The sequence below is a fragment of the Aythya ferina genome (assembly GCF_964211825.1).
Source record: "Aythya ferina genome assembly, chromosome: 4".
Lineage (NCBI taxonomy): Eukaryota > Metazoa > Chordata > Aves > Anseriformes > Anatidae > Aythya > Aythya ferina.
In genome coordinates, this window is record NC_140300.1 from 22,193,592 (window position 1) to 22,265,680 (window position 72,089).

The following is a 72,089-nucleotide window of genomic DNA, read 5'->3' on the forward strand; positions in this document are numbered from 1 at the left end:
TAATGAAGATATTATAGATGAATTTATTTATTTACTTATTTGACTATAAAAGATTAGGCATAAAGGGATTATCAAAGTATAACAAAGTAACAGTCTATGCAGCCCGTCATCTCATATTCTTGGTGTTGGCCACTGTAACGTAATTCAGACAATTTTAGCTGATAAATCAGCAAAGAACTAGTCCTGTGTATTCTCTGGAGGTGGGGAAGGAAATTAATTCCCCAGCTGATAATGCTCCAATGTGTATGTTGCATATACTATTCTTAAATATAAAAACACTATATCTTATCAAAGTTTATGATCTTAACAGATCACAGATGTTATAATAATTTTCCGCTTCATCCAGACAGGGAAAAATAAGAATATTCTTATCTCTCTTTCATTCTTTTTCTATTTCAGAATCCGATTACAGTGTTTAAATAATGAGTACCGTCATATTACAATAGTCATTTTAATAGTTTTTATTTTAAATAGTTTATCTTAATGATGTTCTCCTTTGGGTGGAAGAGCATCAGCCCAATAAGTAGCTGAATCCATTCTTGTTCTAACAACCATCTACTTTAATGTTTGGTAACATGTCAAAGATAAGATTCTGACTATCAGAGATAAAAGTTCTGTGCAACTTACCTCATTTGCACTCAAAACAAGTTTGTTGCATGTCTTGCATGATGGGAGAGAGGTCTTTCCTAGCTCACCTATGACAAATGTATTTACTACCTATTAACCTATTATTAATTAACAATATTTTTACTTTATTTTATTAACAATTAATTGTTAATTAACAATTAACAAATTAGCAACTTGTTTGGCTATAAGTTGCCACACAATTTGTATGACGTATAGAAGTGTTGCACTTTCCATGTAGAAGAGAAACTACATCTATACACAGTACTCAACTCATAAAAACAAATGTATTGATTTATTTCCTCCCCCCCCCCATTTGTCTACCAGCAGAATTTTCATCATAGGCTCTTTCCCAGACTCATTGCTTGGGGAGCCTGGGCAATAAACTGCAAATAATCTTGCAATTCATTGGCACCAAGTATTTTGGAGGTAAGTAGGTACGTAGTACTAGATTCCTGAGAGGTTGGTACAACTATGACAAAAATAGATAAAAAGGTAGACCTAAAAAAGGTAAAAGGTAGACCTAAAGGTAAAAAAAAAGGTAAAAAGGTAGACCTCACAACACATTATCTTAAACTGGAGCTGTTTTAATATGATGTACAAGCTTTTAGCATTGGGTTGCCATTTGTATTAGTTGTATGGCAGTGGGATGCACTTCCAAAGCAAACAATTGCTAAACATCTAGATTTCCAAATCTATTGTCTATATATACAAACTGGGAGGAGAGAGGAAGGGGAAAGTGCAGGGTGGAAGAGTCTACAATAAGAACTGTGAAAGTTTGGACAGAAAACTTATATCCACATACCTATTTTCTAATCTTTCTTCATTCTGATTCCACGTGACTATTCCACATAACATGTTCTCAGTTACAAAATACTCAAGGTTCAAAAAGTTCTTCTTTGAAACAAGCCTTTGAAATAACTAGAATAACTAATTTTGAGATAATTTTTTAGTCACTGAAGAGAGCAAAGTGTCCCTCTTATTTTTCTTATACCTTCCTTTTCTTCAGTTTGTTAAGATTTCAAAGTTTGAAACACTGTTCATTTTGTAACTTACTGAGTGAAATATTTGTGGCATTCATGTGAATGATATCATTAGTGATATAAGAAAAAAAATGACTAAGATAAAAAGGAAGAAAGTTCCATGGGGAACAAAAAGTTATTACATCATAGTTACGATCTTTTCTAATTCAATGAGCAACTACAGTACCCTACAGAAATGTTTGTGAAGTGCTCAGGTCAATCAAATCTCCCCATCGTTTTCCTTTGAATTCTTTATTTCTAGCTTCTGTTGCATACATATTTAATCAGACTCCTCACTTTTGTACATGCAAAGGACTTTTTTTTAATAAAACATGTTTCATAGAAAGGAAAAGAGCCATTAGCTCACTTCCAAGGCAGATGATTCAAAATTCAGAAAACACCTAATCTGAAATTGAGTTAATCTTAATAATGTACTCTCAAAAAGATTCACCAGCACCACCACCTCATGTCACAAAGTGACTCAGAACAACATATTGAACCCAGTATCTAGGTGTTTAACATATTTTTTTTTCACAGAATTACTAAATATTTTCCTGATTTTTAATGCATACCAATTATCTCTGAAGTTTACTCATTTTCCTCTGACACTGACTTAAAAACATAGTTAAAAAATAATACTGAAAGGTATAAACTTTACTTTCAAGGAGATTTGAATAGAAATGTTTTTGTTTTCTTTCCTTTGTTTCTCACTTCTTTGGCCTTGTTAGTAATAGGCAATAAATTTTTCTAATCTCTCTACTCCAAGTCTGTTTTGCCCATCAAAATAATTTTGAGTGATTTCCCTGTTCTTATCTTAACCCTTGAGTCCTTTGCATGTTTTCTCTCTCTTTCACTTTGAGGAGGGAGAGTGAGAGAGCAGTTGTGGAGCTTGGCTGCCCACCCAAGTAAAACCACCACAATCATCTGGAGCATTGTCCATTAGTTTTTTTGTTTGTTTGTTTGTTTTTTCTTTAGATCTGCATTAAAAATGTCTTTCCAAGTCCTGAAACAACCTCAAGTTGTTGCATCAAATCATATTGCATCAAATCACCCTTTTTTAAATGGGTGTTGGAGGGTGATAAGACGGTGCTGTTTATCCTGGTTTCTCAGGTATTTGCCCTTTAGCTACACTGCAATTCAAGATCAGAAAATAAATGTCTTCTTCTGGCTACTGTCTGGATTTTCCTCTCCCATAAGCAGTTAAGAAATTTAACTTAGAGAGGATAGAGACATGGTTAATATTTCTCTGACCATATTATCACAAATCCATGAAAGACTCTGGTTGCATATCACTGAATACCACCTACATATAAAAATTAACAAGGAGGTTAGGTCCTTGTTATAGAGAGGATAGAAATACCTTAGTTTTGTACATGCATTGTGGGACCCTTCATGACCTTCACGCTTCTAGACTTGGAAACAACATTAAGTTTCTTGCAGCTGATGAATCTTGTGGCTACAGAAAAAGGAATGGGACAAAGGAATGATTTTCTTCAAATAGAATAGCCTCTTTAGTAAAGATTTACTGACATCAGACCACTTTGTTAATTTCTATAAAATCATACACTCATAGAATTGTGGAATGGTTTAGTTTAGAAGGGATCTTTAAAGATCATCCAGCCCAACCCCCTCTTCCCTGAGCAGGGATATCTTTCACTAGGTCAGGTTGTTCAAAGCCCTTTTTGACCTGACTTTGAACACTTATAAAGTGTTCTCTGGGCATCCTGTTCCATTGTCTCACAACTCTTAATGTAAAAAAAAATTCTTCCTTATATCCCATATAAATCTCTTTCAGTTTAAAACAGTTCTCCTTGTTCTGACAGTAAAATTCCTGGTAAAAAGTCTTTCTCCATCTTTCCTTATATATTTTGAAAGGCTGTAATAAGGTCTCCCCAGAACCTTCTCTTCTCCAGGCTAAAGAACCCCAGCAGTCTCAACCTTTCTTCATAGGAAAGGTGTTCCCACCTTCTGATCATTTTGTGGGCCTCCTCTGGAGCCACTCTAAAATGTCAGTCTTTCTTGTGTTGGGCACCCCAGAGCTGGATGCAGCACTCCAGGTGGTGTCTTATGAGCACAGAGAATCCTCTTCCTCAACCTGATGGTCACGTTTCTTTATATGCAGCCCAGGATCTGATTTGCTTTCTGTGCTGCAAACACACATTAACAGCAATTTTCTTAAATTTAATTTTCTTAAATAAACGTCATTGTTTTTTTATAAAATTATCGAGACACTTGAAAAATTCATCCCTCTATATCAAACTGGCTATATAATTCATGCCTCTTTATTTTACATTGGAAGACAGTGCTAACTATTCTATCACACAATTCAAAGTATTTCAAAACACTCTTGTTTTTAGTAAGATGTGTTAGATGTACGTGAATGTCATACAATAGAACAAAGACTGTTTTCTATGTAAATAGATATATAATAAAATAACACAATTTATAAACAAAATTAATTAATAAATAATTAAGGATAAATCTAATAGAATCTAAAATGCATAAACTTTAAAATAAACCAAAAATATTTCCTTTAATTTTGTTTTACATTAAATAAATTAAATATATATATATATCCTATTGCATAACTGGAACAACTCTAACACTATTTTAGTATCATCTGCAGAAAAAAAGTATTTTGTATTTGATTACATGTCCTCTGTACTATATTTATTTCACAGGTTAACATGAAATTTCACTGTAAAGCCTTGTTTTCAGGAATAAGCTACAAGAAACATGCTATCTAGGTCAAATTTTTCTCTCAGCTTTCTGCTTCAGGCTAAACCTTCCTAGAATAATTTTATCAAAATGGTGAGCTGCTTCTAGGAAAAGGTTAGATAATTTAATATAAAGTGTTACACTAAAAATCTTGTGATCGACAAAAAATGGAACACAGCTCACATGTGGAGGCAAGAACTATTTATTGTCAAGTCTAACTCAAAATCTAATCAAAATGGAGCAAGAGTTATGTCTAATCCTATTACACTAATCCAGATACTTGCAGTATAAATTATTACCAAAATAAACAGACAAAAAAAAAAATTACTAATAGTAAAACTGTCATACAATAAGACTTACTAGTACCTACCTGTTTTATCTGAAATTGCACACTCCCATCCTCCAGGACCTAAGGCCAGCGGAGGTGGCTATCCTCATGCAGAATACAACAGGACTCAACAAATTGTCAGCAACCTTGGGGGTCTCCAGAGATGTTCATGGTGCGAGGTTCCAACTGAGTCTCTAGGTCGCTATGTAGGGTCATGTCTATGTGCCTTCACATCTCTGTCTACTTACAGTTCACTTCTTTCCAGCTCAAGTTTGAAGGCTATACAATAGGCAGCCTCAATAGGCTAAAAGAGCAACAGTATGCTGTGCTAAGACTTCATCAACTGGTCAGACTTGACCAAAGAAAACTTCAGAGCTCAAGTGGGTGAGGGAGACACTCGGCCACCAGCTCATTGTTCAAACAAGGTAAAAACAGCTCATGATAAGACAAGTCCAGACCAGCCCCAAGACCCTGCTTTGTCAAGTCTGTACAAAGCCTGTGGGCTTTAATTAGTAATGGCAGCAATCATATTAACTGGATTACATCTGTGCAACAATCTTAAGATATTAAAATTAGAGTGAGTTAGTGGTGAGACATTTCTCAAATATATATATATATATTTTTTTCATGTGTAAGCTTTCCAGTTCTTCCCAGAATTATTAAGAGAACTTTACTGTTTATCTTGTGTTCAGTCTTAAATAAGTTTTAAACATAATAATATTCCCAAACTGGTGCTTGAATATGCAAATGCAACATCAAACTGTCTTATTTTTGATATTATTTTTAATGCACAAAACAGTTTTTTTGATGTGTGGCATATGTAATCATCCACAATCATCCAAACAATTAAACATTTTGACCTAGGATTATTCATAACCCTGTATTATTTTTACTCGGTAATGAGTAAAATATTGAAGGACACTTGGATATGGCCATTACACTTAGGTGGAAAGAGAAAGAAGACTATAGATCTATGGAAGTCTAAATCCACATAAAGAAAATTACAGACTTTCTTCTAGTACATAGAAAACAACCAAAGAAACAAACAAAAAAAAAAAAAAAAAAAACAAAACAAAACAAAACAAAAAAAAAAAAACAACACCTTTTTCTATGCTTTATTTGTACTTATTTATTTATTTATTTTTATTTTTCTATTTTTTAGTTTGGTCTATACTCTTAGTCATATTTTCTAAATTTTTGGGTAGACCTGTATGGAACCAGGAGCTGGACTCAGTGATCCTTGTGGGTCCCTTCCAACTTGGGATATTCTATTACTATATGATTATATGATTAAAGTGTCTCAGAAATTCTCTTGAATAGTAATTACACTAGCAGCTACTATGACTAAGGCAACAACTGGGCCAATTGGCCTGGATTATGATTTTAAGCACTTAATTGAAGAATCCAGTTCAGAAGTGTGTCTCTTCTTAATTTAACTGATTTTTTCCAGACAGGTCCCCTGTAAGACTACACATCAAGGCAACACCTTATTTTGAAGTCCCATTATTTGTGTAGTGCTATATCACCATTCAAAAATAAATAAATAAATAAAACAGGCCATCTATTTCAATGATGTCATGAACATTGCTATTCTCATGTGTTCAAAGGTTAAAATACAAACAAACAAAAACAACAACAAAACACAGACTTAAATATTATCCACTTAAAGTCTGCTTTAATACCTTTACAATTCTGAAACAAATGTGTGAACTAAATGCAACAATTTCTGCTTCTTTCCAGAGACACTCTGAGGCTTTTAGAATGTGTTCCTGTTTTAGAAAGTGTTCCTATTGTATTCTGAAAGACAAAAAATAATGTATTTAAATCATTTGCATCTGATGATCTACAGGAAACTCATGATTAAGAATGTCTTTGTTAAATCAAGTTGTCTCTGAAGACTGTTTAAACCCATATTCCATATAGATTCTTTTTTTTTTTCTTTTTTTCTTTTTTTTCCCAGAAGAGAAAATGTATACTGATTGAAATAGTATGGCAAATTTAAAGTATTGTTACTATATGAAAATCAATCACCTTGAATATGTTTTTCTCTTAAATGTTCTGTAGTATGGAGGAAATTCTTCTCTATGGCAAAGATTTTAAAACACATTTGAAGTCAGAGTTCTAACTGAGTATGGAGGTTACAGACAATCTAAAATGTATTTTGACCTTAAATAGAGAATGAAATACAAAGTCAGATGAGTTATGCTTAACACCTCTGAGACTCATGCCATTCAATTCCTACCCATAGTAATACGCCTGAGAAATGGAGCTCTTAAAATTTAAACATTTATCTCTATAGAGAAACATTTCTGTAGTATGGTAGTATTTTGTGAATATAATTTCTTGTATGCATTTGGCCAGATACTTGTTTCATTCATGTGACTGCTGATTTAAATAGGAATGGCTTCTACTCCATTGCTAGATGAGACTGGGAAAAAAATAAATAAATTGTTTCTTTGCAAGTTCTTTCTCTCCAGAGTTCAGCATCTTTTGCTCTAAAGGGAGTTTGAATTTCAACCTAAAAATAAAATAAAATAACAGAAAATAAAAGAAAATAATAGAAAAGTTCATTGTCATTTAAACAACATAATATCAAAATCTGCTGTATTAACATAATTTGAAAATATTCAACCCTGAAACAGTTGTAGCGAACTTTAAAAATGCTGAATGGGAGATGTAATTGAGACCAGGTGGGCTTCTAGCAGCAGGAGGCAATATAGTAGAAAAAAAAATAAAAATCAGAAACTTAAAATGTATACTTTAGGATATTTTCTACTGAGATTTTTTAAACTCTCTGAAGTCAGCACCTGTAATTTTATCTTCTTCAGCATTTACTGAAACTTCTGCCGAGCTAATAAAGATACTTATTTTATTTGAAATTATTGCACAATCTCTTACTGTTATATAGTCACTTCTGCCCCACTCCATTCTGCTGCTAAGGAGTCTGTTTAATTAGGCAGCAAGAAAGCTAGTTCTTCTAAAGGTACAGTTAAGAACATCCTTACTAATATTGCTATTATATGTTATTATATTGCTTTTTTGTTTGTTTGTTTTGTTTTGTTTTGTATTTTTAAAGTGACTTATCCTCCATATTCCTAAGTATTATGTGTTTAGATCTGTGAATAAATATCGTTAGTGCATTTATCATGAATGTCATGGAAAATGGAGAAGGGCTGGTCAGTGAGAAGTTATAAACCTGCACAAGGTTTAGTGATTTGATAACATTTTACTTTTTCTCCACTTCTACAGAAGAAGGAAAATTAAACTGTTATAGATGTCAGAAGATCTTTTCTTGGTGATGAAAATAGGATCAACTACTTCCAAATAGAAATGGCACAGCAATGAAAGAAAGGAATAATATTAATCATAGCCTTTAAAAACCCTGTAATGTTTTACATCAAGAGATGTAAGGATAGTGTCAGACATACCAAAATAAATCCTTAAGACGTTCACTTGTATTCATCAGTGAAATGTTCCTTTTTTGGAAGTGAATCTTTTCAAATCTGATTGGACAATATACCAGAAAATATCCAACATTGGTAGGAGACAAGAGTGGAATTTTTTATCTTTTTCTACTGCATAATTTTCTGAATAACCCTTCATTGGCTGAGTGTCTCCAGAACTTTGTGAAAGTAAATTAGATTCTGTTAAAGTGACAAGAATACTACACTCACTGATTAGAAAAACAAAATGCAAAAAAAGTTTGTGTGTACTTTAAAAAAAAAAAAAAAAAAAAAACACTATTCTTGAACCACAGAAAAGGTAGCCTCACAATACTCTGTTTCTTTGTTATGAGGAAGTATCACATTCCAATATTCCTGCATGTGGAAAACATTTTCATGTGAAAAATTTATGCCTCCTGCAAAAATTAAAATTTTTCATTTCAACAGCCTTGATTACTAAAGAGGCCTATGTTTCTTCTCATTTTTCTTCATATTCTTTTTAACAGCGATCCAAGCTGACAAAATGTTATTAATTAAACAAAATACACAATTACAATGTGAGATTTAAAGCATCTCAAATTAGATGAAATTCAAATTTCCAATTGCATTAATCTTAGTACACTTTTTAAACAAACTTCAAAAGCTTCAGAATAGATACCTGGTAAGGGGTAAAACTCTTAAGTTTTAGGTAAAATATAAGATATCTTACTCTTTTACTGCTTTAAACATCTGTGAAAGTGAAAAGCACAAAATAAAAATGGACTAATATTTTCTTTTCCTTTTTAGATTGAAGTTCAAGGCTTATTGCTTGTGTTTAAACAAACACAACACAGTAGATGAATTTAATAAATATACAAAATGAGTTTTAAAGTTCTAAATTTGTATTTGCTATTCACACAAGAAATCAAACAGAATAAGAAGGGAAGAACTCACCAAAAAAAAAATAAGTAACTAAGTATAGACTTGCTTACAGATCTTCCTAGAAGAAAACTTGACAATATTTATATTATTTTCTATTTCATCAGCAGAAGGTAATGGAAAAGGAAAATCGTTGGCTTTGTTTGAGCTTTAAGCATAAACTATGCCAGCTGGAACAGTCTGTTGGGAACTGATATGTGGGTCAGCACAGTGCATCCTCAGCACTTTTCTTCAGCAAATCCACCTGCTTGAGTAAACAGACAATATGGGGCCCCAGTGTAACAAATTATATTTTCAAATACATAGCTTCTATATTTGCAGCCTACTTAGCTTTTTTTGTTGTTGTTGTTCAAGTATCACTGAACTTTCTCAAATAAAATACTTTTATATCTCAAGTAAGCTGATTGGATCTTAAGTAACAGTATAAAAGACAAAATAAAATAATAATTTTAAAAAAAAAGATAAAGCACTGTATTAATATGGCTACAGTACAGAAAAAAATATCAAGAGGATCAAATTCATTAATTTGATTTATCTAGGTGTTACTTTGTTATTTTCTACTAAGATGATTGATAACTATTTGATCTTCGTAAACAGTCTAGAATAGATATGGAAAGCTAAGTTACAAGTTCTTTTACACAGTAAGCCTTCTTGTGCACTTTAGCTTACTACATCTCATCTGAGATTTGATCCATATTAACATGCTTGAAATAATTCTGCAGTTTTCCTGCTCTATCTTGGAAAATATTTAATTTCAGGGGAATCAACACTTCTTCATCTGAAAGGACAGGCCTATCAAAAACAGAGAACCACACCAAAATAAAAACAAAACCAAAACATATGCAGTCAAAGTAATTAGAAGCAGATGGGATAAGCTAAATACAGCATAAGCATAAATGAAAACTAAAAGACCACATGAAAATCTGAAAGTCAAAGCTTGTCTCTTTGGAATAAGCTGCTATGGGTTGGCCTTCAATGAAAGCTCTTGATGTTTAGAAGGGTAGTTCAAGATCTATGTCTTGTGAATTAATCAGCATATTCATATTTTGGAAAGGTTACAAAAGGCATAATTTTGGCTGAACATTAATTTCTGAAAAAAAAAAGTCACTACTTTTTCCTAGGAAATGAACTGTTTCATTTTGAAACAAAACTCATTTTAAATGTTGATGAACAATTTAGAAGCTATTGAAAATATTCCAGCAGTGCTTCTGTTTTATTTTTCATATAATTTCTTTTTTGCATTTGAATTTGCATGTCAAAAATACATGTTGATTGATGCTGTAAATATTCAGCAGTCTAGAAAATGTAACAAAAATGTTCTTTGGTTATACTATACTATATAATTTTAGCCAAATGACAAATATTAACTGTCAGTTTTCTGGAGGTAATTTAGGAGAAGTGCAACCTCACAGATCCTCCTGATTAGCATATTATATATAAAATAAGAAGACATTATGCTTCTTTTTCTGAAGAAGAGTTACAGAGAAATTGCTTTTCTTATATTATGCTCACAGATGCATGTACACTGACTCACATACAAAAAAATATGTATCTCTGAATTCATTATACACCAAGGTTGTTGGACTTCTAAAATCCAAAACACCAACAAGAAAACTTATTAGAACTGACAGAGAAATTCAGACAAAGATTGAACGTAAGTGGGTTTTTCTTTCCTGAAAACAGGTCATCAACATATCAGAAGTGAGAGAAAATTACACTAGATAAATATCCTTTAGAAATGATAAATGTAAAGCAAAATAATATTTAAAGACAACATGAACTGGTTGTTGCAAATCTTTATACTACTGTGTTTAGCAGGTTTACACCTGAGAAATAGAATAGCAGGAATAGAAAACAAACAAACAAACAAACAAAAACAGAATCTCTACAGTTAGCTGGATTTAAGTTCTGGAAAGTTGGATCCTTACCTACCTACCCCAACCCACTTCATCACATTTCTATTGTGTATGTTCTAGAGAAAATATCCCTTAACCTTTCTCAGTTCATCTCAGTTCATCTTAGTTTCATCCCAGTTGCCGTTTAGAGAATCCTGGCCAATTTTTCAGTCTCTCCCTTGAACTGGTAGGACCAAAACTGGACATAATAGGTCCTAATGAGTGTTGAGTAGACTGAGGATAATTTGTTATCTGCTGACTATACTTTTGCTGATACAGCTCAAAATGTGCTTTTTCTTCATTGGTGCAATGACACACTGATAATTTATGTTATTTATACATCACATATGAGCAAGTACTTCTTGCAAGTTATATATGTAAGAAAGCTAAGTAGGATGCCCAAAACAAATAAGTTTTGTTTCTGTTTTTAAAGTACATATTACTAAATTTCATCAGTAATTAAGAAGTTATTCATTTGTAATCTTACACTGGAAACCAGAAAACAAATGTTTGATTGTTTAACCATGATCTTTTCTCATATATTGCAATGTAGACTTTTATAATTTTACATAGACAAGCACTTACCATAACCAGAGCACAAATGCAGGGAAAATCTCTTACTTTTTTTCTGCTACATTTTGTGTCTGCAAAACATCAAGGCATCAAGAAATTGGAAAGCTCTGTAATAGACTGATAGCCATTGATCATTATTTTTTACTGAGCATTTGTAAGAAAGAAAAATGTATATACTCCTGAGGTGTTTTGTAAGAGCTAGGTGATTGATTTCGCATGAATAATTTGGTTAACAGTATTGTCTGTTTTTGTTAAAAAATAAATTAATATATATTTTAATTTTAAATTAATAAAACTAAATTTAAATTGCAAATTTAAATTTGCAATGTTAAGTGTATACAAATATTTTAGTGAATTACTTCTCATACTGAAACTTTTTGAAGAAAGTTTTGCTTACTAACAATTAATCATCTACGATTCTGTGTGACAGATAACACAGGACCCTTCATTGAATTGTTGTTGAATCTGAAGAATCTTTTAATTCGGTGGACACTGCATAACTCAAGGCCTTTCTCAGGAAGATATCAACCACAGTATCAAGGAATTTAGAAAGCAAGGGGGTTCACTCTGAACCCTGTGATTCATTGGGGAGAACTCCCTGACATGTCTGACTTACCCTGTCCTCTATGCAGTAAATTATCATGCCATCTCAAATCTTGTTAAGTCAATGTCTTGTTTACAATTAAGCTTTGTTAGATTATGGCATTATATCAATGTATAATGCTGCTATATGTTACTACTTCTCTCTTAGAGATGAAGTATAAAATTTCATCCACAACACCTGTTAAAAGATCAAAGACATTGATGATTTTCATCTTTTAATGCATCTTATAATTTTAAGGTATTTTCTCTTGATTTTTTTTCTGTAATATTAGAGCCATCCTGCTGTAAATCACAGAATCACAGAATTTCTAGCTTGGAAGAGACCTCAAGATCATCGAATCCAACCTCTGACCTAACAGTAACAAGTCCTCCACTAAACTGTATCACTAAGCTCTACATCTAAACGTCTTTTAAAGACCTCCAGGGGTGGTGACTCAACCACTTCCCTGGGCCTAACAACCCTTTCAGTAAAGAAGTTCTTCCTAACATCCAACCTAAAACTCCCCTGGTGCAACTTTAGCCCATTCCCCCTCATCCTGTCACCAGGCACATGGGAGAACAGACCAACCCCCACCTCGCTACAGCCTCCTTTAAGGTATCTGTAGAGAGCGATAAGGTAGCTGAGCCTCCTTTTCTCCAGGCTGAATAAGCCCAGCTCCCTCAGCCGCTCCTCATAGGACTTGTTCTCCAGACCCCTCACCAGCTTGGTTGCCCTTCTCTGGACTTGCTCAAGCACTTCCATTTCCTTCTTGTAGCGAGGGGCTCAAAACTGAACACAGTACTCAAGGTGCAGCTTCACCAGAGCCGAGTACAGGGGAACAATCACTTCCCTAGCCCTGCTGGCCACACTACTTCTTATGCAAGCCAGGATGCTGTTGGCCTTCTTGGCCACCTGCTGGCTCATATTCAGCCAACTAAAAATGAAGAATGTAGAATACAGCTTCGGTAAATAATAACTGTGTAGGGATTCAGAAGGAAGGTGAAACATATATTTTTAAACATACATTTTTAAAAAGCTATAGTGATAATTTTAAATAAAAAATTAATAATATTAATTTTATTTCACTATCCCATAATAAAATTTTATTTCCCTTAAAATACATATTTATTAAAAAAAAAAAAAAAAAGATTATAGTTACCTGTATTTATTTGTTTATTTTAAGAAAGTCCACCTCTAGTAGAATTATTTTAACAGAATAATTAGATATCTAAAAATAGTTTCATGACTTTGATTTATATATATAAAAAAATGTATTCCTTATACAGTCAGCACAACATGTAAAATTGTAAGGATGATAAGGATTATCAGGGCAAGGTAAACAGAGTAGGAAAACACAAACTCTTGACAACAATAAAAAATTGAAAAACTATTATACATGACTTTTGAAATTTCAGTTACTGATTGGAATTAGCGAGAACCTCACAAGTCTTTCTTGTTCTTCAGTATTTATGAAAACTGTAACATTCCTTCCTTCCTTGGATGTACATTTAAAAAATAATATTTTCCTTTTGCAAACAGATTTGCAAAGACTGTATAAACCTGCTAAAATATTGATCATATTAAGAATCTGTTTTCCATTAAAGTTGTATTTCATATCTATATTGGTGACTGCTAAAAAAGAAATGTTGGACTATGTCAACAACAGTCATAAATAATATTTTTATCTAATCATAAATTGTTGTTTACATTAAAACGTACAGATTTGAGAGGAATAAAGAGGTACTCTTAAAAATATAAATGTAGGATTTATTTCCTTAAATTTTGACAATTCTTACTCTTTAATGTGATCTTTAGTTCTCTAATATCTAAATCTATAACTTTTCAATATTATTTGTTTCTATTAAAGAAAGGCAGTCATACTAATGATGAGCCCTGTAATGACAAAATTCAATACGTTTCAATTCAATATTCAATTCAAATTCAAATTCAGTACAAACATTTTCACTAGTTTATATAATTGCCCATGTCTTTACTTCTGATTAATGTAAAGGAATCATAACTATGGCATTACTGAAAGTAGACTGGCAACTTTCCCTGAACGTACACTTCATCTTGACTCTAAATCTTGAAGAGATGGTGGTTAGAGATACACACACACAAAAAGGAATTTTCAAGACCTGTCTTGATCAAACCCTGAATAACATGGTCTAACCTCATACTTGACACTTCTTTGGGCCAGAAGTCGGATTAGAGATGTCCCTTTCTACCAAAATTATTCTATGATCCTGTTGATACTAGCAAGTCAAAATTTCTAGCTATTTTATCTCCCTGTCATTTAAGGGAATATTAATCCCAGAATAATTCTTTTCTCTGATAACTGAAACATGTTATAGCAATCAGTTCAGCCCTTATGAAGATACACTTAGAGGTTTGCCCCTCTCCCTCTGTCATTTTTTCTCTCATTTTTTGCGTTGTGAGTGATTCAACATTCACAAGGAATTGAAACTACAGAATTTTCTTATATAAACAATTTTTTAAAAAAACAACACCCATGCACAAAACGAACAAATAAAACACTGCATATTGAGACACTGTTAAAAGCAGTTATTGATCAGACCAAGAACTCAGTTTCATAATTGTATATTGTACTGGAAGTGTGGTTCGTACTCTCTCAGGCAAACTGTCAGATTTCACTGTCTTGATAGACAACAAAAAGTGACAATAAACTGACACTGTTCAACATAATTCTTCCTGCAATATTCTGTCAACTTGGATGTACGCACAACCCTCTACAAATACAGGCTACAGTTGTTTTTTTTTTCTCTTTTATCCTAAAAAAAAAAAAAAAAAAGGGAAGGGGGGGGGGAGAGAGATAGCTACGACAGGAATTAGAACACTCTCCTTAAAAAAGATGTGCACTAAATATGTCCTCAGGTTTTTGATCTTCTACACATGGAGAATTTGTACTCATAGAGATTTAATGAATAATAAACTAATTCTGAATGATGTTTAAATGAAAGGTCTCCTCCTTACCCCTTGAAAACCTTTATTCTCTATCTGGATACTACCTTTAAAGATAATAACTACAAATGAAGGGGTTAATTTGGGGTTCTTGCATTCATAGTATGAAAAATAGTAGGTATTTCTATCTCTATGAAGGTTTCTCAACAGAATTCATACTATGTTAAAAAATAATTCCACTGCAATATATAAGATGTCAGAACGTAATTGCATTTTTGAATATTCAAGGAAGTGGGGCAGAAGACTGGCTTGGATGAACAGGGATTTTCTTCTAGAGTTTAGGAGGAAAAGGGAAGTGTATGGACAGTGGAAACAAGGTCATGTGTCATGGGAGGACTACAGAGATACCATTCACCACTGTAGGGAGAAAATTGGTGTGGCCAAAGCTCAATTAGAGTTGAAGCTTGCCAGTACTGTGTAGGACAACAAAAGGGATATTTAATTCTGTTAACAAAAAGAGGATAACCAAAGATAACATTGGCCCATTACTTGATGAGTATGGACATAGGGAAAGCAGAGATATTTAATACCTTCTTTGCCTCTGTCTTTAATACTGGTGATGAGCCCTGGGATACCCAGAGCCATGAGTTGGAGGACTGTGGCTAAAGGAATGATAGACACCCAGCCAACTCCAAACTTGTGATGGTTTTGCTGCTCTAGCCCATTGGATGATGGGGCCCAATGGAATTCATTCCAGGGTACTCAAAGAGCAGGCTGATGTCATCATGAGACCTCTCAATTATTTTTCAATGATCAACTGGAGAGGTCCCAGTTGACTGAAAGTTGGCAAATGTCCAAGTTTTCAAGAATGACAAGAAAGAAGACCCTGGTAATTACAGGCCTGTCAGTCTCACTTCAGTGACTGGTAAAAATATGGAGAAGATTATTCTGGGTGTTACTAAAAAACACCTGAAGAACAACACAATCATTGTGGTCATAGCAAACCAAGGAAAGGTTCAAGAAAGGAAAATCTGGTTTAATGAACTTAATTTCTTATTATGACAAGGTTATCCACTTAGTTGACCAAAAGAAATCAGTTGATGCAATCTTTTGGAATTTCAGCAAAGCTTTCAATATCGTTTCTCTCAGTATCCTTTTGGACAAATGTACAGCACTCCTCTGGTGACCTGAGTGAATAGCATGAAGCTGCATCAGGGGAGGTTCAGGTTGAATATTAGAATATTAGTTCTTTACTGAGAGAGTAGTTGGGCATGGGAACAGGCTCCCCAGGGAAGTGATCATGGCACCAAGCCATGGGAGCATTGGGAGATCAGGAAGCATTTGTTAAATTCTCTCAGACATATGCTTTGATTTTTGGGTGGTGCTGTGTGGAGCCAGGATTTGGACTTGATGGTTCTTGTGAGTGCCTTCCAACTCAGGGTGTTCTACAATTCTATGATTTTGTAATCCAGATTTCCTTCAACAAGATAGAGTTGCTAAAACTTCTAAGAAAAAAATGTTTTAGGTAATTTTTTCTTTATCAAACTGGAACTTACTAAGATTAAGGAAAATCTAACTTACTATTATGTAAATATACATATAAATATAAAATCTTCTTCAGATGGTTTCTATATTCTGATACAAAACTAACAATTTTCAAGGGACTTCTTTTAACATTTCTCCTACTATTAACCATGATAGGAAAAAAATATGTTTTTAAACCAATATTAATATCAGGAATTTTTAGTGTCTATTTTAGTGTCTGAATGGCATATTGAAATGAACTAATCTAAATGAGTTAAAGCATACAAAAATGCTGAACACTTTCATAAATCCCACAGAAATTTTCCTGTAGATTAATATTTGTTCTCCATAAATATTTGAAACTTAAATAGCTTCACTCCAAGGACATAATTATATGTAGTTAGATCTGTAAGTGAGGCACTAAGTGTTGACCTGCACTTTTATGCATATGATCTACTTCAAACATCTACCATAAGATGACAGAATCATGCCCAGTGATCTTTTTTCTCTCTCATGCCTTAAACAGCAGTTTAGCTGATTAGTTGATATACAGCTATACGGGAAATAAGTATTTATTAAAATTAGTAAAATAATTGATACATAGTAAATTTCAATGAATCATCATGAGATTTTAGGCAATTAAGATCACAACTATCCATGCTTATTCTTTTGAATGAGAACCAGAATGGTTCTGACAAAATGTTAAATGATGCTAACTGTTATTCTTGTAAGGATTTTCTTATCTTTCTGCTTTGTAACTAAAGAAACAAACAAACACACAAACCCACACACCTCAGATCAGGTTAAAAGTTTCCTATGAAATGAAAACGCTGATTTTTTTATACTGACGAGTTCAGGGCATATGGTTTCCAGACTCTGTTGCTGCCATAGACTCAGAGAATCTGGTCTCACCATCTTACAGAAATACATTTAAACTTGTTGAAAAGAGATGACAACAATGCTGCCAACAAAGTCTCCTCTTACTCACACAGTGGTAAGAAAACTTTTCGCAGTTTTTTTGCTTTCCCTGTCTGTAAGTGTTGCAAAAGTACTAGAGAACTCATCTTTCCAATTTTGAACAATTTGGTACCTGCTGGCTTTCAAACCAGCTTGATCTTTTCTTGAGCTGTAGCTCTTGGGCTTTGATAATACATTCCACTTCTAGTAAAATAAATATGGGATAGTAGCTATAAAGAAAGTTACTTCTGCTACTTAATTGATATTTATTACCGTGATATGGCTTAATAGGAAAAATACACTCCATGAAGTCTTACACACTCCTGCTAGCTAAGTTCCTGTGAATGTCACCTGCATATTAATTATGACACACTGCTCACTTTCATTTAACATTCTGCTTCTTTTAAAGAAAATGAAAGAGACAAAATGAATGTGAGATCTGTTGTAAGTTATTCAGAACAAAACCACAGAAATCTGCTCTAGACCTGGCAAGGCTATATTAACTAGTGACAAGAGTGAGCAAACTGTGAAAGAACAGATTAGCAAATCTCTTGTTGTAGACATCTTCATACAAATCAAGATAAGTTTTCAGGCATTTTTTTTTTTCAAGGAGAATTCAAGAAAGGAGAGGGAGAAAAGGAATTAAGATATTATTGGAGGTGCATTAAAGTAAGACAGTTTCTGAGGTTTAGGGGATTTTTAGCTTTTCTGTTTATGGAAGGATTATAACAGCTTATTTTCCTCTGCAGATATTTAGCAGTCAAAAGAAATCAAATGATTTTGAAGAGGAGAGCAAAGAAGGCTTTCACAGAAGGAACTGAGGGGTGGAAGAAATGTGTTTGTGAACATGAAGGATTCAGGAGTCTATAGGAAAATGAGTTTGAAATCACAAATACTATTGATATATACTGGAAATACTATATATACTATACTGGAAATACTATAAATACTATTGATACTATACTGGAAAGAAATATTCTGAAAGTGCAAATGCATTAGAAACAAATACATTAGAAACAGGTGAAATATCTACACTGAGATTTTTACATCCCTAGTAAAAAGGAGATACTGAAAGAACAGGGAAAACGTAGAATAGGTATTAAAATAAGGTGCCAAACTGACAGCCTAACTGTTCAGAAATGAGACAAAGTTTTTGAAAAAACTATTTCTTCATGAACTTTCCAACTTTTCACTCTGCAGACGCCAGCCTGTGAAAAAATGCAGTGCTATTTTTGCATGTATAGGAAGTGGGACGATAACACTTCTGCCTTCTGAAATGTTATTGCTTCTCTGTTTAGCTGAAAATTATCTGTCCCTCAGTACTATTCCAATTCATTTTTGAATAACAGTTTCGAGGTGAAAATTCATAGAAAGATGTGAATTTTATCTGATAGATACCTGTTACTCTGTTCTGTACAGACATCTGGCAGATAAAAACTGTGCTTTCTGTGTTTTTGTTAGCAAAGCAAATATATTGAATTATTCACTCATTTTTAAATTAATTTTTCACTGAATGTAATAGCCAATCATTTCCATCATTTTCAAAAGGCAAATTGGAATGCAGAGCATAGGTAACCACTGCGCATGTTAAAATACCCTTTGTAAAAAGTATCCAATTCTTTTTTCAGTTCTGTTTTTTTATTCTCTGAAAATGTCTTTATTTTCTAGGCTGTTATGTCAGAAGAAACTCAGATATACTTCAGATATACAGGCAGAGGAGCAGACTCAGTTACCTCTCTTTGCTCCTGATCCTGCAGTAACTTTCCAAGCACATGAAAAATTATCACATTGTCAACACTGCACTGATGGGTACATTTTAATGTAGCATCTACTACAAGTCACATTGTTTATTTGCTTACTGGTAGAGGTTTGGTTTGGAACACATACAGATTCACAGAATGATTGAGGTTGGAAGGGACCTCTGACGGTCATCTAGTCCAACCCCCCACCAACCAGGGTCACCTACAGACAGTCATAGGATTTATGGACACTCACACACCTGCATAATCTTGCAGTCTATGGGATGATCAAAATAATCCTGGACTGACAGAACAGCTGCTACCATTAAATGTGACAAAGAAACCATGCAAAACCCAGATTTATTATTATCATTTCTAATTCCTCTGTCTATGAATTGTGGGTACAGATTTAAATCACATCTCTTCTACTAATCAGGACACTGATTACTACATTTGGACTTTTAATTTTTGACATTCCCCATCCATCCCAGTAATGTCTGTAATAATTGTCCTCAGAACAAATGAACATTAAAAAACAGTATACACAGCATCTTGTGAGCTGTAATCAAAGCTGGGAAGCAGAAGTGAGTGGTTCTAGTGAGTGGTAAAACCAAGTCAGTAACAAAGTTTGGGCACGCCTGGAAAATAGAACCAAACATATATACATAATTAAAGAAAATAATCAAGAAGGCTATGATGAAACAGGAACTGAACGCAGTATATGCAGACAAAACAAACAAACAAACAAACAAAAACTAGTTGTAGTTGCATATCTTGACTTCATAGAATCATAGAATCATAGAATATCCTGAGTTGGAAGGGACCCTTAAGGATCATCAAGTCCAACTCTTTGACACCGCACAGGTCTACCCAAAAGTTCAGACCATGTGCCTAAGTTCACAGTCCAATCTCTTCTTAAATTCAGACAGGCTCGGTGCAGTGACCACTTCCCTGGGGAGCCTGTTCCAGTGTGCAACCACCCTCTCTGTGAAGAACCCCTTCCTGACGTCCAGCCTAAATTTCCCCTGCCTCAGCTTAACCCCGTTCCCGTGGGTCCTGTCACTGGTGTTAATGGAGAAAAGGTCTCCTGCCTCTTGACAACCCCTTACGAGGAAGTTGTAGACTGTGATGAGGTCCCCCCTCAGCCTCCTCTTCTCCAGGCTGAACAGGCCCAGTGACCTCAGCCGTTCCTCATACGTCTTCCCCTCAAGGCCTTTCACCATCTTCGTAGCCCTCCTCTGGACACTTTCCAACAGTTTCATGGCCTTTTTATACTGTGGTGCCCAGAACTGCACACAGTACTCGAGGTGAGGCCGCACCAGCGCAGAGTAGAGCGGGACAATCACCTCCCTTGACCTACTAGCGATGCCGTGCTTGATGCACCCCAGGACACGGTTGGCCCTCCTGGCTGCCAGGGCACACTGCTGGCTCATATTCAACTTGCTGTCTACCACGACCCCCAGATCCCTCTCTTCTAGGCTGCTCTCCAGCGTCTCATCGCCCAGTCTGTACATGCAGCCAGGGTTTCCCCGTCCCAGGTGCAGGACCCGGCACTTGCTCTTATTGAACTTCATGCGGTTGGTGATCGCCCAGCTCTCCAACCTGTCCAGATCCCTCTGCAAGGCCTTTACGCCCTCATTTGAGTCCACAACTCCTCCAAGTTTGGTGTCATCAGCAAACTTGCTCAAAATACCTTCTATTCCTACATCCAGATCGTTTATAAAAATATTGAAAAGTACCGGCCCTAAAATGGAGCCTTGAGGGACCCCACTGGTGACCGCCCGCCAGCCTGACGCAGCTCCATTTACCATAACCCTTTGGGCCCTGCCCGTTAGCCAATTGCTCACCCATCGTATGATGTTTTTATTTAGCTGTATGGTGGACATTTTGTCCAGTAGGATCCTATGGGAAACCGTGTCAAAAGCCTTGCTGAAGTCCAAAAAAATCACATCAGCTGGTTTCCCTTGGTCCACCATACGGGTGATCTTATCATAAAAGGAAATCAGGTTAGTTAGGCAGGACCTACCCTTCACAAACCCATGCTGGCTGGGACCAATGACTGCTTTGTCCCCCAGGTGCGCCTCAATAAGTCCGAGAACCAACTTCTCCATGATTTTACCAGGCACTGACGTGAGACTGACAGGCCTGTAATTGCTAGGGTCTTCTTTCTGACCCTTCTTGAAAATCGGCACAACATTTGCCAGCTTCCAGTCTACCGGGACCTCTCCAAATTCCCAGGATCGTTGAAAAATAATTGAAAGAGGTTCCGCGATGACATCCGCCAGCTCTTTCAGCACCCGGGGATGAATCCCATCCGGACCCATGGACTTGTAGGGATCCAGGTGGAGTAGCAAATCCCGCACACGTTCAGGGTCAGTTGGGAGTTTGTCATCCCCACCATCCCGGTCCTCCAGCTCAGGGCACCCTGGGTCCCGAAGCCCATCATCGGCATTGAAGACAGAGGCAAAGAAGGCGTTAAGCGACTTGAGCTAGATAGTCAGAAACAACTGGTATGGTCCTCTTGTGTTCCTCTAAAATGGAAAATCAAGTTGGTTCAGAAGTCATTCCTTAATAAATGGGGCTCATCTTATCCTCAGTCCTCAAACAGATTGTGGCCAAACTGTAGAGATTGATCGCATCCCAAAAAAAGCCCTGAAAGCAGAAAGTGAGAATGGGAGGAGATTAACAGTTAAACTATTGGCTGGTAGAGAGATAAGACTAATCAGCTGTATCAGAGAATAATATTTAGAAAAAGAAAGGGAGTAGTATTTTACTTATATCAGAGAATAATAATGACTTTGCAAGCTACTTAGATTCAAACATAATATGAGAAACGAGATTAGCTGTGTCTTAAGTTTTCTAGCAGTCTGAGAAAGAATAAAGGTCATTATAGCTGTGTACATAAAATTATGAAAACTCTCACTGAACTCACAATAGACAAAAGTATACCATTTGAAATTACTTAGGTTTCCCTTAATCTGTTTTAGATATCCTTTTATTAGTGGTAGAATATTTAGTTTTGCAATCATAAATCTTTTTTACAATTCAGAGTTAAAAAGTATATTCACTTGCACTTTTTCTCCTGCTGAGCATAACAGACCTGGAATTATTCTGAGATGATTGGGATCAGATCACAGATTGTTATTCAGTTTCTTGAGTTTTATCTCTTTCATTTAAAGTAGGAAGAAAATAAATCCTCCTCAAATACATAAGCAGTTGCGTGACTGCACATACTTTTAATTTTGAGGGATTTGTAAAGAAATTAATTCTATGACTCAAAAATATATTTACGTGTTCATGAACGTACAGCACATTATTCATACTACTGTAGAGAATTAAGAAAAGTTTAGATGTTATTTCCTAAGCGAGAAGAATATAGGAGTGCCAAACTATTAAAGTCTTCAGCTGATATGAATCAGCATAGCTCTATCAAAGTCAAGCACACTAAAAAACACAAAACTTATACATCTACATAATCTGGATGTTTTGAGCTTTGGAAAACAACAACAACAAAAACAAAAACTCAAAACTTTGTTTCCTATATTGCTTTCCATCTCAAAATGGAATAGGGAGTGTCAGAAGGATGCTGTCAGATCTTCAGAAAAAAATAGTGGGGGCTTTAGGCATGCAGACAGCTTGAGTTTGTATGGAAAATCTTTGGAAAATTGTTTCTATTTTAATAGAATAAATTGACTTATTTAACTTAATGATGACAGGATAGAATAAGAAAAGTGTCCTTCTGAAATATTTGACGTACAAGCCTACTGCTATCCATTTAGTAATTTTTTATTGTTGCTAAAGGATATTTTTTTAGCTACTAGCCTCTTTCTATCATGTTTTTATGTAATATTTTCCCTTACTTGGAATTAAAACTTGAAATATCACTGCTATTTGAACTCTGATATTTCAATATAACAATTCATTTAAGAATAAGAAGGAAGCAGAAACAAAAAATAAATTAAAAATAACATCTAAGAAAATTCAAATGAATGCAAAGCTCAGTCTTTAAAAAATAAAAATAAAATTTAAAGCTGAGTTTCACAGAACAAGCAGTTTCCTGACAGGAAACAGAAATGAAACCATAGGTATTGATTTGATCCCATAAACCTTCCTCTTGCTGATAGTTTTATCATCTGAGCAATTAATATAAAAGCAATGAGTACTATTCATACATGTGAAACTTTGCAGAACTAGGTGTCATTGACATCACAGCTGGTAGAAAATGAAACAAATGAAAACTCACTAAAATATTTGCAACAATTATGTCTTTTGTCACCACCACTGAAATTCAACTGCCTCTAACAGAAATCAGTATTTTATTTTCTGATTTTATTATGTCATCAGTCTTTTTGACTAATTCTGACAATTAGATGGTAAATGAAACACAGTCTAACTATATTACCAATTCTTCCTCTCAAAAATGCATGCTTAGGTATGAAGGTAAGATAATAGATGTAACAATTCTGAAGACATGACAAATCTATGTCACTGAATAGAGTTAGAGAGCATGACTTCTCACTTCAGCAGTAGAAAACAAATACAAACACAGTTTCCTAAGTGCTCAGTATCTTCAAGAATTTTTAAAATGCCATAAATATTCTGGGGCCTTCATAATATGATTCAGAGCTTTGGCTTAAATTCTACTAATATTATTACAATTGTTGGTTTATTTATTCACTTTTAGGATTATGTAGTGTATCTGGTATGCATTTGTAGATCAGAGCCTTAATTGTCTGTGATACAGAAAATGTATTTTGAATGACTATAACTAACAATAGCATCCTATAGATAGATTAGACATATAGAAATATAAATAAATTTATATATTATATATATAAGGCTAAGTCTCTCTAAGACAAATAGACATAAGCTTTACCCTAAGAATTCCCTGTCCTTTGGCTTGAAATATTAGAAATACCATATGGTTTCATGTACATTCAGTAGATTTTTCTTGCTTGTTATCTCTTCACTGAATTGAATGAAAAATTGGAAAAATAAAGTTCTGTGATTGTGGCTCACCTGGATTGTTGTTCAATAGGTCTTTTCTCTATTCATCCCTGCTGCCATATAGGCCACATGAAAGGCAAGGTTTTGTGTTTTGTTTCATTTTTCAATAAAAATTCAATTTAAAATTCAATAATTTATATTGATATATGCATATGTATACATACATAGATGTGCACACACTACGATTTTCAGGACCTAATGTAAACTTGTTAACTTTCCCAGCATGAATGTTAGACACAAGATGTAGAAGGGCTGCTACATCAGCAAGTCAAAGGCAAAATGATTTTTATTTTTTTTGTTTCTATTTTATTTGCTTATTTATTTATAATACGTAACCTGAATTTTAACTTTCAAAGTGACTTTTCCATATTCAGTGAGCTAATTGTGTGTACACTCTAAATGATGACGTCCAGATCACTGACCAAGACTTCAATCCAAAATAATTAAAACTTCAAAAAATTTAATTAAAAGATCCAGATGCTGTACATTGCCTACATAAAGTGTTTCAGTTAGAAAAGCTGCATATTAATAACATCAACAAAACTCAAGTGATATTTTCAAAATATGAATATTTTGAGGAGAAAAATACATTTAAATACTCATAAAAACTAAACTTTAATCAATACACGCATAAAACCTATTTGATTTTTTTTTCTAGCAACTATTGTTTAAAAAATTATTACATCACCTCAAAGATTCATAGTTTTGCTTTGTTCAAAATTTATCAAAGTGATAACTTTTATTATATTGGTTACTTGTCACATTTGTATTTCACTTACATTATACTTTGGAAGAAGAAACAGAAATCAGTAGAAAATCCTTTTGTCGGATTAGTAACAGCTGTCTTCAAAGCAAATTAGCCCATAAAGCTATGGCCACTCTTATTTAAGTTCTTAAATCAGAATTCTGATGGAGTCATGTTAAAAACACTACCCTAAAAATAAAATATAATATTCAGTCACTAGTGGCGTCCCCCAGGGCTCGGTGCTGGGGCCGGTCCTCTTTAATATCTTCATCGATGATCTGGACGAGGGCATCGAGTGCACCCTCAGTAAGTTCGCAGATGACACCAAGTTAGGTGCGTGTGTCGATCTGCTTGAGGGTAGGAAAGCTCTGCAGGAGGATCTGGATAGGCTGCACCGATGGGCTGAGGTCAACTGCATGAAGTTTAACAAGGCCAAGTGCCGGGTCCTGCACCTGGGGCGCAATAACCCCAAGCAGAGCTACAGGCTGGGAGAGGAATGGTTGGAAAGCTGCCAGGCAGAGAAGGACCTGGGAGTGATGGTGGACAGTCGGCTGAATATGAGCCAGCAGTGTGCTCAGGTGGCCAAGAAGGCCAACGGCATCCTGGCTTGTATTAGGAACAGCGTGACCAGCAGGGCTAGGGAGGTGATCGTCCCCCTGTACTCAGCTCTGGTGAGGCCGCACCTCGAGTACTGTGTTCAGTTTTGGGCCCCTCGCTACAAGAAGGACATCGAGGTGCTTGAGCGGGTGCAGAGAAGGGCGACGAAGCTGGTGAGGGGCCTGGAGAACAAGTCCTACGAGGAGCGGCTGAGGGAGCTGGGCTTGTTCAGCCTGGAGAAGAGGAGGCTCAGGGGTGACCTTATTGCTCTTTACAGATACCTTAAAGGAGGCTGTAGAGAGGTGGGGGTTGGCCTGTTCTCCCACGTGCCTGGTGACAGGACGAGGGGGAATGGGCTTAAGTTGAGCCAGGGGAGTTTTAGGTTAGATGTTAGGAAGAACTTCTTTACAGAAAGGGTTGTGAGGCATTGGAACAGGCTGCCCAGGGAAGTGGTGGAGTCACCATCCCTGGAAGTCTTCAAAAGACGCTTAGATGTAGAGCTTAGGGATATGGTTTAGTGGAGGGCTGTTAGCGTTAGGTTGGAGGTTGGACTCGATGACCTTGAGGTCTCTTCCAACCTAGAAAATTCTGTGATTCTGTGATTCTGTGATTCACTTTATATTATATGTATATACTGTGGTCACCATTCAGAAAAAGATCCGTAGTGCGTTATTCTCCATTCAGACGAGTCTTAAAAGAAGGAGCAGTGCTGAAATTGCACAATCATAATAATTATTCCATATTTTCCTGATTGTTGGCAGTTTCAATTATATGTAATGAATTCAATAGTCAATTATAAATCTCTTTCAAGTACTTCATACAAAGTAAAGACGTTAGACCTTCAAAAGCCCACATTTTTTCTGATTAGAAAAGATATCTAAATTTGAGCAGGAGGCAAGATATTTTGACATTACTCTATGTAGCTGTTTACTCATACACTAAGAATGATACAAACTAGAGATTATTAACTTAGTTTTTGAAAGTCTGTAAAACTTTTCATTTATTAAACTCAGTGTATTATGGGAATGTCATGCAGAACCTGGTTATACCAGTAATCTTGTCCTTAACATTTTATATTAACTTGTTTTGGATTTTGGAAAACCATCAATAACACTGGGAGAAAGTACAACCATTACTGGAGTTTAACAATCCCTGCTTCAAACTCTGATGGAAACTGAGGGATTTTCAGTATAATTTTGTTATGTCATTTCCTTCTCAAAACAAGTGTCTAAATAGAAGAGATTTATTTTATTATACCAACTAGTAGAGATGAATATTTAAATCTGTATTGTATTAAACACAATAACTCTTCTTCGTGCGCAAGAGATGAAGCAGTTTTCAAATGAAACTCAGAGTAATTGTTCTAATTGTATCAATTAGAGTTTGTACCTGAATTCCTTTTCTTTCAAATACTTTTTCTTCAAAGGTAACTTGAAAGATGCCTAATTTAAATATATGAATTAATTCCGAATAATGGTCTTTCTGTACATGACCTTTGGTCAAAAGACATTCAAATGAATGAAGACCATTTGGTAGCTAATTTAATTGTATCTAAACTGTAATTAATGGTTTTCAACTTTTAAGTCAATTTGAAAGCTGCAGCTATCCTTCAGAGAGCTTTTCTTTCAGATCTGAAGAAAAGCTTGAGAGTCTGAAAGTTTGTCTGATTTTTTAATCATGACAGCTGATTTAATAAAAGATCTACATATGTAGAACAGAAAACAGCCTCTTGAAAGTTTTACAACTGAAAACTAGATGTACAATGGAATTTTTTACTTATTTCTCAAAGTATTTTTTTTTCCACAATGTTTTAAGCTGTCTCTTTGTTCTGTTGTTGAAGCGTGAAATAACAGCACTGAAACCAATTACATTATTTTAAATATTGGTTAATGTATCCTTTATCAATCTTGGCTTCCTTAAACAACCAACACAATGAAAACCACCTATATTATCAAAACCAAAAATGGACAAAAATAATCATCAATAGAAATGCAGTGAGCTCATTCCCTAAAAGGGGTAGTTTTTGAGATCAAAAACACACTGGTAAGACAATGTTATGAAACTATGCATTGCCTCTGCCAATCTGTTCTCCATGAAAAATGACTTGACTTGCTAGAGCTAACAATTCTGAACTATTTATGATTAGTTGTTGGTGGTGTTTTTTTGTTGTTGTTTTGTTTTGTTATGGCAGGGCAGGGCAGGGCAGGAAATCCTCTCATTTCTTAATGATATATCTTTTTAAATAAATATAGCCAAATATGTCAACCTAATTCTGTAATCCTTAACCTACATTAGACAACAAATGGTAGATGGAACATGAATGGAAGAACATATTTGATTACATTATAAATTCATTTAATTTGTCAATTTTCAAATTTAGTTAGAAAGCCAAATATTTCTGGGCACAACTTCCTATATTTGAGTCTTGTGGTATCAACACCGTTTTCAGAGATCTTTATATCAGCAATATCAAATCCAGTCAGCAACCAGATCCTTTTAAAGGATCAGTAAGAGACTTATTCCATGTTAAAGTAACACCAAAGCATTCATGAATGACAGGTCATTTATATGGTCATTTATATTTCTTCCAGTTTTGTTTGTTTGTTTTCTTTCAAGTACTGTTCTCTCTTCACACTGTGAAAAGTGTACATTAATGACACTGAAATGAGTGCAACAGACTCCACTATTTCTGAAGTCAAGAGGGAGGACGTGTTTTTTTTTTTGTTGTTTGTTTGTTTTTTAAGAAAAGTAAAAAAAAAAAATTAAAAAAAGTATGATTTCTTATATCTTACTGTTTTGTGTTTTGTTGCTGTTTTGAGATAGTATAAACCCCATAAGGACAAAACTACAACTACAACAACAATTTAATTTCAAACAAAAGATATTTTAATCTGTTATTAGATGGTGATCAGCTCAGTATCTTGGTCACAATTTTAATGAAGCGCTTTTACAAACAAGCCATGAAAAACTATAAATCCATGTTGTGGGGACACAACCACTAGCATATTTTACATGGAAAAATTGTATTACAAATAAGTATCTATATTTGCATTTTATAATCTGTATATTGTTCATGGTACAAATTTTAAAAATGTGTCAAATAACATATTTTGTGTGCACTGCTTTTTTTCTACGCAATTCTTAGCTTACTTTCACGTATCTATACAGCTATCTTGAGCTATTCCTTCTTTTGTTTAAAATTTATTCTAGCACTATGACTGAAAAGAACTACCACAATCGTGGAAAGTTATTTAAAATTGGCAAAGGCTAAACTGACAGCTTGGGCAAAATGCAAATCGCTAAGAAGTTTGTCATAGAAATGAGTGTAAACAGATGGTTTGGAGTGAGCTGAAGTATTGTTGAATTTCTATTTTGGGATGATGGAAGAGCTCCTATTTAAGATTATTTTAATGGAAAGAAGCAAAATACTGACTTTAAAAAGTCTTCTGTATGCTAGATCATGGGAGATGAATGAACTTTTTCATAAATTTTACTTGAAGTGCATTGCTAAGATCCTGCAGCTGTTCATGAATCACTGGGTCCTTGCATCTGCATGCAGCACTCCAATGTTCTTTAGAGACATGAAGAAAAGGTACCATGTTTCTTGGGGAGAACAAGAATAAAAATCACCTCATCTTCTTTGCTACTGCCCTCAAACACATTATCTTTAAGTGCTGTCAATAAACATGCACTTGAACTTAGAATTTTTTTTTTATATCACTAGTTAACTCTTCAAAATGTTTAGCATAAACATTTGTACTGTTCCTAGAAATCATTTCAGTAAGGTTGGATTTTACAGAATACGATATATATCAAACAAGTTTCTATTTAAGTCTATAATATTTAGTTACAATTGCGTACAATATGATATCGCTATGGTGATGTTCCAATTTTGTGTCATTTTGTAGAAAATTGCTTAACATGCATGTACAGTCAATTCCACACAAATTATAATCAATTCAGCTACCAATTTCCTTTGGGAGCTTAAGTGTACAGACCAATCTGAAACAAGCCTTTCATGTACTATATTGTAATATACTGATGTTTCATAGAATAAGCAGAATTTCTTTGTGTTTGTCCTCTCTGATTAACAGATTTGTAAATAAAATCTAGGGAAGTAGGACACTAAGTGGTGACATGTATCTAAAGTGTAAGCTGATCAAAATAATGCAACTGATACTTAAAAAAAATAGAGAAGGAAAAAAAAAAACAACTTGTGATTATACACAGGCCAACAATAACTTTAATCAAGATGTATCTGCACAGCTGAATACAGCTAAAATTGCATTAAATTACTTTTACAGTTTGAGGGGTTATTAGAACTCTTGTGTTGTAAAGAAAATCAGTTCACAAATACACTAAATGCTATCTAAATATATTTTAAATATAAGAGCTTAACATGAGAATAAAGTTCATCTCATAGACAATCTGATGTGAAACAAACATGTGGTATGAAATTACCATTATGTTTTGTTTTCTTTTTTAGGTTAGATATTAATTATTAAAATTATCTACACAGGACTTGTCTTTTTGAAAATGTGGAATAGCTATTCACTCTGACCCAAGTGAATTGGGAGAATGAGTGTAGAAACCCAAGTAATAATTTTGTAGGAATTATGGACCTCATGCCTAACTTCTTTTGAGAAGAACATCTACCCCCTTACCTCACTCATGCTCTTCTGGAAATTGTATTTTCATGGAAGGACACTGATATCTTTCATATTGTAAATATTCCCATAAATATACCTGCTGATCTAAATTAGCATAATATAGAAAGAAAAATAAATTAAAAAAAAAAAAGGTAAACTACCCTACCAGTAGAGATTCCATAAACTACTTGTTCCCCTTCAAAACTAATACAAGGTCAGGAATAGAAAGGTATCATCTAAACAGCATAAAAGGACAAGAATCTATTGGTTTCACATCTTCTTGACATTAAGGCTTTTAGTTTTGGTATCTTGATTATTATATTTTGTGAAATACATTAGGACCCAGTCCCATAAAGAGTGAATCTAAGAAATGGTAAGTTATCTTTCTTACAATTTAGAAACCATTAATTATAATATTAAGGAACAATCTAAACACAGCTTTTACTTCCACTTTTTCTAGTGAATTATTGGGTTGTAAAAATGAAACCAATTAATTAAAAATGTGAAATGAACAGACTTGTTAAAAACTTTCTTAATTGTCTAAAAAAACAGTCCATACAGTAGCCTGGGGAGCTTTTCATATCCATGTAACTGTCAGTACCTAGTGGTACATCTGCAAACATAGCTTCAAACCAAGGTAATAACACAATGACCTTCCTGTTTTAAATTGAATTTGGTATAAAAAAATCATTCATAGAATTATTTCCATTACAAAAGTATTTCTCTGAAGATATTTAAATATCTCAGTCTCCAGTGTATCCATTGAAATGTTATAAAGAGAACTTAAATACTTACTACTCAGTCTTTTCAACAAAGTGATGAAGTCTGAAAGATGACAATAGAAAATACCAAACATTTTAACTCTTTAAGCAATGAGATAGCAGCAGATCACTATAAGAGGTCATACACGCTTTCTCTGTCTAGAATCTTCAGAAAATTATATCACATTGTCAGGTTTTGTGTTTCTCAGTTAGAGATGACAATGCATCAAACTCTGTGTAGTTAGCCATTTTGATTAGCAAAAAAATGCTAATCCTTAGATTTCCCATATATAGATCATCATTTCTTACTCCTTATTACGATAGGCACATATTTGTAACTGAAGTTACTTTGTAAAGACTGAAATCATGAATGTATGAGTCAAACAAAAAGAAATCCTTGGAAAGTATAACATTAAGAACAACATATTTCATATTTTTCAATTTTTCTTTCCTATTTTAATTAGTATGCTAAGCATATTTGTGTCAGATTTCTGTTTTTCCAGTTGATCTTCCTGCACAACATATTTCCCAGTGAAGCTGTAAACCTGTACATGTGATATCACAAATCATTACAATGAGAATATTTGTACAGTCACAAAAGATTGATTAAAAATGATGAAGCAAGAAAATCTCTTAGATTCTATGTTATTTCATTCTCTTCACAGAATCATAGAATGTTTGAGGTTAGAAAAGATCTCTGGAGATCATCTGGCCTAATTTTCATGCTGCAACATGGCCACCTAGACCCAGTTGCCAAGGTCCATGTCCAGATGTCTGTTAAATGAAACTCTCTGTAGAGGGAGAGACACTGCAGCCTCTTTTGGCAAACTGTGCCTGTATTCAGTCATCTGCACAGTAAGGTATTTCCTGACATTTAGAGGGAACCTCCTGCATTTTAGCATTTGCCTTTTGCTTCTCCTTCTAAGCCTGGCAGCTTCCTTTCAGGTATTTGTATTTATATATATATATATACATTGATGAGATGCCATCTGAGCCTTCTCTTCTACAGGCTGAACCATCCCAGCTCTCTCAGCCTTTCCTCACAGGTGAGGTGCTCCAGTCCCCTCATCATCTGCACTGAACTCTCACCAGTATACCCGTGTCTTTCTTGTACTGGGGAGCCCAGAATTGGACACAACACTCCAGGTGTGGCCTCACCAGTTCAGAAATAGAAGTAAAGGATCACCTCTCTCAATCTTGATAAGTATGTATCTATTTTGCGTGCAATCACATATTTCTTCCTGCTTTCCCTACACTTTTAGTGTGCTTTACAATAATATTAATTATTTGCTTTGTTTTAAGGAATTCTGATGTGTACTAGCCCAGCTACCACAGACACTGAACTTGCCGGTTAATTTTAGTTAAACCTAAAATAAATGGCCAAGGTATCTTCATTGTCAAAAGATGAAGGTGTTGCCCTTCTCTTATCATTTTACATTACAAATCAACTCTTAAAAAAAAAATAAATAAATAAAAATCAGCAAATCCAGGGTAGATAATTTGTGATAAAAATAATTTTTAAAAAGTTCATATTTCGGATTAAGGTCTGTACCAGGAAATTGCAGAAGGCACAAAATATGAGTGGTGGTCAACGGCTCTATGTCCAGGTGGAGGCTGCTGATAATAAGTGTCCCTCAGGGGTATGTCCTGGGACAGGTAACATTAAATATATTTATCAATGACATAGACAGCGGGATCAAGTGCACCCTCAGCAAGTTTGCAGATCACACCAAGCTGAGTGGTGCAGTTGATACCACAGATGGAAGGGATGCAGCCCAAAGAGACCTGATGAGCTTGAGAAGTGGGTCCACGTGAACTAAATGAGGTTCAGCAATTCCAAGTGCTGCACCTAGGTCAGAGCAATCCCAGACACAATATGGACTGGGAGAAGAACCTACTGAGAGCAGCCTTGCAGAGAAGGACTGAGAGTTTGGGTGAACAAAAAGCTTGACATAAGCTGACAGTGCATGCTTGCACCCCAGAAGGCCAGCTGCATCCTGGGCTGCATATCCAGAGGGGTGGCCAACAGGTTGAGGGAGGTGACTGTCCCCCTCTACTCTTCCCTCGCGAAGCCTGATCTGGAGTACTGTCTGGGGCCTCCAGCACAAGAAGGATCTGGATCTGTTAGAGTGGGTCCTGAGGAGGGCTATGAAGATGATGACTAAATTGTAAAAAAGCAATTGTAAACCTAGAAGAGCCAGTTGACGAGCTGTGCTCCTTCTCCTCCACCAAGACAGGGACACCTTCTTTGTAAGCTCTGTGACTTCACCTTTTAGTTAGGAATAACTAGGATAGCATGTTGCTAGCACTATTATATATTAGCACTATTGCAGGAAGTGTATTTCAGTAAGTGTGTCAATGGCAATTCTGAAGCTGTTATATCTGTCAACTTATTAAATATGTTCAACTTTGTGAAACTGTCTGAGTGAAAAGTCCTTAGCAGGGCTCTGAAACAGATATACATTTGACTCTAATAAATCCCTTTATCAAGACAACCATATATTAAATAATAAATTTTAAAGCCTTATACCATGTTTTGTAGTGTTTGTTTATTTGTTTGCTTTTGTTATTCCAAAGCAGCCATCACATTAATCTACTTCCTGTGTTATGACTGTTATCGACATTTCCAAAAAGTAACAAGTATTTCATTAATTGGTTGCCTATTTATCAAATTTTTGTCTACATACCAAGACAAATTACTGATCACTTTTCTTGTACTATTCATTTATGAATTGAGAACTACCCAAGCTCTGGTAAGTAATTCACAATACTCATTCATTATAAGCTGCTACAGAAATTGACAAAGTGGTTAGTATTTAGATCAACTATGGAAATATAATTGGTAGAATAGGCTGACCCCATAGATTTCTAAGTGGGAAAAAAAAAAAAAAAAAAAAAAGAGTGGAGGAGGAGCATAAAGTAAGAGAACAAAACAAACAAATTTAAAAGAAAAAATAGGTCAAAGTATCTTTTAAGGTTCAAAATTCATTTTCAGTTGATGCCCTGCATTATGCAAATAACAAAGATGCCATGAATCCCACTAGTTTTAATTAGATCCTTTCTCAGTTTAGTAATGAGCTATTACATTATAAAGTAATAAGAGAAGATTTTATACTATCCGTCACAGTTCTTTTTTTGCACAAAGCAGCACTGCTGAGGGAAAAGTATCATGACATGTAACCAACCTTAAGTGTATTCCTACACTTAAGGCAAGGTACAAAAGTAAGATAAAGTGGGAAAAAAATGCAAAAATTCTATGAATTACTTAAATCTTCTGAAATACTGAAACAAGGTGATACTCATAAAAATTGAAAGAACTCTTAATTCCAACCGTCTGAGACTTAAAGAGTTATTTTTGATATTGCAAATAGATTCAGATTGTTGACTATTATTCTTCATGACTTTAAACACAACAATCTCAGAGGTAGAATAGCAGTACAACCCAGACAACATTGGTTACAAGTGTGTTTAATTAACATATATAATTAACATATATATAGTTACATATTTCTGGTGAGATACGTCAAGTTAGACATTGAGGATGCTCTTGACAATTCTGCCTTGTTTTACATGCTTTAACTGAGACAAAATAATATTTTATCTTATGAATTTTGAGATAGATTTTGCAAATATTTACCTCAATGTGCTTGCTAGTGCCAGTCTCACAGTGACTTTAAAATATCTTACCATTTTTATTTAATTAATTAATTTATTTATTTATTTATTTATGGAGGGTAAGTCAATTGAAGTCTATGCATGCGTTTAACAAATAGGTTGGCTTTTGAAATCAATACCCATATCTGCTTAACAGCAGTTAATTCCTTGGCTCATTACTGAAAAATCTTTTTGTTTAGAGAAAAAAAAAAATTCAGCCTCACATTTTTTTTCTGTACATTCTGTGCAGATGATAGTTATGATATCTTAATGAGAAGGAGAGAAGGATACTCTCTTCTGTGAAAAATATATAACACTCTTATGTTGCTTTGGTCCTTTTATTTATTTATTTCTTCTTTAACTATGTATTATTGTAGCCTTTTCGTCAAGTTTATTTTTGGTCATAAAACTCAGAGACAGCACATGACATATAAGATTTTGGACAGGAAGCTATCTATTATTTGGCATCAATTTTATTGGAAAATTAAAGGCTAAATTATGCACCTTTTTACTTTGGGTAGCTCTTCTCCTTCAAATATACATGTAGATAAATATGGAAAATATTACTCCAAAAATCAATGGGCAACACTTCAGTTTCAGTGAAAAATAAATAGTTTACAACTGGAAAATGGATCTCATTTTTAACTTTGGCCAGGCAAGAGTAAAGAAAATAATACTCCTACTATTTGTGTGAACTATTTGGATTGAAAACAAACAAACAAACAAATATCAAACCTATGTATATGCAGTTTAACAAGTTTTAGTACTGTTATTTGCAAAAAATACAAGAAGAAGAAAACAAAAAAGATTTTAAAGCAGTTGCAAAGTCCTGATCCAAAGCTTTTCACACAAGAGGTGCAGTAAGAAATATTTCCTCATCTAATTTCTTCCCAAGTTTGCACTGGTATCATTAGTATGATGCCAGTTTTTATTTTATTTTTTAGTATGATTACCAGTTTTTTTAATTAGTATCTTTTTTTTTTCCCCCATCAGGATTTTTACAGTATTTTTTTTACAAGATTTTATCCTGTAAAATCTACAAATTTGTACAAATCTACAGTAGTATGGCACAGTAGTATGGTACAAATCTACAAGGATAAACACAGAGATTTTGAGCCTGCAGTGTCCTTTAGCATCCTGAGTACTGGCAACCAGATTCTGAAGGATTACACAGCAAGCAGCTGACCTTGAGAAGTCTGAAAGCAGAGGTCAAAACGATCATCAAAAGGTTAAAGGAATAATTGTATATCACATTGTAAACGTTCTCTCAGCACTTAGGTTGCTACTAGGCTCTGAGTAACTGGAAAATACAATTCAATACCAATTCAACAGTGATAAGAGATGAATACAGACAGTCAGGGAAGAAAAGAATGTCATGTTCAGTTGAGCTGTGTCTATTAACCTTTCTTTTTCTTTTATTGAATAATATCTGATTTGTTAAATTTAATTTGAAGTTAGTATGTCTTCCATGTCTGAATTTAAATTACAGTTTTTACTATCGAATAAGTTATTTATTGATAAATATGTACATCATCTTTTGTAAAATTGTAATGTTGCACAATTTTGTATTAAGTAGAAGAGTGTTGTGCAAAAGTTAATAAATCTGTATCAGAAGTTTTGCATGAAAGTAACAAGAACTAGACTCAATATAAAAGCAATGGAAATAAAAGAGGGTTTCAAATATTTAAAATTAAGTCTTTTGATATGGCTACCTTTGTTATCTTGCAGCAACTTATAGCAAATTAAAAATTACCCTATACAAATAGCTGTTTTTTGAGGGGGGGAAATAAGAATGAATACTTTTAGAGTACACTTTGAGAATAAATACTTTTCCAGAAGATCCAGTTCTAATTCACAGAGAAACTAATTCAGGGAAGTGCTGCATCTACATTCTTCAAAATATCAGTATGAATGGTAGGGGTTTTATACTCTCTGAATCTACAATAAATAAAAACACATTTTAGAGTAACTTTAAAATTATTGTTACTCTGATATTAACTTTTTAGGGTCTTAATTAGAAAGCACATCTATGCACACAAACACTTATATCTATAACCATTGCTGTCTGTCTGCTTAGGTACACAGTTCTGGTATAAGTGATTATGTGTTTAAATATGTCAAAAATACCAATTTGTTCTCTTTTTACTGGGATATTAGACAACCACCATATTTCACATTTTGACATCAAGAACCCAAATAGTTTCTCTATCAACCTTTTTTTTTTTCAAGTGAAAAGTGAAAAAGTGAAAAGTGAAAAAGTGAATGAATACATGCAAATACCTGTCAGCACAGTGGGAAAGGGGACATCACTGTCAATACATTACAGCTTACATTTGTAGAGAAAATACTTACAAGAAGTAATTTTCTCTTTATCAAGAACATCTGTATAAATCAGTTCTCACTCTTGGATGCAAATCTCTTTGCAGATGACTGAATATTAGCAGGAGATTGTCATAAAAGAAAATAGAGATGCAAAATGACAGAAGGGATATTCTTAAATTGCACTCTTATACCTCTTTCCCTACAACTAAATATCAGCTACTAATATGAGTTTGCTTTTCCCAGAGCTATATCACAGCCAGGAATTTCCTGCGAATACCAGAACTATAATGGCCCCCCATCCCCCTAATCTCTTAAGGATGCAGCTCATTTGTTTGTGCTTCCCCCTCCTGAAAGAATAAGGCACTGCTGTATCTCGTTACAGAAGCTTCTGATTACAGCTTTAGAAGTAAGCATGCAAGCTACTCAATTAAAACTTTGAAGTGAGCTACCACAATTTAACATATACTTCAAAAGCTTTAATCTTAAAATGCAAGTTTCAGACAAGAACCGAGATTATATATTTATTTGAAAATCTAATTGTAATGTCAATCATCTAAAAGCCTAAAACAAGAAACTAGCATTTTCATTATTTCAGAAGAAATAGTGTAATGCATTCAGGTTTATCAGAGCTCCAAAAGCTTGTATTTATTTACTGTCAAACTTTCTCAACGAAATTCTAGATGATAGCACTAACTATTATATTTCTGCAATGAATATTCTCAGGCAAATTTTTAAAGCATTGCTTCTTATGAATCTCACTTGGGAACTACCAGGTCTTGAGTTCACTAGTGCTTTGATGACACTGACCAGCCTTCTGCAGGCCTGCCCCACTGCCTATAGACCCTGTCCCTGCCTGCGCCTGTGTCCAGGCACGCACAGCCTGGACATGGATCAAAAAGCACAGCGAGAAACACTGATGGTAAACTACACCTGTGAGCTTTTGCTAAATAGGTATTGTCAGTGATCTTATAGCATGGGCCAAGCTTAGCAGTACCTGTCTCCCTGCTTGTGTGCCTCTGCCCAGCTGTTGCTTCAAGGATCTCCCAGCTGGCAAGGTAGTGAAAACAAATTTAGTTTTTGTATTTCAGCCCTGCATTTATGGTTGTTGCCTGCTTGTATTGACTCATATCATATTGAATTAGCTTTATGAGCTCTGAAAAAATTAGGCTAAACCCATTGTCCACTGAAATACACAAAGCAGGATATTGCCCAAAGTACACAAACATTATTAAAGCATTACTTCTTAACAAACTTCCACAAAGGCAGAAATGGTAGACAAACTACAATTTACATATAACAAATAAATGTTACTATTTGATTTAGAGAACTTATGTTAAAAATATATTTTTTTAATTATGTGTAAATAATTAAACAAATTCAAACCTGATAGTGGTATTTCTGGGCAAGGCAAAATAAAAATATCATGATGCTCAAAACAGAGCTTACAAACATCTAATCCAAACTGAGGCAAAATATTATATAGTCTTCTACGTTCTTTTTTCTTGACTATATCTTTTCTGAATTATGGCATTTCTAGTCGTAGTTTTCAAATTCTAGTCTTAGTTTCAAATAATAATAAAAAAAGAAAAAAAAAAGAAAAATGCATTTTATACTTTATCTGTTTATTTAGATGTTTATCTGGGACCTCTGTTGCAATGGAAATATACTTAGAGTACTGCCTAATGATTTTGTGTATCTTTCCTGCTGACCTGATCTGATTGTAATCTGATTTTTTTTTATTTTTTTTTTTTAGATACAATATCACTAAGGAAATTTGATAAGTTCAGAAAGGAAGTGAGGGTTAAGAACTTCATCAAATTGTTTTGTAAAACCAGTTTCACCTTTCTGTCTTCCCAGTCAACTGGTGTCCTAAACACAACATGGTGTAATCTGCTTTATAGCTTCCAGGGACAGTTCTGCACACAGTTGCAGGTTTCTGTCTTGAATTTCCATAATTATGATATCTTACTAAATAATCTTCTTCAGGAATCATTGCCACATGGTGATTTGGAAAGAGGGATTAAACCTTCCTGGTCTAAAGTAAGGATGCTCTTTAACTTAGAAAGTACTTTTTGATGTAAAATATTAATTTCACATTTTAGGTTATTTTGTCTAAACAAAAATCAGGGTATAGAATAATCACTGGCCTAAAAGTTTCAAGTAACTTTTGTGCCAGAAGTCCTATAGCACTAAATTGTGCCTAAATAGTGGCAATTTGGTTTGATAACGGTGTATCTGTCTCTGCCATTCCTTCCTGGAACCTAGTCTTTCTTTTTTTCTGATATTTTCCTCAATACAACATACAACGTAACATAGTGCAGCATAGCACAACATAGTATAGCATAGTGTAGCATAACATAACATAACCTCACATAACATAGCATAACCTCTTTTACAATGTAACAGTTTCCATTACAGTGCATTGCCAGAAGGTGCTATGCCTTCATCAGAGCAGTGACACTTTGATAAAGCACTTGTGCAATACATCATCAAGGAGCTGCATAGGCTGATGTATTGGTGTAATACATCAAAATGCCACTGCTCATGAGAGGTTTGATCCTGCTTCTGTTGAAGTCTGTAGAATATTATCATTATGTAAAATGAAAAGAAGGATTTGGACCATAATGTGTTTTCGACAAAATGACTATTTTATATCCAGGTATTTTATCTTTAAAAAATATTTTAGCTTTACCACCTGTAATATTTTAATTTAGCATTTCAGTGAAGAGTTGCATTACAGAATTTAAGAGAGAAAGATATAGCATATGATCAAATGTAGACATGCTATTCCTCCTCTTCAAAATCACTGGGGATTTATGAGATAATAAAGTTAGGGGATTTTGAGTTTGTATGGCTTGCACTGTCGGATTCAGAGTTTGTTGCAGTGGGAATAAAACCTTAAGCACTGGCAATGTAAAAAAATATTTGTGTTGGAAATGCCATAAGAATTATGTCATATAAATACTGCTGTATAAAAACAGCAGTAATGGACTAGGCCTCTGATCACAATATATCACCAGTATCCTACCTCTGACAATGCTTAAATGTCACTTGCTTAGAAGAGTAAAGAACAGAACAAACCTATTGTTCTACCCAGTATTTTGCACATTTAGTGTTCTTGCTTTCCTTTGGGAACCTGCCACTTTTGTGCTCTGGCACACAGAATGCTTTCAATCTACTATTTACAGACACCTAAGATACACCAAACTGCTCTGGGGCAGCTCCTAGTGACATATGCAGAGCTTTGAGACTAGCTGCAAGTCCAGATTGTTGTTCCTAGCTTTATGAGTAAAAACCATACTCCTCTGCCATTTTAAGACCATCTCTCCAAACAGATGTCACTCTAAAAATACACTGCTTATCAGGCAACAATTGACTGTAACTGGGTATGTTTCTATTCTGGTATTTTTAATATTGAGTTTTGGAACTGCTTTTTTCAATAAAGAAAAAAAAAAAACTAACTAACTAAAAAAAAAATTAACTTTCTTTGGGATTAATATAACAGGTCTTTCCAGTGATTTAATTACACAGTCCTCAGTATCATAATAAATAAATAAATAAATAATACACTCACATATATCTTTTTGCTGATGATAAAACTACTTCTGGTTTCTTGTGTAATATTTTTACCACCAGGTTAAATTCCCCTCATCAGTAGAATTATGAGAACTGTCTATCACTTAAGTCCTCTCCAAAACATTGAATTAGATTTCTAATATGGTTTTAAATAATATGTGTGACATAGGCACACAGAATTTTTTTAGCACCACCTTTCTCATGAGCAATAGATCAGATCCTGATGCAGGATATCTTCACTACAGTTTATGAAGAAGCAGAAACCTAAAACATACATATATTGCAAAAATGTTCTACCACAGTTTATTCTGTTAGGATTTTCAAACCAGAGAGATTCTATAACTTACTACAGAATGCATCAATACCTAAGTTTTGTTATTCACTTCTTGTATCTGTAGTAGTAGCTTTGCTCTGTAATAGTAAATTTCTTTAAAGAATGTAATTTCCATAAACAATAAACCAAAGGAAAAAAAATGTGGAAATAGGTTTATTGAAGTGAAATTCAGAGAAATGTTGAAGCTTTTATTTCTAATATTTGTCTGCTTTCAATCCCTAGTCTTCAGGAAAAACCTTGAAAATGTAGCCACATATGAACAGATAGAACAGTTGTTGAGCAGTCTTTGAAAAAACAAGGTTTTAATTTCTGGGCACTTTCAACTCTTGCAGTTTCACTTTCAATCTTGCAATTTTCTTATGACAAACTGCAACACATATGCTTTACTTTGTTGTTGTTGTTGTTTTTTATTTTTGTTTTTATTTTTTCACAGATAAACTAAAAAGAGAACTTATTTTTATGTCACTTGCTTAATGATCCAGACTTTGTCCCTCCTTGACCCGAATCCCAAGGATTCGGGTTCTATCACATGAATAACTGTGGAGTTTATTCTTTATATTCAGTACAATTATATGCTATTCAGAAAGCTTTTTATGTTTGTATGACCTCATTATACAATATTACAGGTGTTTTGTGACAGCTTCATTTAATCTGGAGTTATTATGTGTTCATTACCTAGCTGCTTAAAAGGTGCACTTATTTAACAAATGCAAATGCAAAAAGAAAGTTCTTTTTCAGGGGGTTATGTATTTTTGTTGTCTATACCATGAAGAGGCACCAGTATAGCCAAAAAAAATCTGTAATATAGCTGTAATATTCCTGTTGCAGCAAACCAAGAGTCTGAACAAGTGTTAAAAGATCATGAAAGGTCATAAGACAGTGACCAAAGGAAAACCTTCTTTTTCATATAGATCAACTAAGCCTTTTAGACCTAAATTAATAAAGAAAGCTGTCAGCAAATTTGTTTTAACATGTTAAACATGTTCTGTTTAACATTAAGCGGCCTAAGGACAAAGCTGAAATCAACAAATGTTTCATGATCTGAAAACAGTTTTTTTATGAATAATTGCTAGTTTTATGGTAACACATTAATAATAAAAACCTACCAGTGTAGTGAATAGTCATAGCATATGCAGGCAAGTCACTTCAGTTTATACGTTTATTTATTTTCTACTTGTTCTCCAAATAATGTCCTTGAAAGCAGTTATTTTCTCCACCTTTATAATTGACTCACTTTTTTTTTTTTAATGGCTCAATAAAAAATGTATATAATTTCTTCTAAGCAAGTAGACACATTATTCTATTTGAAAATATTTGCATGTATATTCTTGGTGAAATATTTGCATGTATATTCTTGGTGCTGTTAAAATGAAAACAATAATATGACACTTACAAGACGTGCTCAGTTTATATCGCCCAAGTCTTAAGAATAGAACATAATCTTTTTATTTATTTATTTATTTATTAATATATAATGCAGACTGAAATTATTTGCATTTCAAAGAAAGGAAAAAATAATAATAATAATTAATAATAATTTTAAAAAAAGAAAACAGTGAAAGGTCCTAAATATTATTATTCCTACATAAATAAAAAAATATTTTCTACTTGCAGAAAACTTAGCTTTACCTCAATTTACCTATTTACCTATTTTTTTACAAAAATTTACCTATTATCCAATAAACACATCATTTTAGATTATTATCCAAGATGTCAGTAAATTTCTACTGGTTTAGGTTAGTTGCAGGTTACAGAACATCTCAAAAACAGTTTTTAAATATGTGATTCATATAGTTTCCCATAATATCAGACTCAAACTGTGTACACTTAAATAGTCTGACATTGTGAATATATTTGAATCATTCAATAAGCATTAAATCTGAAAACTATGCGTGTTATCTCATCAGAATTCTGTATATGAAAAACATTGCTTTAATAAGTTCTGCTAGTCAGAATTGTTTCCTGTCCTAAATATTTTATTTTCCTTTTGACACAAATAATTAGTCTTTTTCATAGAATAACTTCAATGTTTTTGATTAAAAGAGTAACAAGAACACAAAAGCAAAAGAGTAACAAGAACATAAAAGCATTATAAATATAGTTTATAGAAAAAGAACACACAGTGTACATGTCACTAGCCTAACAAATTCACAAGCAAAAAAAAAAAAAAAAAGTGAAAATTTAACTTGAGTTTCTGGTTGATTGGTAATGAATAATTTAGCTTAATAACTATAATTTACAAATAATTTATTTCATTTACCATTCAATTAAATGATGCAGCTAAGCATAAACCTTGTTTGAAATTTCAACATTAGAATGAATTCCGTATTACATGACGTGAAAAACTAGCAAACTTCCTTCCTGTTTCCTAAAAACATTGCTAGACTTTGAGATCACTTTTGGATTTGAAAAACCAAATGAAACATAGCCATACACATTATTTCACAGTGTTTGCATAGTATAATAAATTAGTATGGTTACCATTGGTTAACATATCTCCAATTACCATTGGAGATAAAAGAAAACTGCAAACTGACAAAACATAATACAAGATTAGTACTATAAAGAAAAACCTTATTCGGGGAAACTATTAAAAAAAAAAAAAAAAAAAAAAAAACTCTTTTAACCCAATTGTACTTTTTCAATAGTTTCCACCATTAGAAAAATACTAAAAAATAAATCAATAACATAAAAGGGAAACAGAATAAAAATATTAACTTTCAGTTAAGTGAGTGCCTTTGGCATTTCGGCGTACTATTTAAAACTAGCTAACATGAATTACTGTGTAAGTGATGCAGCTGAAATCATCAGACTACATTTCAGGGATTTTAGAACAAATCCCTAAACTACAAAACCTGATTATCATAAAAGCAAAATGAAAAAATAAGCTAGTCTGTATGATTCTTTAACAACCCATTGCTCTTTTTTTTTTTTTCTTCTTTTTTTGAGAAGTATTGTTCTCACTACAAGAGAAAGGATTAGTATTTAGAGTGGCCTACAAAATTTCAGCATTTCTCCCAGAAGCAAACTCAATATACAAATTTCTTATAAGGCATGTTTTCTATTAGTTCTTTATTATTATATTCTTAGATGTTAAAATGTATGTGCATGCATCCCATGTGCAGTTTCCTGCACATAGTCCTTTTCATAGGATCACTTTCATTCTGATATGAAAAACAACAGTATTCACAAAATACACAGTTATTTTCAGACTGCCTTTGGGGTGAGTGATTCTGAATCAGACATCAGACAAATGTGGTGTTCTAAAATGTAGCCTCCCTTAGGATTTTTCAGGCCAACAAGGTAAGTGATATACTCTGTACAATTATTGCAGGTACTTTTCTTCCTTTTCTCACATAATGAGAAATCAAATAGCTGGACAAAATCAGGAGACATTCATTAACCTGCACAATAAGTTCAATGCATCAGCTAAAAAGTCCATGCTTACAGCTGTCCGCCTACACTATGTTTTACAATGGTAACAGTATAAAATGAATTCTAAGAGCAAATACACATATGAAAAGTTCCTTTCTGTAAGAAGTGATCATTAGTAATGATGGGGGGGACCTCTGCCCCTTGGTCTCATCTTCCCATTTATAATTACATCTGTGTACATTTTTCAGCTATGCAACTATTAGTTTCCTTTATGTCAGCTGTAATGATTCAAGGCTGTTATGTGCTTGACTTAGTCCATGATAGAGCATTACACATGTAAATTTTTTCAAATACACTTGAGTTCAAATAGATAATATAATCCAAGCCCAGGATATCTATATCATAATGCCCAGAATTCTAAAACTGTAGCTGTTGTTGTTGTTGTTGTTGTTAATTAAGTAATAAAAATATACTTCAGTTACTGAAGAAAATGCACGTTTTTACAACTGGGATACCTGACAGAGGAATGACTACCATAAGAATGTGATCTCAAGTTTATTTCTGTTATGTCTGTGTTATTAGTGCAAACCATCTTTCCTATCTGAGAAGGGGACATTTAGCAGTCTGAAGTAATATTCTAAGATTTTTATCTGAGTAAGACAAGTTGCATAAGAAAATAAATATATATTAATACTTCAGTAATTTATAGCACTTCAGTCAGGTAAATTCAGTCTACAATATGCAGTGACATATATTGCCTCTTAAGAGCATAGAAATTGCCTAATAATTGTGATGAGGAAGGTAGATATCTTGAAACATAGTTGAAGTGAAAAAGATCGGCTTTGGTAAACTACTAATAAAAATAATAAAAATAATTATTGTAGAGATTTTGAAACTGATTTTTCTCATTAAATGCAAATTTCACAGTTCTGAGAATCACCACAGCCAGCATATTGATATTGAAAATTCTGATTCTCTAACATTAAAACAGTTTGATAATGGAATATGTTGTGGTTTAATCCAGCTGGCAACTAAACACCATATACCCATTTGCTCACCCTCCTCCTCACCTCAGTGGGATGGGGAAGAGAACTGGAGAAAAAGGAAAGCCTGTGGGTTGAGATAAAGACAGTTTATTTGGATAGAAAATAAAGGAAAATAATAATACTAATGATAATATACTACTAACAATAATGTGTACAAACAGGTGATGCACAATGCAATTGCTCACCACCCACTGACCAATGGCCAGCTTAACTCCAAGCAGCTGATCCTCCACCCCAGCCAGCCTCCCCATATTAATTGTTCAGCATGACATCAGATGGTATGGAATACCCCTTTGGCCAGTTTGGGCCAGCTGTCCTGTGTCTGTCCCCTCCCAACTCCTTGTGCATCCCCAGTCTCCTCACTGGCAGGATAGTGTGAGAAACTGAAAAGTCCTTGGCTTAGTGTAAGCACTGTTCTGCAACAATTAAAACATCAGTGTGTTATCAATATTATTCTCATCCTAAATACCAGCTACTAGAAGGAAAATCAACTCTGTCCTAGCCAAAACCAGGACAGAGTGTTAATGCATCGCTCTTTCAAAATCTTTTTGAATCTTTCCATGAGGTTCCATGAATCTGATGAGTCATCCTTGGATGAAAAGGGACAAAGGGTAGTTTTCATTATTTCTTTAACATCACTGTGAGGCTCATCATGAGATTTCTAAAACATCTTAATGAAGGAAAACAAGATTTTGTACATTTGGTGCACATTTCTAGGTGCACATTAATGTTCTCCACATGCCTATTATTTTCAGTACACTGAGATCTACACATATATTGATTGCATAGTGAACTGAAATATAATTAATATTTTTTCTCCTATTTAAAAAACATATTTTGCACAATAATGTTGTTTCCTTGTAACTAAGCTAACACTTTCTCATGTCTTAGATAAATCACATTAAAGAAATTGGCTTTGCATTGTCTTTAATGCTTTTACTTGCACACAATTCTTCAATTTAATAATTTTTAAACATGACAGTTTTAGCATTATGAATTGCTGGTGTAGAAACTGTTGTAATAAAGGAAGATTAGTAAATTTGAAGAGCAGATTACATGGTGAGAAATATTTTGGAATGAAATACAAATTTTTCTTGAACTCCAATAGCGTAAATCCCTGAGGGTGGCTACAATTATATTTTTACAACACGAGATACAATGCAATTCCTCTTAAAAATGATAATCTAATAATACAAGGATCTCAGAAGACAGTGCTCTGTAGGAATAAAAAACACCAACAGTAAGTAATTTGTGACACAGCTGCTGAAACTATAAGAACTCTATTAGCGTCTTCCTTTGTGAAATATCTATTAATAAAAATCTGAATCTTTTGAACTATGCCAGCAAGATGATTCCTAAGAGTGATATGATGTGGACTCAAACCACACACCACAAGTCAACTGGCAGAATGACAAGCGAGGTTTCGTGCCAAGGAACAAAAATCAAGCAGATGTTTATTCTATGACAACTGAGAAATTCCTTGAGCATAAAGACAAGGAGCTACATGTTTTTATTGATTTTAAATAGGCACTTGATAGCATCTGTCAAAAGGATTATTCTGCATCTTGGAACATTACAGTACCCCAGAAAGCTACAAGCAATTACCCCTGACTTAAGCATATGGAAAGCACAATGAAAGTTAACAGTTCATTCAACATTTTTTTTCTCCTTAGACATGTCTTTTTACTTTGTCAAATATATTTTATGAGTAGACCTGAGAAGACAATTTAAGACAAATTGTCAGAGCTGATGTCTGCCTTCTTGACTTTATTAACCCAATAGCTGGAGCTTTTAGAACCAGATCATCAAATCCTTGAAGACAGTTTAAGATTTAGATTTTAGACTTTGTGAAGACAAGAAAATATTGTCTGAACAAAATGAATAAACTAGAGAGAGAATCATAAATTTTAAGCAGAAACAGATGAGCTGCTTCAAATACCTAGAAGTAAAAATTACTACCATAATGCTATGTGTCTTGATTTCCCTGCAGCTAGGCTGCAGGGAAAAAAATAAGGAGCTTGAAAGATATGCCATACTCACAATCTATAATGAAATACAAACACACAAAAAAATAGCAAATTAACTATCTCTTTTTGTTTTTGAAAAGTTAAATTAGTCATGCTTTAGACCCATGCACATATATATATCAAAGGTAAATGTAAACACTGGATGTTTAAGCAGTTTAGCTTGACGACTGTCCATAACATCATCAGCCTTGCATCAGCTTGGGATTAAGGCACTTGTTTCCCAAAAGGATTATCTACTAGGAGAGAAAGTGCCTAGATTTGTAGATTTTATTGTTTTACACAGCATTCATTTTTCATTTATGAAAGCGGGTGGGACATTTGAGATACAGAGATTTTCTGCCTAGGAGAATTCAGATTTACTGTCTCCTCTGAAAATATTTAAATTCTTCAGGTTACTGATTGGGCAGGATGTACATCATCTTCATCCCTTGGTATGTGTGCGTATTTTACTGTATGTTTATCAAGAATAATGGGACCTGAAGGAAAACAAAAGGGAGCTGAAGTCTGTACATTGATGTGTCTCACTGTGTTCTTAGTCACACGCTTTCAGACTGATTTTGTATTACATAACTAATGAATATAAAAACAGAAACATAACCACAAGAAAATAATAATATAATAATGGGCACGGTCTTCTGTGCAGATCTGAGACCTCTAAAACTGGTCTATGGTGCCAGGACATTTAGGACCAAGCAACAATATACTTGTTTTCCAAGTTCCTACTATTCTAAGAATATGTGAATCGCTCCTGCTGAGAAATATGAAAATTTTGCTCTACTGTAAGCATACATGCTTCTTATTCTTACCATGTCTTGCATGTTTTGCCCTGGCAGTGTGTATCTCTGTACACTGTGATACAGCTTTTTAGCTCCTTCTGTGCCCACAAGTCACCCATGACTGTTCATGACTCTTCTCCAGGGTCAAACAATGAAATTCATGATTAATTTTAAGTACAGGTTCACTTAAATACAGTCAAAAAGACATGAGAAAGATATTATTGTGAAATTTTAAATGGAATTTGGCTAAGAAAAGACAGTCCTCTATGACGATAATGTATAAACTAAATGCAAGACAAGTGGTGCAGAAAATTGATGTCTATAACCAATACTGTTACTCTACTGCTGCAAATAGGGCCTTAATTTCCAAATGGAAACATGTAACATTGAAACAAGTAGTTAGGCAATTAAATAAGGTTATATCTGCAGAAACCTAGGCTTTTCTTAAACACAAAAGCCCAAAGACAACCTGAAATTTACAAGTTAAATTGGGAAATAAGGAGGAATGACACTAGGATAAAAAATCAAGACTTAAACAGTGAAATGGTCACAAATTGGAAAGATATTGAGACTCAGAAGAGAACCAAAAAAGACAGGAGAGATAAACTAATCAGCAACAAAACCTACACATGCAATTTAGGTCTGAAGATAGGGGAAAAGAAGAAAAAAGAAGGAATGTAAGGAAAAAATTATAGGGTATAAATTGAACATAATCTAGATGCAATTCCTAAAATAAGCAAATGTATTGTCTCAGTTCTCAGTAAAAAGAGTGTTGCTGAGTAGAATGAAGGTGCAGAAATGCTACCATATAATATGTAAGGAAGCAGATCTCAGAGTTGAACCTTTTCAGCAACAACAACCTTAATTCTACTTTAACATGTAGAAAAATCTAAGAGGATATATATATAAAAATATAAATATATATGATTCTGCATAACTAAGGATAATTCCACAAGGTGCCTATATTACATGTAAAGGAAACCAAACCAAACAGAACAACAACAAAACACATCATTTGAAGAAGACCAGACAGACTGCATTACCTTTAACAGAACTTCTGAACAAATTTTGACACAGGAAATAGTTACACAGTTAGAGATCTGAAGATAAATTCCCGCTCTACTCTGCGCTAGTGAGGCCTCACCTCGCAGTTCTGTGTGCAGTTCTGGGCACCACAGTACAAAAAGGACATTAAACTGTTGGAGAGTGTGTCCAGAGGAGGGCGACGAAGATGGTGAAGGGCCTAGAGGGGAAGACATATGAGGAACAGCTGAGGTCACTGGGCCTGTTCAGCCTGGAGAAGAGGAGGCTGAGGGGGGACCTCATCTCAGTCTACAACTTCCTCGCAAGGGGGAGGGGAGAGGCAGGTGACCTATTCTCTGTAAATACCAGCAATAGGACCCGCAGGAATGCTGTTAAGCTGAGGCAGGGGAAGTTTAGTCTTGACATTGGGAAGAGGTTCTTCACCAAGAGGGTGGTTGCACACAGGCTCCCCAGTGAAGTAGTCACTGCACCAAGCCTGTCTGAATTTAAAAAGTGATTGGACTGTGCAGTTAGTCTAAACTTTTGGGTAGACCTGGAGTCTACCTGGAGGTGCCAGGAGTTGGACTTCAAGATACTTATGGGTCCATTCCAACTTGTGATATTTTATGATTTTATGATTCTGTGAAAGTGCACATACTGTAACAAGGATCTGCTTACTATCACAATCCTTTCACAAATTTATCAGGACATCCATTCACATTTTTTCCGCTTTAAAACTTTATTTTGTGTTATGTCATAAAAATCGCTATGGATGTCATTGGTTTGTTTGTTTATTGGTTGGTTGTTTTTGTTGTTGTTGTTTGGTTTGGTTTGGTTTTCTTCTGTTTCTTGTAAACTAACTCCATTTATTTGTAATTAAATGAAGAAAATAAGGAAAATGGAAACACTAATAGTGCTGGGTAGAAATTGGTACAATGGTGATTATATATAAATTAAGCCCCTAGCACCATGAATGCCTTGCATGACAATAAAGCACTGAAAAAGAAATAATCTGGTTGCTAGGTAATTAGTTTGCCACTGGGCAAAAGGGAAAATGCACACACGCGCACACACACACACATACTGCAAACAAAGAACACTTTTAGTACAAATTGTCTTATAGCAAAGTCCTGTATCCAAGGGAACCAATGTGAAAATTTTCATGGAATTTGAAGACATTTCATCCTTTTCTTAGGCAAGAATTAAATGTGTTCTTGAGACATCTGACCAAATGCCAAAATCCCTAGAGAAATAATTGGTTATACAGATATCTGGCTAGAAAGAAAAAAGAAAAAATCTTCTAATTACCCCCCCAAAATAACAGATATGACAGTAGCATGTTACCAGCAGGCAAACCTATAAATAGCAAAGATACCACCTTCACAGAAAGTTGTTTATCTAACTTATACCTCATAATAAAATTATATCACTAGTAGAAATACATGATTTGAACCCAACCACAGATATAAATCTGTAAGTAAGTATTACTTACATTAAGTAATGTAAAGAAATAATATGAAAGTTGTAATCAGTTCTTGACTATCTCTGTACAGAAGTGTATTTGGTTGGTTGATTAGTTTTGGGTTTTTTTGCTTGTTTGTTTATGTAGCATTTCCCTGTAGATGAAAGATACTTCCATATTCTCTTCATTTGAAAAAAAGTCAAAATATTTTAGCATTCTCATTTATAATGTTTTATTACTGAGATCTGTGCTTATATGTGCTCAGCAGCTTATTTTCAAAATTATGTAAGGAAGTAGTAATAAAAAGTGAAATTAAAATGACTGCGATCTGAAGCTACAAAATCTAGTAAAATAATATATCATGAGATTTATCCAGAGAATTATATGGGTAGTCTAGGAAAATACAGGTTGTTTCACTGTTGCCTTTAGGAAAATATATCCCAGGAGGCAAAGAGTGAATGACATGAATAGGAATGATTTTGGTGCTTAAGAACTTATCAGTGTTGGAAATGACAGCTTTTAATCAATTTGAAAAATTGCAAAGGTCTCCAAATAGTATAAAATATTCTGAAAATGACAAATGGTTTGTCAGCTATTATTACTGTAGCATTTGTACTAGTTTGTAGAACAAGAATATCTCTTTGGTGGTATTTTCTAAACCTGGTAAGGTAATGTAACATTTTATTAGCACAAGTCAATTTAGCTATTCTTTGGTACAGTATTTGTACAGTACGGTAAGATAAATTAATGATTGAAATCTACATACAATTTTAAGAAATGTTTTTTAATTAAAATTGAAATATGGCTAGCATTTTCTCCAAAGAACTGGTATAGAAGAATTCATTTTCATTATTACTACTAAGAACAATATCATTGTAATTAAGTTGGATAACACAATATCCCAAGTAGTTCAGTATTTCTAACTGTTTCTTACCCTGGGGCTCTGTATTCAAGGGTTCATGTTTCTAATCAATTTGCTCTCCATTTTTTATGAAAGCAATATATAGATTAACAAATACAATGAACAAGATGTTACAAGTTGCTGTATCTTTTTTTCTTTTTTTTTTTTTTACAGTAATTACTGTTGTATTTTGTTAATGGTCTTTCCAATTTTTATGCATTACTTCAGTTTTAGTTTTGCTGTTTATAAGTGCATTTTTCTCTACATACTGAAGTGTTCTATATATATGTCTTAATTATATTTCAAGCACCTTACTTTTATTCTGATCTTTGTGTTCCTTTGGTCACATGATGATGAATGGAGTTGTGATTTCACTCCTTACAGCATACCTTGTGTGCAGGGGACACTACCTGTACAAAGACTTGCACAAAATACAGATACTTAGGCCTGTTGCCTCCATGTGAATCAACTTTTATCACTAAACTTTTGGATCCTATAAAATAAGCATCACCTAAAAAATAATAATTATAATCTTTTCTGATCCTGATGTTATTTTCTTTTTTAAAATAAAATTTTCCACACTTATGAAAATAAAGTGTAGAAAAGTATTGTGTTTTTCTTTGTTTTGTTTTGTTTCTTTTTTTACAACACATTCTTAGTTAATTAAAAAGTAGTAAATAAAGCTAAATCTTTTTCTTCTTCTTCTTCTTTCTTTATTTTTTTTTTCTTTATTTTTTTCTGTTAGTCCTGGACTTATTTGGAGTGAATAGTAATACTTGAGATAATTCCAGAAAGCTGATTTTTACTGGATATCTCAACATCATGAATGTTTTAATGTTTCCGTGATCCCAAATATCATTAAAAATAAAAAGGTATACCAAGGAATACACTTATGATAGATGCATTAAGTGAAAGAATCTGGCTCTTCTGGTTACCTGGAAATTGCCTTACTCAAGAGATTAATTAACACACATTAGAATTTCTCAGTATACTGTAAGTTTAAAAGAAGGAATAGTAGATTAACACTGATAAGGCCTCATGGGCTGACTTAGGGAATACCTTACATCCTCTAACGAAAAGAGTTATGAGTGACTGAACTTTCATTGCTTAGAGACTTCTGGTTTCATCTAATTAATTGCACAAGAAAAGACGTGCACTGAAGGCATGTATTAAACCAGCAATGGGATTAAAACAACAACAACAACAACAAGAAGACCTCTTTCACTATAGGTAATGTAATATGGGAAGTCTATGTAGTACTAATTTTATGAACTCGACATAAATCTTATTGGAACGGGCTGCCCAGGGAAGTGGTGGAGTCACTATCCCTGGAAGTCTTTAAAAGACGTTTAGATGTAGAGCTTAGGGATATGGTTTAGTGGGGACTGTTAGCGTTAGGTCAGAGGTTGGACTCGATGATCTTGAGGTCTCTTCCAACCTAGAAATTCTGTGATTCTGTAAATGTAGAAAAAGTGATACCAATTCATCCTTGAAAAGATCCAATACAGTTTTCCCTCAATATTTTTAATATTATATCCCCTCTTTAACTATCTCAGATGGGCTATGCAGTCCAGTATTAGATGAATTATTAGTGGAAAGGAAGTAAAAGTTTTAAAATCCAATATTAAACTCTCCTTGTTCTCCAACATATCTTCAGCTCCTATTGATTTCAGTGGGACTTACAGACAGTCAGAATATCTGAAAATTAGGGCATTTACTTAATTTACTTAGGTACTTAAGTATATGCTTAGAAGCCTACTATGCTCCCATTCATAACTTTTTTGACCAATCTAATTAGGAAGAATAGATACCTTAAGATACTTGTATCCCTATGTACAGTCTCGAAGAAGCAGAATATGAAACCTTACACCTCTCCTCATTATCTTAAAGCTTGTTTTAAGGACATGTGCCACATAAATACATATATCTGCATTAAATACATCGAGTCACAGAATCATGGAATATCCTGAGTTCGATGGGACTCACAAGGATCAAGTTCAACTCTTGGCTCTGCACAGGACCACACAAAGATCAAACCATTTGTCTGAGAGCATTGTTAGACTTGTTCCCATGATTGCTTCTCTAGAGAACCTGTTCCAGTGCCTGACCATCTTCTCAGTGAAGAACCTATTTTATAATATCCAGCCTGAACCTCCCCTGATACAACTTCATGGCATTATACATGCATATATGTGTGACATTATATGCATATACATATATGTATATAATGTATATTTATGAAGTGAAATAGAAATATGGGGCTATTACTGTATATTAGCCCTTCAATCCAGGCAAGAAAAAATGTTGGTAGTATATACATTATAGTCAAATGCTGTAATTGGTGGGATCTCTACTGGGACTACAGAATAACTAAGAAATGCCTATGTACTTTTAATTATAATCTCTCTATTTTCTTTATATACATTTCATAAAGTTTTCTACAGTTAGCTTGTATCAATTATAGGATGATTAATAAAATGGTGGAACATAACATACATCAACAGAAATATAATTTTTAATCTTACAATAAGGTAACCAATAATTAGCCTGAGAACAAGTTCCTTTTCTATGTAACTTCAGCCTAAAATTGAAGGTTATATGACTGACCAGAATTTTTTGTTGAGAAGAAATAAAAGTTACTTACATGTAAGGAGCAGGGATGGAATAGACTTTAAGGTAATAAAGACAAGAGGTTAAATGTTTAATTTCCTGTTTTCTTGATGTACCTATTTGGAAGTAATACAAAAGAAGAGAACAGTTGACTTTCAGGCAAGTTTGAGGCATAGGAAATAGCCTTAAGCATGAATAAATAAATAAATAAATAAATAAATAGAGGAAAAAATGCTACTCATCTTTAAATTTGTTTCAGGAAAGCAACTGCAGAAAGCCTACTAAAACTTTTATGAATTATTCTGTATAGTGCAGAAATATGTGTATATGGCTACCTCAAAAATTTTTGAGTTATTCAATCTAAACTTACTTTGATTCAAGAATTATTAAAGCAGTGTGTAAGCAAAAAAATAACAGAAATCAGATTATTAAAACTCTTGTCTTCATTTTATAACTTAAACCAATGACATCATATCACATCTCGATTCAGTAGTATAAGAGTATTTTAATTTTTGTAGTACTATGAAAAATACCACTCGAGATTTGTATTCATCAGTATCTCTAGAGTAATATGTCAGTGTCAATTTTTTTTTATTTTTATTTTTTTTTTAATTTAGAACCACAAAAGTGACAAGAAAAAACTGGTTCTGTGTCATGGCATGAATAAGCACAGTGATACATACAACAATGTTGAATATATTTCTCCCCTTTTCTATGCTTCTTCTCTTTTATACACTGTGGATTATACATTGAAACCAAATAATGATGTCATGGTGTTATATACTCAGAGCTAGTTTAGAATATAATTATTAAAGCCTGGCACCTTTTTATTTGTATTGAGTATATAGTCATAGTGATAATTAATGTCTGAGAATTAAACATTATTCTGACCTGTGTTGAACGAAATAAATTATTAAAGTTTTATTCTAAAGTTCTTCTGTCCTATCAGTATTCTAACCACAGCCATCACAGTGATCTCTAATTCCCTGATATGGATATAGATATAGGCATAAATTTTGTTGCAACAGGTTTACTTGTGACCCTCAAGCTGCTGAAATAGACCATCAAAAAATTCATCCACATATCTAAATATTGAACCATCAAGTTTAAAGGACAATGTTTTTCCTTTAAAGTTATATTATTGCTACATAGTTTTCTGATAAAGGTTTATGACTCTTGGCAAATATAGAAATATGTCATAAATTTTATATCTAAATAAAGCTTGTCAATCTCAGCCTTATTAGGCAGCCAGCTTTGCTGCACCATTTTCCAAACAAGTAATCAGAAGAATTGTCCCAAAGCCAATCAAAAATATACATTCCCCATACACACTCATATACGTACATTCATGCAAGGACAATGATCAGATGAATATCTATTAAATATATTGCATGAATTGAAAAGGTTGCAACATCTATTTTCATCAAATTTGCAAATGACACTGAATTAGGGAGAAGAGTTGACTCTCCGTGGCAGGGATGCCGTACAGAGGGAGTTGGACAAGATGGAAGAATGTGCCACCAGGAACCTCATAAAGTTCAGTAAGGACAAATGCCAAGTCCTGCTTCTGGGAAGGAAGACCTCCCCTGCATTGATAAAGGCTGGGGCCCGACTGGCTGTGGAACAGCTTTGTTGTTAAGGACTGGGGAATGCTTGTAGCTGGGCATGAGCCAGCAGTATGCCCTGCCAGCAAAGGCCAGCTGTAACCAGGGCTGCACTAACAGGAGGTTCTTGGGAGTGATTATCCCCACTCTCCTCAGCTTGTTAGGCTGTTGTTTTGGGGACCCTCAATATAGGAAAGATATTGATTAACTAGAACAAGATATGGAGGTGCCCGCAAGCTGGCAGCACTTCTGTTTGTTCATCCTGGAGAAGACACGGCTTTGAGGGAGGCTAACAGCAACCTCATTGAAAAGAACATGCAGTCAGATTCATCATAATGATGTGTGGCAAGAGCATGAGAGACAGTGAGCCCACATGGCAGTGTAGGCTCAGGGAAGAATGGCTGGAAGAATGGCCCATCAGAAAAGGACCCAGGGATGCTGGCCTATAGCAAACTGAACATGAGACAGCAATGTGCCCAGGTGGCAAAGAAGGCCAATGGCATCCTGACCTACATCATGTGGACAGCAGAAGTAAGGAAGTACTTGTTCCCTTGTATGCAGCACTGGTGAGACCGTGCCTTGAATACTGTGTTCAGTTTTGGGTCCCTTGCTATAAGAAGGATATTGAGTTGCTCAAGCTTGTGCAGAGAAGAGCAATGAAGCTGACAAAGGGACTGAAAACCAAGACTTACCAGGAGCAACTGAGGGAATTGGTATTGTTTGGTCTGCAGAAGAGGAGGCCAAGGCGAGACCTCATCTCTATGAGTATCTAAAAGGGGGTTCTATCAAAGAGGGAGAGTCAAGTGCCAAGTGATAGGATGTGAGGAAACAGTCTAATGTTACATCAGGGTACTTTCAGATTGGATTCCTTCATGGAGACTGTGGTCAAGCAATGGAACAGGCTTTTCTCCAGGGAAGTGATAGAATTCCTATCCCTGGAGGTATTTCAGAGACATGTGAACATGGTACAAAGGGACATGGTTTAGTGATGGGGGCTCAGTAAGTTAGGTTGATGATTGGACTTGATGATCTTGAAGGTCTTTTCCAACCTAGAAGATCTTTTCCAACCTAGATGATTCTATGATTCAAATTTTAGCAAGGTACTCTTTGAGAGAACATTTTTCCTTTTGAGGACAGTCAGGCACTAGAACTGGTTTCTTCTGAGAGACTGTGCAGTGTCCATCCCTGGAGGTTTTCAAGACCTGATTGAATCAAACTCTGAGCAACCTGGTTTGATCTTACAGATGAATCTGCTTAAGCAGGAAGTAGGACTAGAGTCCTCCTGAAGTGCCTTCTAAGAATTATTCAAGGATTTCCCTGTTTTAGTGAATGACATCAGATAACTGACATCAGATAACTACAAAAATGATGCAGACAGATTCCATTTAAAAATAAAGAAATAAAAAACAGAGAAACTGAAAACAAATGACATATCACACTTCGTGAAATGTATTTTAATTCCACTTTACTGGAATTGAGATTAGAACAATGTTAATTACTGTGGAAATAATGAGATCTCATATCCTCTTCCAAAAAAAAAAAAATCATTATGTTATTTATAATAGGAACAGTTCCTTCTATTTAATATACAACTCTGTTTAGAAAAAATATGTAAACAAATGTTTTATTAATTTTGAGTCCTTTATGTTGTAAATTGCTAGAGTGTCTTTTAGTGACTTCTCTCAACAGCATATGAAATACCTTATACGTACGTGTAAGGTACGTTATACGTATGGAACGTTATATTATCATTTATTTTTCTATAGACTTTTATTTTGGAATACAGAAGCTGCAGTTACAATGTGGGTGCACAAATAAATTTTTATATATAATTATGTATATAAGGATGTATAAATGCAAATATGTTTGTGAAAATACACATATATGCACACATAAGCAGTATCTCATCCCTCCATTTTTTTGATGATGCTATTGAAAGTAATCGTGCCACATAAACATAAATTAATACCAGCAGTATTTGACACTATCTTTAACATCTTGTATTTAACTGTTGTAATTAGAACATTAGTTGGTTTACCATCTCATAAAGGAAATTTATTTCATTAACTCACATGCCTATAATGCAATGATTAAGGAAAATTATGATTTTTTTTTTATAAATAGGATGAGTCATTGTTAGTTTTCATTCATGATTCTGATCACTAACATGGGTATGAGTTTGAATTAATTATACAAGACTTTCAGAAGAAGCTAATATTAACTGTATTTTGTTTTGATCAAAGTCGATCATTCTGGCACCTGGATTAAAGCTTAGTAGAAACACATAGGGGTGTTTTTTTGTTGTTATTGTTTGTTTGTTTTATGATTTTCCTGTTTATATTAATTATATAACATTCTGTGGTGCAATTACTGATAATCATTACAGCTGAATAGCAATATCTCTTTTATTATGTTAATTAAATGCTTTTTAAGGTACTTCATCTGAAGTCTTGTAAATATTTATTAAACCCCCTTTATCAAAACCTTATTTAAAACTCATGAGAGCAACCTAAGTGTTTATCTCTCAAAGGTAATTGGAGAGCTGGAATAATATTTTCATTATGAATGTCAAGCAAGTGAGAGAAATCAAAAAGGTAATTAAGATGTTGTATAACATAAATGTAACGGTATTAAAAAAAAAGAATACCTCTTCTACATGTTGATAAATAAATTAAGCATAAAATTAATTTAAAAATATAAAAATATGCAACAAAAAATTGTAACTGAAATCCTAGCAAATCTATGCATTGTTTTGAAAATCTGATATTTATATATTTGTCAAGTAATTACATTTGCTGGTGACAATTTCAAGTCAACAGCAGAAATCAGCACAGGTGTAAAAAAAGCAGTTATCCCATTCCATGTACTGATTCCTTGCGCTTCATGAGCCATCTGCTAGTAATTTCCTTTAATTCTGATAACTGCTGAGTCTGGTGTTTCTCTGAAGTCTAAGACACTGTTCATAGCAAAGAAACATCTCAGAGACGTTTAAACCTACATGACTAAGTTTATCCACATTTGTAGCTAATACAAATCAACATTTAATCTTAAGCTGTGCTTCTCTGACACTCTGATGTTATTAATATTAAAGAGAGATGAGGATTAATAGGATGATTTACAGTGGATTAAACTATTATATTGAACTATAAATATATTATATTGAATTATTTGAACTATTATTATTTGAATTATTGAAATATTATTATTGAACTACTATAGATAGTTTTCAAGTAATTATCACATTGAAAAGAGCAAACAAAATATATTTATAAATATGTTTGAGTTTATACTAAACTAAATCTTTTAATTCATAATGTGGATTGTGTCATATAATACTGTGGATTTTTTTAGTCATGTGCTGAACATTTATACTGACAGTAAGAAATGCAATTGGTATTTGCACTGTATCTTTAAGAACAGGTATAAGTAGATTCCAGAGAATTTTGCCAAGCATAATCTATGCGTTTAGAAATGTGTGAGTTTGTAATGGTTATGAATGTCAAAGGGATGATAACTGTCAATGAGCTTCCAGACCATATAAGTACAATAGGCCCTAATCAGGTTTGAAAGCCCAGTATAAGCAGTGAGGTAGTAGAATATTGTCAATGCCAGGTGGAGTATAATTTCCTTTAAACAGCTTGTCAGAATTGCTGTTAATGCAATTGGGCTGAAACTCAGGTCAATTAAATCAATTAAAAACTTTCCTAACCTCTGTTTCCAAACTTTATGATGACAAAACATTTCAAACTTATGAATATTTGGAAAAAATATAATTAGCTAGGCAGTTGTCACTGTGTTAAGCAATCATTGTCTTAGAGTTCCAGGTAAAAAATTCTTGGAATATGGCAAAAGTAATTAATGTTGCCATCTTTCACTCTAAAAAAAAATAAATAACTCTAGGATAAACTTTTTGAAAAGTCAACTGTTCTGCAGAGTTCATAAGTTCTGAACAATTTGGATAAAATAAGGAGTTTCATTCTACAAATCAAAGAAAAAAAAAAAAAAAAAAAAAAAAACTCCATCACCACCACCAAACCTGCCATACTGCCATTTCGAATAATTTCAGTTCAAATAATTACACTTGTTCACCAGAACCCAAAAAGATATTTTCTTGTGGTAATTGTCTCTAAAAGTGGTCATATGATGATGAAGTGGGCATCCTTATGCCAATCCACAAAGATATATATCACCTTGGAAACAAATACTGTAAAGACATTTGTAATTATATTGTCTTGATCAAGGTCATATAATAAACTCTAAGAAAGAACTAGGAATTCCCATCTCAATGTTTTAATCACAGCATAAATAAAAGCATAAATAAGAGGCAGTCAAAGCACAGTATAAATGTGGTAGTCAAATGTTACAAAAACAATATATTAGTGCACTGAGAACATGTCTCTTTAATCTATATTGAAAACTTAAAGCAGAAATATGTAATAAAGCATAGGTATTTCACACTCTTCTTACTTTCAGACCTTAGAATTGCTACAACCATTGTGCCTTCTAAAACTTTCTTTTGACTACCCTCAGGGTCAATGTAATTAAATATTTTAAAGGATATTGAAATGTTATTTTCTCTAAAAAGTGTACAATGACTTTTCAAGCAAGATACTTCAAGAAAGATATTTCTAGAGATGATTTTTGAGGGCCAAACAAACCAACTTTTTGTTTTGTTTGTTTTGTCAAATTTGTTTAAAAAAAAAAAAAAAAAAAGTTAAAAATCAGAGTTCAAATAACTTTAACTAACATAGTTACATCTAATGAATGTATCTTTTCCCTCGAGCACTAAAATGGGTTAAAAAAGTGATAAGTTTTATACTGCAAAGTATAAAGATAAGTTATATACTGCAAAGTATTTTACTGAAAAGTAGACAGAATAAAGTCAAAACCAATGTACTACAGGCTTAACAGAAAATATATTTGTTAGCCAATATTGGACTTCTGATATATTTAAAGGAGGAGGTGAGTTTTAATGAAAAATTAATTGGTTGCTGATGTACCTATGTATTGAAATTTAAGTTTTCAATGTTTTTTGTTGTTTTTACATTTGATTGGTTAGTATACAGTGTACAACAGGCTCAAGTGTCATTTAATCTCTGTTAGAGTGGTATGCACAGCATTTCAGACACATGCACACACACAAATGCAATGTACTATGTGCTTTCAGAGAACTGCCTTTGATTTCAGAAATGCTGTAAACATTTCACACTGTGATACAGAATTGGTAGTCTTCTGAAAAGCTCAACAGATATACAGACTAAAATATTAGAGCATCACAAGGCTTCTGTGTTTTGCACCTGATTCATTAAAATTACTTTTTTCCATATATCATAATTTTTCCTATCAATACCACTTCTGTAGGGCATCTTGGAAGTTGAATACATTCTGTATATCATGCACTAGTTTCAAGAATTGCAGTTGGGTCCTTCCTTATTTCCATTCTCAGCCAATATCACCAAAGTTAATAAATTTGATTTGGTATCATGTTCTACAGAAAGTGAATTCCTACTGAAATGTCTGGTATTTTCTGTCATGAGTTAGTGGTGCCCTTTCTGCCTTCCATCCTTCAGCAAGATTTCAAAAACAATAGCCCACTTCTAATCCAACAAACCGTGGATTTGTTGGATCACTGATTAATCCTCACTTTGGTTTGTCTACATAATGAGTGTTTTGATTACAAAGGTGGCTGATTGGTCTATGCTGTGACAGGCAACAGAGGGTATAGCCTCCATCAGATTCTCTTATTGCTGGTGCTTCATCCATTTCTGGAAATTTAGATTAAAACTCCTCTAATAAAAAAGTCAAAATCATACTTGTCTACAGCAAGTCATTTGGCAAAGCTTTCAAAACCAGATGATTATAGTCCCTTTCACTCAGATTAAAATATATATTTTTCCAAAGTCTACTGAAGAATTTCCATTCAGAAAACAAAAAGATGAAATCCCAAAAGAGCACATAGATGGTGACTAAAGAATTCAGCTCCAAGATTAATAGTCTCCTAATTCAGAGCAGGAATATGATTCAGATTCTCTCATATCATGATTACCAGGAACACTTGGTTTTAGTCTTTCCCAAAATCATATACATGATATTAACTGTTACTTAACTAGAATACATGAGCAAATAAGAATGGCAGATGGAGACAGACAGACAGTGTCTATCTTTCCTCTCTGCTTTGTTGAATCTTGGGTCTTTCCCATTCTTAGTTTATTGCCTTCCTACAAAAGGAAATGCAAAAGGTTTTATTAAAGCACAGAAATATCAGTATCAGAATAATAAATAATCAATCTATCAATCAAAATAAAGCAGAAATTAAGAAAATTACAAAAAAAAAAAAAAAAGTTAAAAAAAAAAAAAAAAAAGTATTGAATTTAAAATAGCTTAAGTTATTCTTTTGTCTGTCCAGGTTTCTAACCTGTTCAAGGATGTGTTGTTGACATAAAGTAAAAATAATTTTCTTATTTAACTCTTCATCTCAGTTACCCAGCTTATTCTCAATGTAAAGCAATGCTATTGAAGAAATTCTTAAAAGAACACTAATGCAAACAAAGCTGTTACCATTCTTCAGCAAACAAAAAGGAAGAAAATTATTTAAAAGATGAAGACAAATTGTTCTTTTTTTCACCAGATTGTCTAGGGCTATCAATACTAAGCAAGTCCTCTTGTGGCGATTCAATAGGCAGCAACATATCAGGACAGAGCCATTAAGACAGACGTTTGACTTGTGAGTTGCAGTAACACTACAGAAGCAACTGTTACTATCTGACTGCACTGTCTGGGTAGTAGTGGCTGTTCCCTAGTAAACTTATAAAATAATATGAAAAAAATTAATCTACCATATTTAAAATGATTGTGTACACACTCACATCAATCACCTGAATGATTCTGAATTGGGTAATATTCACTTTTGGAAAAATAAATAAAATAAAATATAATAAAAAAATAAACTAAGCTTTAACAGCTTTCCAAAAACATTAATTTTATGATCACCTAATTAGTCAAATGTAATATTTAATTAATTTTATGATCACCTAATTAGTCAAATGTAATAACAATACAAAATGTATTGTTATTGGCAACAATATGTTTTATGCAGCAGTAAATGAAGCAGAATACACTTCAAGCATTTATAGATTTAAAGAAGAAAACCCACATATTTTGTTTAGACAGAAACAAAAGCATTAAAATCACTGAAGAATTTGATGGAATATTCTACTTGCGTACTGTATACAAAGCATCCTTGGTGTATAGTGGGTATACCACAGTACCAGTCATGGTCTTGCTTTCTAAAAGATCTGATCAAAAGTTACTAGGTAAAAAATAAGGGACAGCCCTTCTCAGATGCACAAATAGAACTTAATAGTAATGTCTTGTTTTATAACTCTTAGCGACTTCTTTTAAGCGTGTTGCTCTAGTTGAAGGCCAGAACAGACACCACATCCATGTGATTTAATATATCTGTACAAATTAGCATACACAAATAAATAAATAAGTAAATATGCATTAGAGAAAACAAAGGAAAGTGTCTGAATCACTCTTGCATGTAGAAAGAGCAGAGTATCAGGTCACATGCATAATTTTATATTAAATTTAAGGAAGAAGCAGTAGGTTAGATCTCCCATGAAGCATCCTTTCTGTGACTTGTGAACCCAGAAATAAGGAAATTGTACGGGTTTGTGCCTGGCAGGAAGTCTTCAAATTTTGCATCATTATGCTACTTCAAAATAATGAAATCACACAGAAAACTATGATAAACTCGAATAGCATGTAGGATTCATGAGTAGTTTCACACCAACTACAAGCTCTTTTGACTAAACTGTGTGCTCTTTATACCTAAAGTGTACCTGATATGGAAGTACTTGAAGGTAATTCTATTTCAAAGGAAACCATGAACCAGATGGTAAATTATTTTCAAGATACTCTTCAAAATGTTCCTATTATTTTTTAATAATAAAGGAAAAATACATGTTTAAATTGTTATCTTTCAAATGTAATTTAATAAATTCTGCTTCCAGGATTGAATTATATCTACTCATAATAGTATATTATCCAAATAAAAAACATTCCTAGAAGAGGAACAAAAGAGCAATGCAATGAAGATGTCATTATAATCATTCACATTAAAATGTCCTTGTTTCTAAGAAGTAGGGTTACAACACCATACAGTGCTCTTTCTCGGCAGCTACATTCTAGGATATCAATTTTCAGTTAACATATATAGTGTTGTAAATAATGAGGGTTTTTTCTGTTCTATAATTTCAAATTTTACTTAGAAAACCCCATACACTCTCAAAGAAATTAACACTTCAGAAACAATGCAGTTCATCTTCTGTGTTTTTTTTTTTTCTTTAGATTCAAATGTCCACATCTGAATCTGATATCCATTTACATTTCAAAGTATTATTTTAAAAAGACTACCTTTCTGTTGACAGTGTGCCTCAAATTAATTGAACATATACAATATTGTTCAAGTCATATACAATATGTACAATAACAATATTTCTGTAGCAAAATGAATCTTCTGAAATAAACATTGTTCATTATCACTAATATTAACTATTAATGGCCACTTAGATCTGCTTGTCAATATATATAAGGCTCATTTCTGAACTATCACAGAAGGTTATGCAGTCATCAACCCATGAATTCCATAGAAAAAGGTGTCAAAAAAAGTCAGCCCTCAAAGCCAGAAAACTCACTTCAGTAAAACGGTCTTCTCTGTCTGGTATAGTTCATCTAGTGGTCCTTTAGGTCACAGTAGTTCAGATGGCTTCTTGTACTCACCCCTGATATTGTGGTGAGACTTTTTTTTTTTTTTTTTTTTTTTTAATTTGCCTTCTTAGCCAAATGTCTTAGTAGCAGTTTAGAAATGAGCAGGTCCTGAGAGACAAGCTGTTTAAAGCATCCATCTGTGCTATGAACCAATCAAGTGATTTGATCCTGGGCTTTTTTCTTTCTGGCCCAATGAAAACTTGTTTAATTATGCAAAGTGGAACCAAAGAAGATGCTGGGAGGACTGTCCTACAACACAGTCAATGGCTCCCTAATGACAGGCAGACAAGACACTAAAACTCATAAACTGAATCAGCAATAACAGGGATTTGAATTTCTGGATAGTGTAGAAGGAGAGAGTCTATATTTTGCTTTAGCCAGGTACTCCACCTGAAAACTGAGAACAAAAATTTTCTTAAGCCTGTCACAAAAAAAGCCATTGCTTCAGAAACTTACTTTTTTGAACTATTTTCTTCTAAAAACTTAAATCTTCATCTTTAACCTGCCACATGGCAGTATTTTTAGCTCAAAACCAGCACTCCAGATTTGCTGACTGTCTAAGAAAGTTTTAAACTCACTGCAGATAGGATAAAACACATTTCTTTAAGAATGTCAAACCAATCATTCAGACATAAAAGCAATACTTTATGTTGCATACTTTAGGTTGCATAACTTATCTTAACCCTATTTTCTCCCACTTGTTTTCTTGTATTCACAAATGTAATAATGCAATTATTTGTCACAGAGAACAAAAATAATCATCTCAAAAGATACCTAGGAACCTAGCATACTGAGAACAATGTATAATTAACAAAGTGTTATATCAATTCATTTTTTTTTTTTCCAGCAAACAGTTTAAAACAAATTAATGACTTTGAGTTGAAAAGACAATAACATTTCAAATTTGGAAATCTTGATTCTGTCTATTTGATATTCAAACTGTCTATTTGATTTCAAACTCCTTTCAGCCCAAGACCTAGACCAGAATCAATGTTAGGAGTTACATCTGGACAGAGAGTGCTCTAATACCAGAAGAGATGATTGCAACAGCTGGGGCAGAAGAGCTCATATTGTGTTTTTGTTATTGTGATTTGTGATTACAAACAGCATTTCCAGACTTTCAGTACGCAGTTTGGAAACCATCACATGCTTTGCTCCTGTTTTACATCCTATTTTGAAAGCTCCTCATGCTCCCCAGATTCCAGATAAATTAGGAATCCAAATACATGTCTGGTTCCCACCTTCACATTAGTCAGAACTGTTCAGGGAACTCACAGTACCTGTTAGATTCTGGTCATGACTCGCTTAACCTTTATTCATACCAAATTCTCATTGCTGAAAAATATTTTTTTTAAGTTTAAGATTTATTTATTTTAATAATTAACATGTTAAGACATTAACTGGCATATTTTACATAATCGATTTATAATGAATTTATAACATGAGTACAAATGACAGTAGCTAGAAAATAAATTAATACATGTATAGTGCTGAAAGTCTGCAAGTTCAATGTTACTCCTTAGACCAGAGATTTTTTCCACAAATTCCCCAGAAAAGGGAATTCTAGATAAAAAGCATGTTCTTTGTTCAGTAATATATTCTGTCATTTGGAAATGATTGATTAATCATATGCTAGCTAGTAGAAGGAGGTGTGTCACCTCCTTCTGAAGCTTGTCTATAACTGTGATATGGACAGAAATATTTCCTTAAATGAAATAAAAGATAATCATAAAAATAACAATAATCATCATCAACAACTTCATGAAATAGCAATTCTGTCTAGCTTCAATTATTTCCAAGAGTAACATCGCTTCTAGATTTAAAACACTCCAGTTTTAAAACATGTTGGCACAGAATTCTTTATTTATGTAGCTAGCATACACTTTTTTTTTTTTTTCTGAATTACATATTGGATGTGCATATACAGTTTTTGAGAGTCAGTCCACAGTTATTTTTCCTGTTTCTGTATCTTTCTTCTCTGTTCATTTTTAAAACTGTGTCGTGGTTCTGCTTGAGTGGGCAGCCAAGCTCCACCACAGCCGCTCTCTCACTCCCCCTCCTCAAAGAGGAACGAGGAGAAAATACGATGAAAAGGGCTCAAAGGTTGAGATAAGGACAAGAAGATCACACAATAATTATTGTAACGGGCAAAACAGACTCGGCATATGGAGATAGTAGGATTTATTGCTTATTACTAACAAGCTAGAGAAATGAGAAAGAAAGGAAAGAAACCAAAAGCACCTTCCCTCACATCCACCCTCTTCTACCTCCTCCCCACGAGTGGTGCAGGTGAACGGGAGAATGGGGGTTATGGTCAGTCTACAGCTCTTCTTCTCTGCCGCTCCTTCTCGGTCACTCTCGTCCCCTGTGCTGTGGGGTCCCTCCCACGGGATGCAGTCCTTGATGTACTGATCCAGCATGGGCTTCCCACAGGCAGCATCTCTTCCAGAACTGCTCCAGATATGGGTCTGTACCATGGGGTCCATCCCTCAGGAGAAAACTGCTCCAACCTGGGTTCCCCACGGGCAGCAGCTCCTGCCAGGTCACCCGCTCCTGCATGGTCTCCTCTCCACGGGCTACAGGTCCAGCCTGGAATCTGCTCTGGCATGGGTCTTCCACAGGTGGCAGCCTCCAGCGGTGCAGGGCCACCTGCTCCACCGTGGTCTCCTCCACGGGCTGCAGCATGGAACCCTGCTCCACTGTGGTACTCCATGGGCTGCAGGGGGACATCCTGCTTCACCATGGTCCTCACCACAGGATGCAGGGGACTTCTGCTCCGGTGCCTGGAGCACCTCTCCCCCTCCTTCTTCACTGACCTTGGCGCCTGCAAGGCTGTTCCTCACTCCTTGCACTCTCCCAGCTGCTGTGTGGTGCAGCGTTTTTTTCCCTGTCTTAAATATGCTTTCACAGAGGCGCAAAACATCACTTATTGGCTCAGCTTCAGTCAACAGTGGGGCCCTTAGCAAACATGGGGCAGCTTCTAGATCCTTCTCACAGAAACCACCCCTGTGGCCCCCTGCTACCAAAACCTTGCCACGTAAACCCACTACAAACTGAAACCTCCTTTTCATCTTTCTGTTTTGATGGACTGAGCACTTTTCTGGTCTCTAATTTTGTCTCCCTTATCTTCCTTGTTTTTCACTTAAGACTTTCAAGTGACCTATCAGCATCTGTTAGAGTACATTTAAAGCAATCTGTTTTAAATAATATTCCCACACAATTTTTTTTTTTCCAAGTTATTTTAGCTCTATGGCTGGTGATGTTTTGTTTGTTTCTTTCTTTCTTTTTAATGTTATAAACACTCTGATGTGTTCTCTCAGGCCATTTTCACTAGTTCAGTCAGTGCAGCAATCTAGGTACTGCAGTCATCTGTTCTTTGCCAAGAATTCTTTATCTGCTCTCTGGAATTGTTAGAAAGATATATCAGTTACCTGGAACTGAATATATCTTAGAAATATATTCAGATGAAAGAACAATTAAAAAAAACCTTTTAGCTACCAATTCCATTGAAATTGTATACACTTTAACCTGTTTCAATAGTATTATCTTCTGAACTGATATCTTATTAAGACTATATCAATATTAGGGAAGTTATAATTATGGAAAAATGTACATCGGGAAAAAAATCAAGTTGTGATTTGACCCAGAAGGCAGCTATGTACCACACAACCATTCAGGACTCAAGTGTTGAGAGAAAGATCGTTTAATAAATGATGGAAGAAAACAAACAAACAAAAAAATGATGCTCAGTTGCTCACCACACACTGGCAGTTCCAGCCAGCCCCCAAGCAATGGCAGCCCCCCCGCCCCCACCCCCAACTCCCCCTGTTTTTATTGTTTAGCATTGTTTAGTCATATATTATGGAGTATTTCTTTGGTCATTTTGGGTCAGCTGTCCTGGATGGGTTGCTTTCAGCTTCTTCTGTACACCCAGCTTACTCATTGTCAAGGAAGCATCAGAAGATACTCAACAGCTAAAACATCAGTATTATCAGCATTGTTTTCATTCTAAGTCCAAACACAACATCATACAAGCTACAGGGAGGAAAACTAACTCTATTCCAGCCAAAACCAGGACACAAGTGAGTGTTAGTGTATGGCTACATGCATATAAATATAAAATATAAAACTTGCCTTTCTGATTCAAGTAGGATTTTTGTGCATGTGTGTGTGTTTTAACCTTATTAATTCAAGGTTTCTCTCTCCTAGGTAAACATAGTAAGAATTGGAAGCTTACTACTTTGGAACACTACTTTTAGAACATTAAAATGAAAAGGGCTTTAAGAATTGTATGGTCTCAGATTGTATTTAGAGTTGTTTCTTAGTGTAATTTTTTACTGAAAAACTAACAAAGTAAAAAAAAAAAAAGACGTATATAATACCTGTTTTATTTTAAGAAAATCAGCTCTCACACTTCTTAATTCTCCACAGGAAGCAAATAGATACAAAAATTAAAAAACAAAATAAACAAAAATTCTATTAGGGGTTAACTTTAAATTTCAGTCTAATTTTAAAGTTGATCTAGATAAAGTTATTACACTGGCTTTTAGATAGAATTACTCTATTTTGAAGTAAAGAGGTGTAAAACTTTTTTTTTTTTTTTTTTTTTGGGTGGAAAACAAAAGAAGTTGTCACCAAAATTCTTCATAAGCAATCATAAGTAATATAGATGACCACAATCTCTTTCAGTGACAAAGAACATCTCTTCAATATGCTGAAAATAAAGTCTTATGGTTGTTCAATATGGATTTTGCCAAATATTTGTGTGCATATGTTCAATAAGCATGAAATGTTAAAGCATGTCTGTACCGGTTTTATCATTCAAGGACAACAGACAATATTTCACTGCCTAAGTAAAACAGATTTAATTGCTAAACAAGATTTCAAGGAACTGAACTTCATTTTAATCACAAAGAAGCTGTAAGGCAATTTTCAATTACATCAAGCTTTTTATTTTTATCCAGCTGTGTATCCCTGCTGATTCCAGAAATTACATGTAAATTGTCCCAGATTTTGAAGTGCTACACCTACTGAGTTTTTTCTGTTGTCAGCTGATGAAGTATCTGTGATTAGAAACTCACTAAATTGGCATTTTTTAAGATTCATTACTCCACCCTGTATATTTTTGGACTAGATGACTGAATATGAAGAAGGTTTTGTCGTCCCAAAGGACATTATTCTTCCTAATTAGGTTGTTGGTAGAACAAACTGCTCACCTATCCTGCAACAACTTCAAAAGGTAATATAGAAACTAAGCTTTTGAGAAGAGTCTACAGGGTATTGGAGAATCAGGTCAATAACACTCTTGTTCTTAAAAAAGTTTCAGTTCAATGAACACTAGAATGATTTGCATAATAATGCTGTCTTTAAACTTGTACTATTACTCTAATAAGTGTTCATACCTTAAATTTAGGGATACACACCTCTCTATATTTTTAACTCAGCAGATCATATTTATGATGTTTGTGTTTTAATATGAGTAGAGCCTTTGTTTGAGTTCACAAAATTTTCTCTTTGCATATTACCGTTATATATCATGTTATCGGAAAGAGAAGGTCCACTTTTATTCATAGTTAATTCATATGTATATTCTAACACAACATAAATAATTTTGAAATCACATACCTACTGAATATATTATAGGGTAAAAGTTCTGCATAGTATGAGTATTCAAATGGGCTTGTAGATTGCATCCATTCAGCAGGCTTTCAGCATCTTATGTACAGCTGTCCTGGTTTCAGTTAGAACAGAGTTAATTTTCTTCCTAGTAGCTGGTAGAATGCTATGTTTTGGCTTAGGATGAGAAAAGTGCTGATAACACCCCGATGTTTTACTTGTTGCAGAGCAGTGCTTACACTAAGCCAAGGACGTCTCAGCTTCTTGCTCTGTCCTGCCAACAGGCAGGCTGGGGGTGCAACAAGAGCTGGGAGGGGACAGACCCAGGACAGGTGACACAAACTAGCCAAAGGGGTATTCCATACCACCTGATGTCATGCTAAACATATATAGGGGTGGCTAGCGAGGGGAGGGGGGCTGGACTGCTCGGGGTTAGGCTGGGCATCGGTCAGCGGGTGGTGAGCAATTGCAACAGCATAACGGTCTTGGACACTGACAGTCTGTAACCTTGCTAACTGGAAATAGGATTTTTCTCCATATTTGATAAATACTATGGAAAGATTGGCAAAGTACTGAGTTAGAGATAGTTATATTTGCCCCTTCAGATATATAACATATTCCTCCTTCTGTTCCATATATGCAGTCTCAGTGCTTAAATGTGACCAAAAAAATAAAAATAAAATTAAATTAAAAGAATGTTTAGAGAGAAAAAAAAAATGTTTAAACAAAGAGGAGCTCTTTCCAAGGTAGACAAAAACTGAATAACTCAAACTATGGCCTCTCAGGGGCTATTAAAATGACTCAGACATGCTATTATTTCTTAACTGGGAGGTCACTATAAAGCACTTTTTGTTCTGGAGTAAATATACAGGCAGTTGTCTTGGTTATGCCTGGAATAGAGTTGGAAGGAAGCCACAAGGATCATTGAGCCTAAATCTTAGATGATGCTGTGTTTTGGATTTTTGATTAAAATTGTGGTGATAACACATCTGTGCTTTTAGATGTTGCAGAACAATGCTTACACAGAGCCAAGGAATTTTCTGCTTCTCATGCTGCCCCACCAGAGAGGTGGCTAGAGGTGCACAAGAAGCTGGGAGAAGATACAGCTAGGACCAAATTGACCAAAGAGATATTCCATATCATGCTCATCAATAAAATCCGGGGAAAGAAGGAAGAGCAGGGTGTATTTGGAGTGATGTCTTTTGTCTTCTCAAGAAACTGTTATGCATGGTGAGCCTTATTTTAATGAAAATGTCTGAACTTCTGCAAGCTGATAAGAAGCTGTGAATGAATTCCTCGTTTTGCTTTGCTTGCACATGCAGCTTTTGCTTTACCTGTTATCTGCCTTTACCTCAACCCATGAGTTCTCATACTTTTAACTTTCTCATTCACTCCCCCATCCCACCTGGGGGAATGAGCAAGTGACTTGGAGATGCTTAGCTCTGTATTGGAGTTACACCACAAGAAAAATAAATTATTTATTTATTTGATATCTTCAAATCCAGAAGTGTATGTCTACAGGAGCTAGATGCTACTAAGATTAGCTGCCTTTCAACTGAAGCTTCAATTAAATTAGTAATTAAAGGTATATTAATATTAATTTCAGTTATGAAGTAAAAATACTAATCTGGATGTTATACTTGGTAGGAGTAAGCTACATTTATTTGTAATAATTTCAGGTTTTAAAACAGAATCACAGAATCACAGAATTTTCTAGGTTGGAAGAGACCTCAAGATCATCGAGTCCAACCTCTGACCTAACGCTAACAGTCCCCACTAAACCATTTCCCTAAGCTCTACATCTAAATGTCTTTTGAAGACTTCCAGGGATGGTGACTCCACCACTTCCCTGGGCAGCCTGTTCCAGTGCCTCACAACCCTTTCAGTGAAGAAGTTCTTCCTAACATCTAACCTAAAACTCCCCTGGCTCAACTTAAGCCCATTCCCCCTCGTCCTGTCACCAGGCACGTGGGAGAACAGGCCAAC

At 34.2% G+C, this 72,089-nt stretch overlaps 2 long non-coding RNA genes across 2 annotated transcripts; both read right to left on the reverse strand.

Annotated features, from left to right (window-relative positions):
* Positions 1–3,004: 3,004 nt before the first annotated feature.
* On the reverse strand, positions 3,005–5,144 carry LOC311436405. The gene is made up of 3 exons (XR_014692819.1): positions 4,735–5,144; positions 3,612–3,793; positions 3,005–3,102 (listed from the first exon to the last, which is right to left on the reverse strand). It is a non-coding gene; the product is annotated as an uncharacterized lncRNA (long non-coding RNA).
* A 14,442-nt stretch (positions 5,145–19,586) lies between these two features.
* Positions 19,587–49,344, reverse strand: LOC311436323. The gene is made up of 4 exons (XR_014692759.1): positions 49,159–49,344; positions 25,033–25,187; positions 21,731–21,898; positions 19,587–20,024 (listed from the first exon to the last, which is right to left on the reverse strand). It is a non-coding gene; the product is annotated as an uncharacterized lncRNA (long non-coding RNA).
* Between the last annotated feature and the right edge of the window lie 22,745 nt (positions 49,345–72,089).